The sequence below is a fragment of the Triticum urartu genome, chromosome 7A (genome assembly GCF_056163025.1).
Source record: "Triticum urartu cultivar PI428250 chromosome 7A, HENAU_Tu73, whole genome shotgun sequence".
Taxonomy (NCBI): Eukaryota; Viridiplantae; Streptophyta; class Magnoliopsida; order Poales; family Poaceae; genus Triticum; species Triticum urartu.
Window position 1 is genome coordinate 607,044,801 of NC_141879.1, and position 72,089 is coordinate 607,116,889.

At 47.2% G+C, this 72,089-nt stretch overlaps 1 long non-coding RNA gene and 1 pseudogene across 2 annotated transcripts; one reads left to right on the top strand and one right to left on the bottom strand.

The window, feature by feature from the left end:
- The first annotated feature begins 32,314 nt into the window (after positions 1-32,314).
- On the top strand, positions 32,315-35,908 carry LOC125541162 (protein NRT1/ PTR FAMILY 8.3-like; annotated as a pseudogene). Its single transcript, XR_015611701.1, has 5 exons — positions 32,315-33,644; positions 33,797-33,896; positions 34,009-34,226; positions 34,341-34,906; positions 35,004-35,908. The product of XR_015611701.1 is annotated as a protein NRT1/ PTR FAMILY 8.3-like (transcript).
- An 11,186-nt stretch (positions 35,909-47,094) lies between these two features.
- Positions 47,095-50,293, bottom strand: LOC147960652 (uncharacterized). Its single transcript, XR_015611172.1, has 3 exons — positions 49,989-50,293; positions 48,721-48,795; positions 47,095-47,414 (listed from the first exon to the last, which is right to left on the bottom strand). It is a non-coding gene; the product is annotated as an uncharacterized LOC147960652 (long non-coding RNA).
- Between the last annotated feature and the right edge of the window lie 21,796 nt (positions 50,294-72,089).

Consider the following 72,089-nt stretch of genomic DNA (forward strand, 5'->3'; position numbering starts at 1 on the left):
CGCTTCGACCTCCGGACCCGATAGTCCGGAGTGTATCCGGATACCCACTCGGTTATGTAAAAGTCGGGGTATGCATGGAAACCAGGCGTAGGGGTCCTAAGTGCTTGAACAGACAAGTACCCAACTAGCTATGTTATATTACATGGGTAGTAAGAAACATCTTCCAGGGAGAATAGTTTCGTTAAGGGTTCCTTTCCCTGGGTACGCATGCCCTAATGTGCATGTCCGAACTACGAAAAGAGACGTAGGTTATAAACATCTGGGGGCATGTTTCAAATTAAATAAAAGTCATGTTTTATTCACCGACCAAATATTCCCTTAAGAACGCTAGCTTTCGGCTTCACCCAGTCTGAGGTACACATCCGGCTGACCCGGCAGTAACAATCGTAGAGGTGCTCCCCTTATGCCCTAGCTGAATTAACGGGAATGTAGGGCATAAATACAAGAGCCAGGGAACCCAGCTTGGCCAAAACTTAAGTCATATCGATGCATATAATGGCGAAAAAGGTACATGCGGAAGAATAACACATGTGCGGGGCATAAAGCCCGGAAAAATAATTAGATTAAGCTTCTGTATAAGAAGCCCCCAGGTATAATGAGCGCGGCTAGCGCGTCAAGATTGTGTAACCAAGACACAAGTTTTCGCCCTTTAGGGCCTTGAAGAGAATAAATAAAAAGAGAGAGAGATAAAAGACAGATATGCAAAAAATTGACGGAGGTGAGGAGACAAACATAGAGTCGGGCGCTAGGCGTAGAATCTTCGGAGTCTGGCTGCGTTCCATGGGTTTGGCTCGAGTCGATTATCCGATGCATCCCGTAGATGGTACGCTCCGCAGGTCAGAACCTGGTCAATAATGAATGGACCTTCCCATTTGGGCTTGAGCTTGTTCTTTTTCTTCTCCGGCAGGTGTAGAACTAGTTTGCCAACGTTATAGGTTTTGGCCCGTACTTCTCTGCTTTGATACCTTCGAGCCTGTTGCTGATAGAATGCGGAACGGGCTTTTGCCACGTCGTGCTCCTCCTCCAGGGCGTCCAAACTGTCTTGCCGATCGAGCTCGGCCTCTTTTTCTTCGTACATGCGCATTCGAGGTGAGTCATGAATTATATCGCAAGGCAGAACCGCCTCTACGCCGTACACCATGAAAAACGGTGTGTATCCAGTAGTGCGATTCGGCGTGGTCCGCAGCCCCCAGAGTACGGAGTCGAGCTCCTCTACCCAGTGCGTGTTTGATTCCTTTAAGGACCGCACTAATCTGGGTTTAATGCCGCTCATGATAAGACCATTCGCTCGCTTGACTTGACCGTTAGTTTGCGGGTGATAGACAGAAGCATAATCGAGCTTGATGCCCATGTTGCTGCACCAAAGTTTCACTTCGTCGGCTGTAAAGTTCGTGCCGTTGTCAGTGATGATGCTGTGGGTGGACGCTGTAACGGTGTACGACCCCAGATATGAAGTCTATCACTGGTCCGGATTCAGCCGTTTTGACAGGTTTGGCTTCTATCCATTTGGTGAATTTATCCACCATGACCAGTAAGTATTTTTTCTTATGGGCTCCCCCTTTAAGGGGTCCGATCATATCAAGCCCCCAAATCGCAAAGGGCCAAGTAATGGGGATTGTTTGGAGAGTGGTAGGCGGCATATGGCTTTGGTTTGCAAAAAGCTGGCAACCGACGCAATGTTGGACCAGATGCTGCGCATCTGCCCGGGCCGTCGGCCAATAGAAACCTGTATGGAATGCCTTGCTTACAAGGGCCTGGGCTGCGGCGTGATGGCCGCCGAGTTCGGCATGGATTTTTGCCAAAAGCTTCCACCCTTCCTCTTCGGAGATGCACCTTTAAAGGACTCCGGTAGTGCTTTTCTTATAAAGCTCTCCCTCGTGGACCTTGTAGGCTTTAGACCGCCGCACTATGCAGCATGCCTCATTTTGGTCCTCGAGTAGTTCCTTCCTGGTTAGGTAGGCCAGGAATGGTTCTGTACACGGGGCGATGACGGCCATTATTACATGGGTTGAAGGTGTTATTTCGATGGCAGAGCCTCCGATTGTGTCAGAGTGTTCGGTATCTGGTGTTGTGGCCGGGTCCGGACTATTGTTGCCAGTGTCCCCTTCCCATAACACGGATGGCTTAAACAGTTTTTCCAGGAAGATGTTAGGTGGGACAGGGTCGCGTTTAGCGCTGATACGGGCGAGGATGTCTGCCGCCTAGTTGTTTTCCCGAGCCACAAGGTGGAATTCAAGCCCCTTGAACCGAGCTGACATTTTGAGGATGGCATTGCGATATGCCGCCATTTTCGGATCCTTGGCATCGAAGTCTCCATTTATTTGGGATATTGAGAGGTTCGAGTCCCCACGCACCTCCAGGCGTTGAATGCCCATGGAAACTGCCATCCGGAGACTGTGTAATAGGGCCTCGTATTCGGCTGCATTATTGGAGTCTGTATATAGTATATGGAGTACGTATTGCACTGTATCTCTGGTGGGGACATCAGGACGACGCCAGCCGTCAGACCAGCCAGCATTTCAGAGCCGTCGAAGTGCATGATCCAATTGGAGTACGCGCCATACTCTTTAGGGAGTTTGGCTTCTATCCATTCGGCTACGAAATCGGGCAGTACTTGCGACTTAATGGCTCGCCGTGGTTTATATGTTATGTCGAACGGGAGGAGCTCGATAGCCCATTTGGCAATCTGGCCCGTGGCATCGCGGTTGTTTATTATGTTGTTGAGTGGTACTTCGGAGGTCATCGTAATTGAACACTCTTGAAAGTAGTGTCGTAATTTTTGGGATGCCATGAATACCGCGTATGCTATCTTTTGATAATGTGGGTGATACGTCTCCAACATATCTATACTTTTTGATTGCTCCATGCTATATTATCTACTATTTTGGACTATATTGGGCTTTATTTCCCACTTTTATATTATTTTTGGGACTAACCTATTAACCAGAGGCCCAGCCCAAAATTGTTGTTTTTTGCCTGTTTTAGGGTTTCAAAGAAAAGGAATATCAAACTGAGTCCAAACGGAATGAAACCTTCGGAAACGTGATTTTCTCATCAGATAAGACCCAGGAGACTTGGACCCTCCGTCAAGAAAGCCACGAGGCGGTCACGAGGGTGGAGGGCGCCCCCCCCTAGGGCGCGCCCCCCTGCCTCATGGGCCCCTCGAAGCTCCACCGTTGTACTTCTTCCTCCTATATATATCCACGTACCCCCAAATGATCAGAACAGGAGCCAAAAACCTAATTCCACCGCCGCAACTTTCTGTATCCACGAGATCCCATATTGGGGCATGTTCCAGAGCTCCGCCGGAGGAGGCATCGATCACGGAGGGCTTCTACATCACCATCCAAGCCCCTCCGATGAAGTGTGGGTAGTTTACTTCAGACCTATGGGTCCATAGTTAGTAGCTAGATGGCTTCTTCTCTCTTTTTGGATCTCAATACAATGTTCTCCCCCTCTCTTGTGTAGATCTATTCGATGTAATCTTCTTTTTGCGGTGTGTTTGTTGAGACTGGTGAATTGTGGGTTTATGATCCAGTCTATCTATGAATAATATTTGAATCTTCTCTGAATTCTTTTATGTATGATTGGTTATCTTTGCAAGTCTCTTCGAATTATCAGTTTGGTTTGGCCTACTAGATTGGTTGTTCTTGCCATGGGAGAAGTGCTTTGCTTTGGGTTCGATCTTGCGGTGTCCTTTCCCAGTGACTGAAGGGGCAGCAAGGCACGTATTGTATCGTTGCCATCGAGGATAACAAGTTGGGGGTTTTATCATATTGCATGAAACTATCCCTCTACATCATGTCATCTTGCTTTAAGGCGTTACTCTTTTTTTAACTTAGTACTCTAGATGCATGCTGGATAGCGGTTGATGAGTGGAGTAATAGTAGTAGATGCAGAATCGTTTCGGTGTACTTGTCTCGGACGTGATGCCTATATACATGGTCATACCTAGATATTCTCATAACTATGCTCAATTCTGTCAATTGCTCAACAATAATTTGTTCACCCACCATAGAATACTTATGCTCTTGAGAGAAGCCAGTAGTGAAACCTATGTCCCTCGGGTCTCTTTCTCATAATATCAATCTCCATCACTTTATTATTGTTTTGCTTACTTTGCTTTTACTTTTTACTTTGCATCTCTATACCAAAAATACCAAAAATATTATTTATCATCTCTATCAGATCTCACTTTTGTAAGTGACTGTGAAGGGGTTGACAACCCCTAAGAGCGTTGGTTGTGTTGAGATATTGTTTTTGTGTAGGTACGAGGGACTCGCGCGTAGCCTCCTACTGGATTGATACCTTGGTTCTCAAATACTGAGGGAAATACTTATGCTACTTTGCTGCATCATCCCTTCCTCTTCGAGGAAATCCAACGTAGTGCTCAAGAGGTAGCAAGAAGAATTTCTGGTGCCATTGCCGGGGAGTCTGCGCAAAAGTCAACATACCAAGTACCCATCACAGTCCCTATCTCCCGCATTACATTATTTGCCATTTGCCTCTCATTTTCCTCTCCCCCACTTCACCCTTGTTGTTTTATTCGCCCTCTCTCTCTCTATCCTCTCTCTCTATTTGCCTCTTTTTGCCCATTTGCTTTTTGTTTGCTCATGTGTTGGATTGCTTGCTTGTCGTTATGTCTAGTTCCTTATCTTCTTCGTTGACCCCTGAGTTCGAAATCTTTCACTTTAAACAAAGGTTAGGAGAAAACCTAAAAGATGCCTGGTTGAGAATAATGGAATCTCATCGTAATTGTACCTCTAAAATAAATCTGAGAATTTTTCTTCGCAATTTTTATGTTGGATTAAATATGTCTCATAGACAACTCTTGGATTGCGTTGCCAAAGACAATTTTATTGAAATCGATCCCTATATTGCACTTGAAATTATAGAAGGTATAGTGGGAACACTACCTCAACAAAAGGAGCCTCATCCTACTCAGGAAGAGACACAAGTTTTTGAAAAAATTTGTGAAGTTACTAAAATCTTGCAGAAATCTCTTGAACCTCTTAAGAACATTAGTGGAAATATTCACCACACGAATATGTTGATTACTGTCGGTGTCAAAACCGGCGGATCTCGGGTAGGGGGTCCCGAACTGTGCATCTAAGGCGGATGGTAACAGGAGGCAGGGGACATGATGTTTTACCCAGGTCGGTTACACAAGGTCGGTTACAAAGGAGGAGATATCCATATCCGTACTGCCTAGCTTGCCTTCCATGCCAAGTAGAGTCCTATCTGGACACGGGACGAAGTCTTCAATCTTGTATCTTCATAGTCCAACAGTCCGGCCAAAGGATATAGTCCGGCTGTCCGGAGACCCCCTAATCCAGGACTCCCTCAGTAGCCTCTGAACCAGGCTTCAAAGACGATGAGTCCGGAGCGCAGTGTTGTGTTCGGCATTGCAAGGCGGGTTCCTCCTCAGAACACATCACAGAAGAGTTTGAATACTAGGATAGTGTCCGACCCTGCAAAATAAGTTCCACATACCACCGTAGAGAGAATAATATTTCCACAAATCTTAATCTCCTGACACGCTTTGGCAACATGACTTCAGGCCATGGCTCGGTGATTATTCGAACCGTTTTTCTTCAACCAACTCCACACATAACGCGAGGCAATTTCTTGACACGTCTTGTCAAAGCAGAGATCGTATTCTCCTAATTACGGGATTCTCATCAATACGGTCGTGGGTAACCCAACCGTGCCTTCCTAGATTTTAGGCAAGTCCCAAACGACCACTAGGAGGACGCTTGATATTCACCCTCTTTATAAAGGGACAAGGCTTTTATTTTTTTTCCCTCCCGTGCTCAATCGAATCCTTCCCCCGCCTCGAGTTATAACACCCAAAGCCCAGGTCAGGTGCTTCAGACCTTTAATCATGTCCGGATCTAGCCTTCAAGGCCGGTGGATGCCCTCCTCCGTTATGAAAGAGGATATCAAGAAGTTGAGGGAGGCCAGATACCTGACCGCTGAGGTTTCGCATCGGCTGCCTGCCCGAGGGCAGTTGTCCCTACTCCCGAACCCAACGAGAACGTTGTGTTCATCTCCCACTTCCTCCGAGGTCTAGGCCTCACTCTGGATCCCTTCGTTAGGGGTTTGATGTTCTATTACAGGCTAGATTTCCACGATCTAGCCCCGGACTCCTTTCTCCACATCTCGGCATTTATTGTCATATGTGAGGCCTTCCTCCGCATTACCCCTCACTTCGGCCTGTGGCTCAAGACCTTTGACGTGAAGCCGAAGATGGTCGAGGGGTAACATGTAGCGTGCGGAGGCGCATTAATAAGCAAGATCGCTGGAGCTCCATGGACAAAGGGTTCCTTTCCATAGGTGTCCGGATTATGGCAACGGGAGTGGTTTTACATCACAGCTCCCAGAAGTTCCAAGTGGGTGGCTGCCCCTGCTTTCCGCTCGGGCCCTCCACCACAACTGATGTCATGGATTAGCAGAGGGCTGAGCTAGGGTCCAGCCAAGGACGTGCCTATACTGCAAAGCCGCATTCAAGATCTCTTCGAAGGAGATTTCAGTCTGGTTATGGTGGTGCAAGTCATGCTGGTTCGTCGAGTCCAGCCTTGCAAACGTCGGCACCTCCGCATGTGGGAGTTCAACCCAGAAGGACCACGCACTATTCAAAATTTCCTCGGCCTGACGCACGAGGAGATGTATAAATCATTCTTCGGACCCCAAATAGAGTGTCTGGATACTACCGAGGACGTGGGCCTGAGCAGCAACTGCACCGCCGACCAAGTAAGTAATCCTCTAGCCGAACACACCGTCTTTCATTTATCATGACGTCATTCTGACAAATCGCTCTTTCACCAGGGCTGGCTAACAAAGGCGAAGATGATTCGGTGTTTGGCCCCCCTTCTTGAGGGTTTGGACAATCCGGTACTGGAAAAGATGCTCGAGCTAGCACCTTGCCCGGAGCCCTCAAAGGAAGATAAAGGGGGGAATAATGAGGGCGAAAGCGGGCCCCCATCGCTACCAATTCCAACCGAGGGAATGAGCGCCTCCGTGAAGGAGGATAACCAAGGGGAAGAATCTGACATTCTCTCACCTCGGGGAAGGAAGAGGACTACCTCTGAAGATCCGAAAACCAAGGTTTCCAAACGGGAGAAGAAATCTCCACCAGAGGGTCCTGCCTTGGAGGGTGCTCTTGCCGCACGAAGTCCGCGCGGGGATCAGCCCTCTAACGAGCTGTAAGTAATCAAAAAGTACTTTAATAGTGAAGATATACTACCTTACCTCCGAGGAAAATAACCGAAGCATTTATCTTGTAGTTCGGAACTTAGCCCTTCTCAGCAGAGCTCGTCTTCGGGGGATCTTCTTCCGGAGATGATGGAGAGCGAAATGCCTCCCCCGGACTCCCCCGCTCAAGAAGCAGGCGACCTTGAAGTGTCGTCACGGAGGGCCTCGCCGGATCAGGTGAGGCCAGAAGATAATCCTATGGTCGCCCGAAGTGCCCAGTATCCGGCTCTTGAAGACAGCAACCAAAAGAATCCGGCACCGTCTGGTATGCGGTCGGACGCACTGAGGGATCTGCTAGAGCGAGCAACTATCTTAGAAGAACACCGTACATTGATGGGTACGGTGATTGAAAGGATTTCGTCCGCCGAAAGTGGGTTGCATGAAGCCTTTATGAGTCTACTGACGGGTTTTGAGGTACGTGAAATGATATACATTTGTGATAGTACCGCACATTTTTAGGTGTGCCCTGTGTAGCTAGTAGCCCCTGAGACTCTGGTTGTCGTCGAGAACGGCGGCAAACAGAGGATCGTAGCCCTAGGTAATAACCAGACCGCCTTCATGTGCAGGTGGTTCAAGCTCTGGTGGCTAGCTGAACTTATGGGTTTGCCGAACTAAAGCGGCAACTGGATGCGGCGGATGCCGACATCGAGCTTGTTAACAAGCGGCTCGACGAGGCACGGGGTAGGTGATTTTTTTGGTGAATGTCACATAGTAAGAGCAGCGTGATGCCAGTATCTTTAATATGTTGTGACTGCAGATGGAGCTGCCACCGTGGAGACCCTTCAGGCGGAGCTTGCCTGGGCCAAGGAGCAAGCAAGGAGTAATAATGAGGCCGCTTTGAAGGCGGCCGAAGAGTTAAGAGCCGAGAAGGCCGCGCATAGCGAGACCAAAGAAAAAATGGCCAAGATGACTGTAAAGTTGAAAGACACTGCCGACCGCTACCAGCTTCTTGAAGAAGAAAACCAGGCGAAGGCAATGGACCTGGAAAAGGCCACGATGGCGACCAAAGACACCCGCTCTGCAATGAGAGCAAAGAAGGAGGAACTGCGTGAAGCCGGGGATATTGTGGCTGGGAATCCCTTTATGCTACGGAGGAAGTTTGGAGATCCTCGGTAAGACCCTCTGGATCGGCTGTGGAGTTCGGCAGACGCATATCTGGACTTGGCGGCGAGCACTGTCGATGCGGCCGAATACTTCCGAGATCAAACAGATCGTGAAGTGGACAAACTGTTTTGGTCGCAATTTAACATTCCAGAGCGTCTGCTTCCATTGAATGATCAGCTTGCCGAATGGGCCGAGCTGAATAGATTGTACAGACTCTCCATGAGGTCTGTTGTAGATCATCTGTGGCCGGAAAGGACAAAGCCGAACATTTATTTTAGCTTGGTGTAGCAGTTCCTTGATGCGGTGCCGCGCATTAGTGTGATGAAGAGGTCGGCGTGCATAGAAGGCTCGCGGATGGCCCTTGCCCTTGTCAAAGCATACTGGGCGGAGATGGATGCTACCACCGTTACGGCGCAGGGTTCGGCCATAGGCCGAGTGGCTGCCGAGCACTATTTTGAAGAAGTTCTTGAGGGTGCTCGTTTGATAGAGGCCCAGTGCTCGAAGAATATTATGTTTGAGTGACATGTATTCCCATTGTAAAAACAATGTTTTATTAAATTTATCAAGGCTGTATTTATACTTTTGCCCGAAAGTAATAGGATGCCTCCTGTGCGGCCGTTTACGTATATATATGTATATCCTGAAAGATTGCAGTCGTCGGCTTCAGCCCCCACGCATATAATGCGGGGGTGTTCGCAGAAGACGCGTGTTCACACTTAATCAAACGTCTTGGTCCTATTAAGGAGGTGATAGCGCAGCGAACTAGGCAACCGGACTATAATGCTTTAACACTTTCACTTAGCTAGAGGAGTTTGACAGTGGGGCTACTATATAGCCCCTGGTGGCTCCGCACTCACTCGAATTAGGGCTGTGTACATGCCTGGCCGAGAAACGGCCCTTCGTTAAGGCGGAGGAATTCTAAGATTCCGATAGGTCATCGAGTGGTTGACCAGTCTCACGCTATATCATGACAGTCAGTTTTCGGCTTTCTCTGCGGAGGTGCTCGTCCGGATGAACCAGGGCACAACCGCTGTAGTTCTCCTCGTGCCGCCTTAGCCGATAGAGTGGAACGTAAGGCAGCAAAACACAGGAGCCGGGAAAACCCAACATTTGACCAAAGACATGATTCGGAGCTGATGCATATAAGGCCAAACTCGTGATGCCGAACACTCCCTAAGGTGTTCGGTCTTTATTGTGGGCCTAAACAGTGCCCTTTGTAAGAAGCCCTTGGTGTCCAGGTACGTGCATTATTCGGACGTGGGCACATGCCAAGACGTCAGCATCCTTCTCAATTGTACTGAGAATCCGAGGGATTTGTATCAACAAGAGACAGTAAAAAAGGTTGACGCAGGGTCTTAATCTAAAAATAATCCTTGGAACGGGTCCCTGCTGCACGTCTGCGCGTGTGTCTCCGTTGTGCCGTATCCTAGACGGGTGTAGCACTATGGTCATCTGTAAAAGAGAGGAACTTAGGTGAAAAGTTGTCATGCAAAAAGGTAGGTTTAAAGAAACCATGTTCAATTCAAGATGAACAAAAATTGCCACTTGTCTGCGCGCGTTGAGCCCCTTGTATTTGTAATAGGGGTGTGGCCATCAAACCTGTATGAATTACATATAGCTGCGCCGGACTCGTCTAACCGTGTCCGTGGTCTTGACGACCTATCGAATGCTTTAGTTGGTGAGGCCGTTTTAGTGTGCGGCTGCCAAGGCCGCCGCACTCTCGTCGGCGCGCAGGGATCGCTCAATATTTCCATTTACTATAATGATGCCACGTGGACCGGGCATCTTAAGAGTGAGGGAAGCGTAATGCGGTATTGCATTAAAGCGAGCGAAAGCTTCTCGTCCTAGTAGTGCTTGATAGCCACTTTGGAATGGCGCAATGTGGAAGGTTAAATTTTCTCTACGGAAGTTAACGGGGAAGCCGAATATAACCTCTAGTAGCAGGGAGCCCGTGCAATGAGCCCCTGGGCCTGGCGTTACTCCTTTAAAGGTAGTATTGCTGTGGCAAATTTTCGTTTGGTCTATCCCCATTTTGCGGACTGTGTCCTGATATATCAGGTTTAAACTGCTGCCGTCGTCCATCAGGACTCGTGTGAAGTGGTATCCATCAATTATTGCATCTAATACCAAGGCATCCCATCCTGCACGCCGGATACTTGCCGAGTAATCCCGATGGTCGAAGGTGATCGGTTGAGACGATCAGTGGCAGAACTCCGCGGTGATAGGCCCTAGGGCATATTTCTCTAGGAGTGCCGCTTTGTTTCTCCCCTTTATCACGTGTAATACATTTACTGTTTTGACTTCTGGTGGGAATTTCTTCTGTTCCCCAGTGCTTTGTTTGCGAGGCTCTTCCTCATCTTCGCTTGGTGTATCCTGCCCCTTGTGTTCGGCGTTGAGCTTGCCGGACTGCTTGAAGACCCAACATTCTCTGTGGGTATGATTTGCAGGTTTACCAGGGGTGCTATGGATCTGACATATTTGGTCCAGAATTTTTTTAGGCTGGACAGTTCGTCTCTGTTGCCTTTGGAGGGCGGCTTTTGCTGATCTGGCCGAGAGCTGCTGAATCCGGCGTTTACCGCCGTGCTCTTCGGGGTGTCTTCTTTATTCCGGCGTTTATTTTTACTGCGTCGTGATTTCCCGTTTCCATCCCTGACTTCGGATGTACTTGGGTCGCTGGTGCTGCACCGAGCTAACCAGCTGTCCTCGCCTGCGCAAAAGCGGGTCATGAGGCTTGTTAATGCTGCCATTGTTCTCGGCTTTTCTTGGCCGAGGTATCTGGCAAGCCATTCGTCTCGACCGCTATGCTTGAAAGATGCTAAGGCTTCGGCATCCGGACAGTCGACTATTTGGTTCTTTTTAGTAAGAAACCTGTTCCAAAGCTTTCGGGCTGACTCTCTGGGCTGTTGAGTTATATGACTCAAATCGTCTGCATCTGGTGGCGGACATAAGTCCCTTGAATATTTGCCCGAAAGGCGTCTTTGAGCTCTTCCCAACTTCCGATGGAGTTTTTCGGGAGGCTTTTAAGCCAGTGCCGAGCTGGCCCTTTGAGCTTGAGGGGTAAATACTTGATGGCGTGGAGATCGTCTCCTCGAGCCATATGGATATGGAGGATATAGTCCTCAATCCAGACCCCAGGGTCTGTTGTTCCGTCGTATGCCTCTATGTTTACGGGTTTGAATCCCTCTGGAAAGTCATGGTCCAGCACCTCATCGGTGAAACATAGGGGGTGTGCGGCACCCCTATATTTGGGTGAGCCATGGTGTTCGGATATTTGTTGTGTTGCATTGCTTGCCAGAGCGTGCTTTCTTGGCCCGTAGATAGATCTGGTTGGGCCATCTCTTTGATGCGAGTCCTCGTGTGGATCACGTGATGGCTTGTGTGCGGCGTCGTGTGCCGCTCTATGTTGGCCGTGAGGTCGTCTATCCGGCCGGATGGCTGCTTTGTTTTTTGATTGGGGGGATCTAAGGCCTCCTTATCAAATTCGGGTTGTAGCTTTCGCTTCGGGTAGCTCTTTGTGTGGCGACTGCCGCCATATTTGTCTGTGGTGTTGAGTACTTTGCTCCATCTGATTCTGAGTGCATCTTCCGCAGTTTTTAGCTTCCGCTTTTGCTTTTTCAGGCTATGCGCAGTGGCGACGAGCCTTTTATGGAGGTTCTTCTGCACTAGGAACTTGTCCGGCGTGAGGTCATCCGGACTGTTATCTTCGCTGGGGACGGGTTGTTCGGTTTGATTATCCAAATTTCCTTGTTCAGACGGTTGCTCGATGCCATGTTCGTCGTCCGGCGGCTCGCCCTGCTCTGTGGCTGGGTCTGTATGACCGCTGTTTCCATCGAGGCGGGGCTTGGAGCGGCACTTGCGCCGCCGCTTTGACTGCTTTTCGAGGGAACGATCCTTCGCTGCGTCCTCCGGTTCGTCGTGGTCGTTTCCTTTGGGTGTGTCCACCATATATACATCGTGAGATGAGGTGGCTGTCCAGTGCTCTATAGGTGCTGGTTCTTGTTCGTCTCCTACATCGTCATCCATACCGTCGATGTCTTCGGAGTCGAAGTCGAGCATGTCGGTCAAATCATCGACAATGGCTATGAAGTGGGTGGTGGGTGGGCGTCGAATTTCTTCGTCGTCCGCATTCCAATCCTGCCGGTCATAATCCGGCCAGGACTCTCTTGATAAGGAGAGAGACCTTGGTGAGTTCAGTATGTCACCGAAGGGCGAGTGCTGAAAGATATCCACGGTGGTGAACTCCATGATCGGCGCCCAATCGGATTCAATTGGCAGGGGCGCGAATGGTTCAGAGTCCGGAGGAGAGTCCGACAATGTGGAGTCACGGGCCTTGCGAAGGATAAGGTTTGTGTTCGGCTCGATCGCCGTCGAGGCTGCGGCCTTCATGGCGGGATTCAACCACCCGTCCCTGCATGGCGCAGTTGGCTCCAAATTGAAGGTCGGAGCGATTGCAGGTGCGATCTCCTGAACATTGTCCGGCGGCAGAGCTAAATCATGACCATCGTGACAGTGCGGCGCACTTGGAAAGGGCTTGAATCCATCAAAGATTAAGTCTCCGTGGATGTCGGCCGTGTATTTTAAACTTCCAAACCTGACCTGATGGCCACGGGCGTATCTTTCAATCTGCTCTAGATGGCCAAGCGAATTGGCCCGCAGTGCAAAGCCGCCGAATACAAAAATCTGTCCGGGGAGAAAAGTCTCACCCTGGACTGCATCGCTAACGATGATCGAAGGAGCCATCAAGCCTGATGATGACGACACAGAGGAACTCTCAATGAAAGCACCAATGTCGGTGTCAAAACCGGCGGATCTCGGGTAGGGGGTCCCGAACTGTGCGTCTAAGGCGGATGGTAACAGGAGGCAGGGGACACGATGTTTTACCCAGGTTCGGGCCCTCTTGATGGAGGTAAAACCCTACGTCCTGCTTGATTTATTCTTGATGATATGAGTATTACAAGAGTTGATCTACCACGAGATCGGAGAGGCTAAACCCTAGAAGCTAGCCTATGGTATGATTGTATGTTGTCCTACGGACTAAAACCCTCCGGTTTATATAGACACCAGAGGGGGCTAGGGTTACACAAGGTCAGTTACAAAGGAGGAGATATCCATATCCGTACTGTCTAGCTTGCCTTCCACGCCAAGTAGAGTCCTATCCGGACACGGGACGAAGTCTTCAATCTTGTATCTTCATGGTCCAACAGTCCGGCCAAAGGATATATTCCGGCTGTCCGGAGACCCCCTAATCCAGGACTCCCTCAATTACCCTTTGCAATAAGCAGTTGGATTCCTTAGATCTAAAAATTTCAGAATATGAAGGGAAATGTAAAGAACCTCCCGGATTCGAGCTTGATTCCGCTAAAAAGTTGAAAACCAAAGATGGGAATACCTAGATCTATTCTTGCTTGTTATGCCTAGCTAGGGGCGTTAAACGATAGCGCTTGTTGGGAGGCAACCAAATTTTTTTTTATTCCTTGCTTTTTGCTCCTGTTTAGTAATAAATAAATTATTTAGCCTCTGTTTTGGTTGTGTTTTTTTGTGTTTAATTAGTGTTTGTGCCAAGTAGAACCGTTGGGAAGACTTGGGGAAAGTCTTGTTGAACTTGCTGTAAAAAAACAGAAACTTTAGCGCTCACGAGAACTGATGTAATTTTTATTTGGAGAGTGCTATTTAGTTAATTATTTTTGAAGATGATTAATATATAAATTCCTCACGTCCAGAAATTTATTTTAGAATTTTTGGGGTTCCAGATCTTGCGCTAGATACAGATTACTACAGACTGTTCTGTTTGTGACAGATTCTGTTTTTTTGTGTGTTGTTTGCTTATTTTGATGAATCTATGGCTAGTAAAATAGTTTATAATCCATAGAGAAGTTGGAATACAGTAGGTATAACACCAATATAAATAAAGAATGAGTCCATTACAGTACCTTGAAGTGTTCTTTTGTTTTCTTTCGCTAACGGAGCTCACGAGTTTTCTACTTTAAGTTTTGTGTTGTGAAGTTTTCAAGTTTTGGGTAAAGATAGGATGGACAATGGAACAAGGAGTGGCAAGATCCTAAGCTTGGGGATGCCCATGGCACCCCAAGATAATCTAAGGACACCTAAAAGCCAAATCTTGGGGATGCCCAGGAAGGCATCCCCTCTTTCGTCTACTTCTATCGGTAACTTTACTTGGAGCTATATTTTTATTCACCACATGATATGTGTTTTGCTTGGAGCGTCTTTTATGATTTGAGTCTTTGCTCGTTAGTCTACCACAATCATCCTTGCTGTACACACCTTTTGAGAGAGCCATACATGATTTGTAATTTGATAGAATACTCTATGTGCTTCACTTATATCTTTTGAGCTTTATAATTTTGCTCTAGTGCTTCACTTATATCTTGGGTAGTAATTGCTACGTTATTTCCTTCACTTGACCCTTTCCCTTGCATGCTTTTACCCTACGCTTTTAGGGGACTTGTTGGCGCAGGCTCCTCTGCCGCGGGCGCTGAGTGCGGAACGTCAGCAGCCTGCTGGTAGTGCCGCAGCTGGCAAGAAACCTCATCGCAGAGCTAGTCGCGGCTCGCTTAAGTTGTTGAGCGGACTCGAAACAACAATAAGGGCGCGACTTAGCTACGAGTTGGTCGGTGCCTGCGCCGACAAGAAACCTTGTCGCAACTAGTTGCAGCTCACTTAAGCTGCTGAGCGAACTCGAAGCAGGGTAAGGGCGCGGCTGGTTAAGCAACTAGTCGCAGCTCACTTAAGTTGTTGAGCGGACTCGAAACAAAGTAAGGGCGCAACTAGCTACGAGTTGGTTCCTTCGCGCACAGGTTTTCCATACAAGGGACGGTCGTTCAAGGAGAATAACTTAAAGATTTAAAAGAAATCTGATTGCTCAAACTTTGGCACTTATCTCTTTCTGTTGTTCGCTTCCCGGCAAGGCGAAATTTTCTTGGGCGACGCCTGGTCCATTCCATATCTTCTTCTTCCCCTCCGGCAAACTTGTGCGCGAGAGGACTTTTCTTTCCTTGTGAGAAAAGAAAGAAGAGAAAATAAAGATATGGAGCCTTACGGCCCGTTATTGCTTACCAGGGATTAGTGCTGCACAAAATGTCAGATAGCACATGCTAATAATAATAGAAAGCATGAAACCGACAAGGTGTGCTGAGCACACAAGCTTTGTGCACGGGGTCTGCGCCCGACTTTGTACAAAGGATTACATGCAACAGCGGCAAGACTTTGTACAAAAGGTGGTTGGCGGACAGGGTCCGACAACCGCGCCTTACGGGTAAAACTTACGAAGATGCTCCAGGAGTTGCTCACTGGTATGCCATCTTCGGTCTCAAGGCGGACAGCGCCAGGCCTAGTGACTCGTTTCACCCGGTAAGGGCCTTCCCACTTCGGCGTCAACTTGTTGGAATTCTTGGCGGATTGAACGCGCCGAAGAAACAAGGTCTCCTTCCTCGAAACTTCTGGCGTTAACTTTGCGGCTATGGTAGCGGCGCAAAGCTTGCTGGTAGCGAGCAGCTCGCGCAGCAACCTGAAGACGGTCTTCCTCAAGGAGCAGCGCGTCGCTTTGCCGCAGCTGCTCTTGCTCAAGCTCATCGTGAGCGAGCACTCGAGGCGACCCGTATACGAGTTCCGTGGGGGTAACTGCTTCTGCCGGAGTGGCGGGCGGCGGCGACGAACGGTGCGAGGACCGGGATATGCTCGGACTTCTAACCACGTTAGAAGGAGCAGTATCCCGTCCAAGCTACCGCGCCTCGCTCATGCCGGCATGCTGGCGCGCATGCTGGTCTCGAGTCCTTCGAGATCCGCCGGCTTGATCTTGATCCAGCGACCGCATGGTACTGTGGGTACCACGGCACTGTCGGTCCCGCGCCTCCTGGGACGGGCATGGCGCGTGCACGGATGCCGAGGTCTTGGAGTGCGCCCGGTCATTGTGGGAGCCGATTGCGCCGCCGATGTGCGGCGCGGCCTTGTCCTTGGATCTGGCGGCACCGTGAGCTCCCTCGTCGCCCGTTCTTCCGCCGGCGTCTACCCCACCAGCCGTTCGCCCCGACGGCGGTGGGTTCGGCGCGGACAGAGCGGCCGCCTCCGAAGCCTTCTTCTTCGGCGGCATGTCGATGAAGATGATGGAGATCTAGCTTGTGCGAACGCCGGATCTGGTTCACACAGCCTCGACGCCCCCTACCTGGCGCGCCAAAGATGTCGGGGAAACTGACCCACGAACACCTATGGGACACAGCGGACTGGGTCCCTTGTGGTTCGGCGGGGGGCGGAGATCGCGCAAAGAGCAGATCGAGGCGAAACGCACGAAGGAGACGATCGATTTACCCAGGTTCGGGCCGCACGGATGCGTAAAACCCTACTCCTGCTTTGTGGTTGTATTGGTTTCTTGCTCGGGAGAGACAAGTGCTACAGTACACTCGAGCAGCTGGTGAGACCGAGCGTGAGAATGGGCCTCCCAGCTCCGAACCCCCCGCTACGTTGCGCATGGGCCTCCTTTTATACGTCAAAGGGGTCACCGACAGGTGGCAACATGGATGAGGGTAAAAATGGAAAAGGGGTGGTAGTTGGCTCCATCGCCCACTACAGTGGTATCATACCTAACTCTGACGGCAGGGGACAAGGGCCTTAAATGCCTGTCTATGTCGCCTAGACGGCGTGGAAAGGGACCGCTAGGGACGCCATCGCCTGCCACGATGGAAATCTTGCCAGCGCCGTTCGCCAACGTGTACCTCTAGCTGCACATCCTTCCGCCACGTGCGCCTGGAAGGGCCCCAGAGCGACACGTGGTGGATGTGCTGGAGCGCAGGCACAAGATGGGGGCCAACCGCGGCAAGCGCCTTGCCGCGGTTGTTGCCTTGTCGCGCCCGGGGGCTTGTGGCTCACCGGGCCTTGATTAGCCTTCCCGGCAAGCTCCTCTTGCCGGGGTCTTCTCTCCTTCCCGGCAAGCTCCTCTTGCCGGGGTCTTGTTTCCTTCCCGGCAAGCTCCTCTTGTCGGGGTCTTGTTTCGTCATGTCCGGGAGTTTGTCGCTCACCGGGTCTTGCCGGGACGCGCAGCGCGTCGCAGCAAGCTTCTTGAGACGCCTTGGTTGGTCTTCCCGGCAAGCTCCTCTTGCCGGGGCCTTGCGCCTTGGCTTGAGTACTTTGTTCTCGAATGGCTCCAAAGGAACTACGGAGGATTTTGGCGGTCGCCCGGCAAGCCTTGCCGCGGGAGGCTGCGACTGCCCGTGCACAAGTTCGGGATACTAAGGTACCCCTACTTTAGTACACCGACACGGAGGCCTAGCCCAGAATTGGTATTTTTTGCCTGTTTTAGGGTTTCGAAGAAAAGGAATATCAAACGGAGTCCAAACGGAATGAAACCTTCGGGAACGTGATTTTCTTATCAGATAAGACCCAGGAGACTTGGACCATCCGTCAAGAAAGCCACGAGGCGGTCACGAGGGTGGAGGTCGCCCCCCCTAGGGCACGCCCCCTGCCTCGTGGGCCCCTCGAAGCTCCACCGACGTACTTCTTCCTCCTATATATATCCACGTACCCCCAAACAATCAGAACAGGAGCCAAAAACCTAATTCCACCGCCGCAACTTTCTGTATCCATGAGATCCCATCTTGGGGCCTATTCCGGAGCTCCGCCGGAGGAGGCATCGATCACGGAGGGCTTCTACATCATCATCCAAGCCCCTCCGATGAAGTGTGAGTAGTTTACTTCAGACCTATGGGTCCATAATTAGTAGCTAGATGGCTTCTTCTCTCTTTTTGGATCTCAATACAATGGTCTCCCCCTCTCTTGTGGAGATCTATTTGATGTAATCTTCTTTTTGCGGTGTGTTTGTTGAGACTGATGAATTGTGGGTTTATGATCCAGTCTATCTATGAATAATATTTGAATCTTCTCTGAATTCTTTTATGTATGATTGGTTATCTTTGCAAGTCTCTTCGAATTATCAGTTTGGTTTGGCCTACTAGATTGGTTGTTCTTGCCATGGGAGAAGTGCTTAGCTTTGGGTTCGATCTTGCGGTGTCCTTTCCCAGTGACAGAAGGGGCAGCAAGGCACGTATTGTATCGTTGCCATCGAGGATAACAAGATGGGGTTTTTATCATATTGCATGAAACTATCCCTCTACATCATGTCATCTTGCTTAAGGTGTTACTCTGTTTTTAACTTAATACTCTTGATCATGTTGGATAGCGGTCGATGAGTGGAGTAATAGTAGTAGATGCAGAATTATTTCGGTCTACTTGTCTTGGACGTGATGCCTATATACATGATCATACCTAGATATTCTCATAACTATGCTCAATTCTATCAATTGCTCAACAGTAACTTGTTCACCCACCGTAGAATACTTATGCTCTTGAGAGAAGCCACTAGTGAAACCTATGGCCCCCGGGTCTCTTTCTCATCATATCAATCTCCATCACTTTATTATTGCTTTTCTTTTACTTTGCTTTTACTTTTCACTTTGCATCTCTATACAAAAAATACCAAAAATATTATTTATCATCTCTATCAGATCTCACTTTCGTAAGTGACCGTGAAGGGATTGACAACCCCTAAGCGCGTTGGTTGCGTTGAGCTATTGTTTTTGTGTAGGTACGAGGGACTCGCACGTAGCCTCCTACTGGATTGATACCTTGGTTCTCAAAAACCGGGGGAAATACTTGCGCTACTTTGCTACATCATCCCTTCCTCTTCGGGGAAATCCAACGCAGTGCTCAAGAGGTAGCAGTGGGTACCATGATTTGCATGGAGTGAGGACGATGGATACATAATATACCGGCTTTTGAAGTGGGAATTTATGTCCGTTCGTCTCTCGTTCGACAACGAGCATTGCGCTTACAACTTGGTGAGTTGCCGCTATATATAATAGCATTGGTTTGCCAACATTTGGCGCGGCCAAGATTGGGTTGGTGGCTAGGATGGCTTTTATTTCTTCCAATCCGGCCGTGGCTGCGTCCGTCCACTCGAAGTGTTCGGTGCGCCGAAGAAGGCGATAAAAGGGGAGTGCCTTTTCTCCTAATCGGGAGATAAAGCGGCTTAAAGCCGCCACACATCCAGTTAACTTCTGGATTTGCTTGAGGTCAGTTGGGATAGCCAACTACGACAGAGCCCGGATTTTGGCCGGATTTGCTTCAATTCCTCTGCTGGAGACGATAAAGCCCAGGAGCTTTCCAGTGGGTACCCCGAAAACGCATCTTCTCCGGATTGAGCTTAATGTCGTATGTTCGAAGATTGTCGAATGTGAGCCTCAAGTCGTCTATTAAGGAGTCGACGTGTCTGGTTTTAACAACCACATCATCGACGTATGCCTCCACTGTTTTGCTGATCTGCTTTTCCAGACATGTCTGAATCATGCGCTGATACATTGCACCGGCGTTTTTGAGCCCGAAGGGCATTGTGTTAAAACAGAAGGGGCCCTATGGGGTGATAAATGCTGTTGCGGCTTGGTCGGACTCCGCCATCTTAATTTGGTGGTAACCGAAGTATGCGTCGAGGAAGCACAATGAGTCGTGTCCTACGGTAGCGTCGATAATTTCATCGATGCGAGGGAGGGGGAAGGGATCCTTTGGGCAAGCCTTATTGAGGTCCTTGAAGTCGAAGCATAGGCACCAGGATTTGTCCTTCGTTGGCACCATCACCAGGTTTGCTAGCCAGTCCGAATGCTTTATTTCTCTAATGAATCCGGCCTCCAGTAATTTGGCTAGCTTCTCTCCCATGGCTTGTCGCTTAGGTTCAGAGAAATGCCGAAGAGTCTGCTTGACCGTCTTGAATCCTTTTAGAATGTTAAGGCTATGCTCGGCTAGCCTGCCTGGGATTCCTGGCATGTCTGAAGGATGCCAGGTGAATATGTCCCAATTCTTGCGCAGGAACTCCCGTAGTGCAGCGTCTACAGCGGGGTTTAACTGTGCCCCAATGGATGCTGTTTTTGTGGGGTCTGTTGGATGGACTTGGAATTTGACTATTTCATCCGCTGGTTTAAAGGTGGACTTGGATCTTTTGTCTAGTATCACGTCGTCCCTGTCCACTGTGGAGCGCAGCGCGGTTAACTCCTCCGCCACAAGGGCTTCGGATAATGCCTCGAGGGCCAGTGCGGCTGTTTTGTTCTCGGCGCGGAGTGCTATGTCCAGATCACTAGCTAGAGTGATGATTCCATTAGGTCCGGGCATTTTGAGCTTCATGTACCCATAATGGGGTATGGCTTGAAAAATCGTGAATGCCTCCCGCCCTAGAAGGGCGTAGTATCCGCTACTGAACGGGGCCACTTGGAATGTGATTTCTTCGGACCTGTAATTCTCCGGAGTGCCGAATACCACATCTAGTGTGATTTTCCGAGCGCAACGTGCCTCCCGACTGGGGATGATTCCTCGGGAGGTCGTGCTGCTTTGCTCAATACGGTTGCTATCTATTTCCATTTTTGGAAGAGTCTCCTCATAAATGAGGTTTAATCCGCTGCCGCCGTCCATGAGCACTTTAGTGAGCCGACAGCCGTCCACAATTGGACTGAGGACCAAAGCGGCTGGTGCTTGGGCTGTTCGGAATTTAGGTTCGTCACTAGCATTGAAGGTGATAGTCGTGTCTCTCCATGGATTTATTGCTGCCACATGGCAGACTTCGGCAAGGCTGCGGAGTGTTCGCTTACGCCTATTATTTGAGGCGAAGGTCTCGAAGACCGTCAATACCGTATTGTTATCCACGGGAAGGTGTTCTGAGGTATTTTGGATGAGGAGATCCTCACCTCTCTTGGCCACCTGCCGGAGTACCCAACATGCTCTAAGGTTATGTATTGATATGGTATCCGTTGTACTATGAATTTTGCAGGGCCCGTTAAGCCATCCCTCCAATACGGTTGCATGCCCTGTAGTGGGCTTTTGCTTCTTCGTAATTGAGTCAGGCAACTTATGAGAGTGCACCCTTTTAGTTCGGACTGGGGGTTTTGTCAGAGACGGATTATCCCAAAATTGTGTTTGGGTTTTCCAGGCGCTTTCCATCGCACAGTATTTCCGTACTATGGCCGCCAAGTCAGTGAAGTGTGTTATGTCACGGCAACTTATGGCATTGAGGATTCCCTTGTCCGTGCAATTGTTGCAAAAGAACGAAATTGCGTCTTCCTCGCGATAGTCCTTGACCTTGTTCATTACAAGGAGGAATCTGGCCCAATAATGATGTACTGTCTCTTGGGGCGCTTGCCTAATGTGGGAAAGATCGTTTGTATCTGGGTGGGTGGGTGGATTTAAGTCCAGACCTTGACCCAATCTGAGATCCCAGGGCAGGGGAGTTTCCGATCTTGGAAGTTCGGGCTCCGGGATGTTGCCCCGCGGGTTCGGTATGCGCCCTGATTCTAGGTTTAGGGTTAGGGCGATGTCCTCCCGTGAGCAGGTATCCGGCTCGGAGAGCTCGGGAATCCGTACATAGTTCGTCCTCAGGGTAGAGGGAGAATCGCCGCATTGCTCCTCCACCACCGCTATCTGATGGGTGACCGGTGGAGAGTTAATCTCCCTTTGGTCGGGTTTAAGCCCGATCTGATCGTAGTCCGTAGCGACTCCCAAAGCAGCGATGCGATCCAAGAGCTTGTTCAAAGAGGAGAGCTCCATTGGATCCATCTGCTCGGCGAATTTCGAGCCGATGTGGAGGCTATTTTCGATGTCCCGAGAAGTCATCGTCGGTGCAGCGGCCGAGCGGGCGGTCATGACGAAGCCGCCTATTCGGAGAGTTTGTCCTACAGCCAGGGCTCCCCCAGAGGTGATGTTGTCCTTGACAATGAGACGATCCATCCCTCCTTATGATGGCAATGCAGTGGAACTCTCAATGAAAGCACCAATGTCGGTGCCAAAACCGGCGGATCTCGGGTAGGGGTCCCGAACTGTGCATCTAAGGCGGATGGTAACAGGAGGCAGGGGACACGATGTTTACCCAGGTTCGGGCCGTCTTGATGGAGGTAATACCCTAGGTCCTGCTTGATTGTTTTTGATGATATGAGTATTACAAGAGTTGATCTACCACGAGATCGTAGAGGCTAAACCCTAGAAGCTAGCCTATGGTATGATTGTCTATTGTCCTACGAACTAAACCCTCCGGTTTATATAGACACCGAAGGGGGCTAGGGTTACACAGAGTCGGTTACAAGGGAGGATATCTACATATCCGTATTGCCTAGCTTGCCTTCCACGCCAAGGAGAGTCCCATCTGGACACGGGACGAAGTCTTCAATCTTGTATCTTCATAGTCCAACAGTCCGGCCAAAGGATATAGTCCGGCTGTCCGGAGACCTCCTAATCCAGGACTCCCTCAGATGGGCTTCCTAAAAATGCCCTAGGTCTTTGTGAGCAAGCGAGTTGGATGCACACACTTAGTTCTTTTTGTTGAGCTTTCATATACTTATAGCTCTAGTGCATCCGTTGCATGGCAATCCCTACTCACTCACATAGATATCTATTGATGGGCATCTCCATAGCCTGTTGATACGCCTAGTTTATGTGAGACTATCTTCCCCCTTTTTTGTCTCCTCCACAACCACCATTCTATTCCACCTAAAGTGCTATGCCCATGGCTCACGTTCATGTATTGCATGAAGATTGAAAAAGTTTGAGAACACCAAAAGTATGAAACAATTGCTTGGCTTGTCATCGGGGTTGTGCATGATTTAAATACTTTGTGTGGTGAAGATAGAGCATAGCCAGACTATATGATTTTGTAGGGATAACTTTCTTTGGCCATGTTATTTTGAAGAGACATAATTGCTTAGTTAGTATGCTTGAAGTATTATTATTTCTATGTCAATATTGAACTTTTGTCTTGAATCTTTCGGATCTGAATATTGATACCACAATTAAGAAGAATTACATTGAAATTATGCCAAGTAGCATTCCACATCAAAAATTCTGTTTTTATCATTTACCTACTCGAGGACGGGCAGGAATTAAGCTTGGGGATGCTTGATACGTCTCGAATGTATCTATAATTTTTTATTGTTCCATGCTATATTATATTCTGTTTTGGACATTATTGGGCTTTATTATACATTTTTATATTATTTTTGGGACTAACCTATTAACCGAAGGCCCAGTCCAGAATTGATGTTTTTTTTGCCTATTTTAGGGTTTCGCAGAAAAAGAATATCAAACGGAGTCCAAACCGAATGAAACCTTCGGGAGCGTGATTTTCGGAACGAACATGATCCAGAGGACTTGGACCCTACGTCAAGCAATCAACGAGGAAGGCACGAGGTAGGCGGGCGCCTACCCCCCCCCAGGTGTGCCCTCCACCCTCGTGGGCCCCTTATTGCTCCACCGACGTACTCCTTCCTCCTATATATACCTACGTACCCCCAAACTACCAGATACAGAGCCAAAACCCTAATTCCACCGCCGTAACTTTCTGTATCCACGAGATCCCATCTTGGGGCCTTTTCCGGAGCTCCGTCGGAGGGGGTATCGATCACGGAGGGTGTCTACATCAACACCATAGCCCCTCCGATGAAGTGTGAGTAGTTTACTTCAGACCTACGGGTCCATAGTTATTAGCTAGATGGCTTATTCTCTCTTTTTGGATCTCAATACAAAGTTCTCCCCCACTCTTGTGGAGATCTATTCGATGTAATCTTCTTTTGCGGTGTGTTTGTTGAGATCGATGAATTGTGATTTTATGATCAAGTTTATCTATGAACAATATTCGAATCTTCTCTGAATTCTTTTATGTATGATTGGTTATCTTTGCAAGTCTCTTCGAATTATCAGTTTGGTTTGGCCTACTAGATTGATCTTTCTTGCAATGGGAGAAGTGCTTAGCTTTGGGTTCAATCTTGCGGTGTCCTTTCCCAGTGATAGTAGGGCCAGCAAAGCACATATTGTATTGTTTCCATCGAGGATAACAAGATGGGGTTTATATCATATTGCATGAGTTTATCCCTCTACATCCTGTCATCTTGCTTAAAGCGTTACTCTGTTCTCTTGAACTAAATACTCTAGATGCATGCTGGATAGCGGTCGATGTGTGGAGTAATAGTAGTAGATGCACGCAGGAGTCGGTCTACTTGTCTCGGACATGATGCCTATATACATGATCATACCTAGATATTCTCATAACTATGCTCAATTCTGTCAATTGCTCAACAGTAATTTGTTCACGCACCGTAAATACTTATGCTCTTGAGAGAAGCCACTAGTGAAACCTATGGCCCCCGGGTCTAACTTCCATCATATTAATCTTCCAATACTTAGTTATTTCCTTTGCCATTTATTTTACTTTGCATCTTTTATTTCTCTTTATCATAAAAATACCAAAAATATTATCCTATCATATCTATCAGATCTCACTCTCGTAAGTGACCGTGTAGGGATTGACAACCCCTTATCGCGTTGGTTGCGAGGATTTATTTGTTTGTGTAGGTGCGAGGGACTCGTGCACGGCCTCCTACTGGATTGGTACCTTGGTTCTCAAAAACTGAGGGAAATACTTACGCTACTTTGCAGCATCACCCTTTCCTCTTCAAGGGAAAACGAACGCAATGCTCAAGAGGTAGCAAGAAGGATTTCTGGCGCCGTTGCCGGGGAGGTTCGTGCAAGACAAGTCAAGATTTGACTCCCGACAACGAGTCACTTGTGGCACCGTTGCAAGTCAAGACATACCAAGTACCCATCACAAACCCTTATCTCCAGCATTACATTATTTGCCATTTGCCTCTCGTTTTCCTCTCCCGCACTTCACCCTTGCCATTTTATTTGCCTCTTCTTTTGTTTGCCTTCTTCCCGTATGTATCCTTGTTTGTGTTTCCATGTGCCTTCTATTTGCTTGCATCTTTGCTTGCTAAAAATCTATTGATATGGATCCAGTTAAAGTGTTCTACTTAGATCATCTTCGATCCATATGCGCTCGTGCTGAAACACGAACTAGCCTAGTTGATGGGAAATCTTTAGATGAGCATGCTCATTTTGTGTGTGACCGTTTGTCTGAAAAAGGGAGACTCTTATGGAATCAAATAAACAGATTGTTGTGTTATGCTTGGAATCTTTGTGAAATTTGTGATTTTATGATCAAGTTTATCTATGAACAATATTTGAATCTTCTCTGGATTCTTTTATGTATGATTGGTTATCTTTGCAAGTCTCTTCGAATTATCAGTTTGGTTTGGCCTACTAGATTGATCTTTCTTGCAATGGGAGAAGTGCTTAGCTTTGGGTTCAATCTTGCGGTGTCCTTTCCCAGTGATAGTAGGGCCAGCAAAGCACATATTGTATTGTTTCCATCGAGGATAACAAGATGGGGTTTATATCATATTGCATGAGTTTATCCCTCTACATCCTGTCATCTTGCTTAAAGCGTTACTCTGTTCTCTTGAACTAAATACTCTAGATGCATGCTGGATAGCGGTCGATGTGTGGAGTAATAGTAGTAGATGCACGCAGGAGTCGGTCTACTTGTCTCGGACATGATGCCTATATACATGATCATACCTAGATATTCTCATAACTATGCTCAATTCTGTCAATTGCTCAACAGTAATTTGTTCACGCACCGTAAATACTTATGCTCTTGAGAGAAGCCACTAGTGAAACCTATGGCCCCCGGGTCTAACTTCCATCATATTAATCTTCCAATACTTAGTTATTTCCTTTGCCATTTATTTTACTTTGCATCTTTTATTTCTCTTTATCATAAAAATACCAAAAATATTATCCTATCATATCTATCAGATCTCACTCTCGTAAGTGACCGTGTAGGGATTGACAACCCCTTATCGCGTTGGTTGCGAGGATTTATTTGTTTGTGTAGGTGCGAGGGACTCGTGCACAGCCTCCTACTGGATTGGTACCTTGGTTCTCAAAAACTGAGGGAAATACTTACGCTACTTTGCAGCATCACCCTTTCCTCTTCAAGGGAAAATGAACGCAATGCTCAAGAGGTAGCAAGAAGGATTTCTGGCGCCGTTGCCGGGGAGGTTCGTGCAAGACAAGTCAAGATTTGACTCCCGACAACGAGTCACTTGTGGCACCGTTGCAAGTCAAGACATACCAAGTACCCATCACAAACCCTTATCTCCAGCATTACATTATTTGCCATTTGCCTCTCGTTTTCCTCTCCCGCACTTCACCCTTGCCATTTTATTTGCCTCTTCTTTTGTTTGCCTTCTTCCCGTATGTATCCTTGTTTGTGTTTCCATGTGCCTTCTATTTGCTTGCATCTTTGCTTGCTAAAAATCTATTGATATGGATCCAGTTAAAGTGTTCTACTTAGATCATCTTCGATCCATATGCGCTCGTGCTGAAACACGAACTAGCCTAGTTGATGGGAAATCTTTAGATGAGCATGCTCATTTTGTGTGTGACCGTTTGTCTGAAAAAGGGAGACTCTTATGGAATCAAATAAACAGATTGTTGTGTTATGCTTGGAATCTTTGTGAAATTTGTGATTTTATGATCAAGTTTATCTATGAACAATATTTGAATCTTCTCTGGATTCTTTTATGTATGATTGGTTATCTTTGCAAGTCTCTTTGAATTATCAGTTTGGTTTGGCCTACTAGATTGATCTTTCTTGCAATGGGAGAAGTGCTTAGCTTTGGGTTCAATCTTGCGGTGTCATTTCCCAGTGACAGTAGGGGCAGCAGGGCACATATTGTATTGTTGCCATCGAGGATAACAAGATGGGGTTTATATCATATTGCATGAGTTTATCCCTCTACATCATGTCATCTTGCTTAAAGTGTTACTCTGTTCTCTTGAACTTAATACTCTAGATGCATGCTGGATAGTGGTCGATGTGTGGAGTAATAGTAGTAGATGCAGGCAGGAGTCGGTCTACTTGTCTCGAACGTGATGCGTATATACATGATCATACCTAGATATTCTCATAACTATGCTCAATTCTATCAATTGCTCAACAGTAATTTGTTCACCCACCGTAAATACTTATGTTCTCGAGAGAAGCCACTAGTGAAACCTATGGCCCCCGAGTCTATCTTCCATCATATTAATCTTCCAATACTTAGTTATTTCCTTTACCATTTATTTTACTTTGCATCTTTTATTTCTCTTTATCATAAAAATACCAAAAATATTGTCCTATCATATCTATCAGATCTCACTCTCGTAGGTGACCGTGTAGGGATTAACAACCCCTTATCGCGTTGGTTGCGAGGATTTATTTGTTTGTTTAGGTGCGAGGGACTTGTGCGCGGCCTCCTACTGGATTGATACCTTGGTTCTCAAAAACTGAGGGAAATACTTACGCTACTTTGCAGCATCACCCTTTCCTCTTCAAGGGAAAACCAGCGCGGTGCTCAAGAGGTAGCACCACTGTTCTGAGTAAATTTGTATGTGCCAAACTCTAAACCTTCAAATAAACATTCTGTTTTTTGTGCTCAAATAGCTCATGTATCAACTAGGGTTTTCTGTATCTTCCATGCTAGGTGGGTTATTCTCAAGAGGAGTGGACTCCGCTCCTCACTCACGAGAAAGTGGCTGGTCACCGGGATGCCCAGACCCATGCTCAAATCAAATCAAAATAATTGCAAACAAAACTCCCCCAGGATTGTAGTCAGTTGGAGGCACCCGTTGTTTCGGGCAAGCCATGGATTGATGCTTGTTGGTGGTGGGGGAGTGTAAACTTTACCATTCTGCTTGGGAACCGCCTATAATGTGTGTAGCATGGAAGATATCAAGATCTCTCGGTTGTTATGTTGACAATGAAAGTATACCGCTCAAAATATTATTCATCTCTGTTTTCAAATCGAGCTCTGGCACCTCTACAAATCCCTGCTTCCCTATGCGAAGGGCCTATCTATTTACTTTTATTTTGAGTCATCATCCTCTTATTAAAAACCACCAGTTGGAGAGCACCGCTATCATTTGCATGTATTATCGTTAGTTTACATTGAGTATGACTTGACTGGATCTCTTTTATCATGAATTACAATGTCTAGTCAGTCCTTGATCTTTAAAGGTTCTCTGCATTCATGTTTTGCGGTCTCAGAAAGGGCTAGCGAGATACCATCTTGTTATATCATATTATGATTGTTTTGAGAAAGTGTTGTCATCCGAGATTTATTATTATTGCTCGCTAGTTGATTATTCCATTGATATGAGTAACCATGAGACCTAAATGTTATTGTGAATATGGTTAGTTCATAATCTTTGCTGAAAACTTGAATGCTGGCTTTACATATTTACAACAACAAGAGCAAACAGAGTTTGTAAAAGTTTTTCTTTATCAATTTCAGTTTATCAACTGAATTGCTTGAGGACAAGCAAAGGTTTAAGCTTGGGGGAGTTGATACGTCTCCGCCGTATCTACTTTTCCAGACACTTTTGCCCTTGTTTTGGGACTCTAACTTGCATGATTTGAATGGAACTAACCCGGACTGACGCTGTTTTCAGCAGAATTGCCATGGTGTTATTTTTGTGCAGAAATAAAAGTTCTTGGAATGACCTGAAAATCAACAGAGATTATTTTTGGAATATATAAAAAATACTGGCGAAAGAATCAATGCCAGGGGGCCCACACCCTGTCCACGAGGGTGGGGGTGCGCCTACCCCCTGGGCGCGCCCCCTGCCTCCTGGGCCCCCTGGTGCTCCACCGACCTCAACTCCAACTCCATATATTCGTGTCCGGGGAGAAAAAAATAAGAGAGAAGGATTCATCACGTTTTATGATACGGAGCCGCTGCCAAGCCCTAAACTCTCTCGGGAGGGCTGATCTGGAGTCCGTTCGGGGCTCCGGAGAGGGAATCCGTCGCCGTCGTCATCATCATCATCAACCTTCCTCCATCACCAATTTCATGATGCTCACCACCGTGCGTGAGTAATTCCATCATAGGATTGCTGGACGGTGATGGGTTGGATGTGATTTATCATGTAATCGAGTTAGTTTTGTTAGGATTTGATCCCTAGTATCCACTATATTCTGAGATTGACGTTGCTATGACTTTGCTATGCTTAATGCTTGTCACTAGGGCCCGAGTGTGATACGTCTCCAACGTATCTGTAATTTTTGATTGTTCCATGCTATTATATTATCTGTTTTGGATGATAACGGGCTTTATTTTACACTTCTATATTATTTTTGGGACTAACCTATTAACCGAAGGCCCAGCCAAAATTGCTGTTTTTTTGCCTATTTCAGTGTTTCGCAGAAAAGGAATATCAAACGGAGTCCAAACGGAATGAAACCTTCGGGAGCGTGATTTTTGGAACAAACGTGATCTAGGGGACTTGGAGTGGACGTCAAGAAACAATTGAGTGGACGTCAAGAAACAATCCGTTCGTAATTCTTTCATACATGTCACTCATGAGTCATTGCACATCCCGGTACACCGCCGGAGGGCATTCATATAGAGTCATGTCTTGTTCTAGTATCGAGTTGTAATCATCGAGTTGTAAATAAATAGAAGTGTGATGATCATCATTAATAGACCATTGTCCCAAAAAAAGGAAAGGCCAAAAAAAGAAGGCCGAGGAAATAATAATAAAATAAAATAAAAAGGGGCAATGCTACTATCCTTTTTCCACACTTGTGCTTCAAAGTAGCACCATGATCTTTATGATAGAGAGTCTCTTGTTTTGTCATTTTCATATACTAGTGGGATTTTTTCATTATAGAACTTGGCTTGTATATTCCAACAATGGGCCTCCTCAAGTGCCCTAGGTCTTCGTGAGCAATCAAGTTGGATGCACACCCACTTATTTTCTTTTGTTGAGCTTTCATACATTTATAGCTCTAGTGCATCTGTTGCATGGCAATCCCTACTTCTTGCATTGACATCAATTGATGGGCATCTCCCTAGCCCATTGATTAGCCGCCTCAATGTGACAGTTTCTCCTTTTTTTTCTTCTCCACATAACCCCCTTCATTATATTCTATTCCACCCATAGTGCTATATCCATGGCTCACGCTCATGTATTGCATGAAAATTGAAAAAAGTTTGAGATTACTAAAGTATGAAACAATTGCTTGGCTTGTCATCAGGATTGTGCATGATGAGAGCATTCTTGTGTGACGAAAATGGAGCATGACCAAACTATATGATTTTGTAGGGATGAACTTTATTTGGCCATGTTATTTTGAGAAGACATGATTGCTTTGTTAGTATGCTTGAAGTATTATTATTTTTATGTCAATATTAAACTTTTATCTTGAATCTTTCGAATCTGAACATTCATGCCACAATAAAGAAAATTACATTGAGAAATTTGTTAGGAAGCATTCCACATCAAAAAATTTGTTTTTATCATTTACCTAGTCGAGGACGAGCAGGAATTAAGCTTGGGGATGCTTGATACGTCTCCAACGTATCTATAATTTTTTATTGTTACATGCTATATTATCTGTTTTGGATGATAATGGGCTTTATTTTACACTTTTACATTATTTTTGGGACTAACCTGTTAACCGGAGGCCCAGCCCAAATTGTTGTTTTTTTGCCTATTTCTGTGTTTCGCAAAAAAGGAATATCAAACGGAGTCCAAACGGAATGAAACCTTCGGGAGTGTGATTTTTGGAACAAACGTGATCCAGGGGACTTGGAGTGGACGTCAAGAAACAATCGAGGAGGCCACGAGGCAGGGGGGCGCGCCTACCACCCTGGGCGCGCCCTTCACCCTCGTGGGCCCCTCGTTGCTCCACCGACCTACTTCTTCCTCCTATATATATTGACATACCCCGAAAACATCCAGGAGCACCACGGAATCCTATTTCCACCGCTGCAACCTTCTGTACCCAAGAGATCCCATCTTGGGGCCTTTTCCGGAGCTCCGCCGGAGGGGGCATTGATCACGGAGGGCCTCTACATCAACTCCATGGCCCCTCCGATGATGTGTGAGTAGTTTACCTCAGACCTTTGTGTCCATAGCTATGGCTTCTTCTCTCTCTTTGGATCTCAATACAAAATTCTCCTCGATTCTCTTGGAGATCTATTCGATGTAATCTTCTTTTGCGGTGTGTTTGTCGAGATCCGATGAATTGTGGGTTTATGATCAAGTTTATCTATCAACAATATTTGAATCTTCTATGAATTCTTTTATGTATGATTGGTTATCTTTGCAAGTCTCTTCGAATTATCATTTGGCCTACTAGATTGATCTTTCTTGCAATGGGAGAAGTGCTTAGCTTTGGGTTCAATCTTGCGGTGCTCGATCCTAGTGAAAGAAAGGAAAACGACACGTATTGTATTGTTGCCATCGAGGATAAAAAGATGGGGTTTATATCATATTGCATGAGTTTATCCCTCTACATCATGTCGTCTTGCTTAAAGCGTTACTCTGTTCTTATGAACGTAATACTCTAGATGCTTGCTGGATAGCGGTCGATGTGTGGAGTAATAGTAGTAGATGCAGGCAGGAGTCGGTCTACTTGTCATAGGTCACATGGGGTTAAAAAAGGTTCATGAAATAGAAAAACATTCGCAAAAATGCAAAAAAAAAAACATTGCGAATTTGAAAAACATAATAAAATCTGAGTTTCATACCCATAGGTCACATGGAGGGTGATAGCTCTCAAGTGTATGGCATATTATTGTGGGTATCCTGGTTCTGTATTGAGATTGATATGCAACTCTTTCATCTTCCAGTATAAGCATTGTCTTTTCCAAATACCATGAACATTGTCGTAAACATAGTGGCCACTTGCACAATTGAGTACATTATTCGAGACAAGCTACGCTATTGACATGTAACCATGCCTCGTAGTAGACTTCCATTTTGGACATGTGATTTTGTAATGAAATTTTACATGCACAACAAACAATTTTTAAAGTATACAAAAGAAAATTTCTATTTTTCTGATTTTACTGTTCACATTAGGAGCATTTGAGCCTGGGTGTAGAAAGATACTTTCGATATTTTAATGGGTTTCCCACTCCTTTTGTGAAAATATGCCGGACAGTGCTCATCCCGTTGGTCTTTTTTTTACACTGGATCCCAAGCACGCTATAATAGTCATCTAAAAAATCGTAGTAAACTATGGTGGATCATTTTTATTAACACATTACATGAGCAAACGCTCGTATATACACATACATATATACACCCACCCACTCCTATGAACATAGGCATCCATATTAGGTCCTTATGAGCACCTTCAAAAGAGTGAGCTAGCACAACATCTTTAGTCACTACAAAGATCTTCATAGTTGATGAAAACATATCTTTTCACTGAAGAAACATCATCAGAAAGCATATAATAAATTCATAAAAATATGAGCAGGAGTGTCAAGTCTATGACATAAACCCTAATGGTTGATTCCACACAAAAAAAATTCTAACCATCTCAGCTAGGCTCAGTTCGCACAAATCATTAGTGTAAATTATTGGTATCGTCCCAGTTCGCAAAGAAGAACACCCATTAGCATCTACTCCCTCCGTTCGGTGAAGAGTATACATCTAGAGATTTTAAAACAAATTATGGAGTAAAGTAAAAATGCATTGGAAAAGTGCAAGTCACCATCTTTCTTTATTTTAATTAACCAACCCCAATGAGTTTTTTTTTGCGGGGAACCCAATGAGTTAAGTGCATGTAAAAAATTAAGAAGACTATGTGTAGATTATTATTAGTGTTGATTACCGTATAATGAGAAAGAAGTATTTATTTTCTACTTTAAAGTACATTAGAAAGATAAAAATACATTTTTATGTACAAATTTTAAAGCCAAACATACACTTTTTATTGGACGGAAGGAGTATACAGAACAAACTTGCCTTGAATTCGGTGCCCATACATCCGTGCTGAATCTGAATGCGGTGCCCCATCGTAGGCAGTCATCAGATAATATTTTGTATATCTTCCGTTTCAGATTTGCGGCCCTGATGGCCTCCGATGGCCTCTACTACATTTTTTTTCACTGCGGAATTATTTTTCTATAGACTGATTGAGATGGTTAGGTAGACAATAATATCTCAACCTATCAGGGTTCAAATCCTGATGCTCGCATTTATCCTAAATTTATTTCAGAAATTCTGGCGATACGCTTTCAGTGGGAGGAGATGTTTCTATCGACTACGAGGCGTCTACAGTGACTTCATAAAATCTTAAAATGATATGCCGGTTCAGTCTCTCGAAGGTGCTCATAGAGTAAGGTGTGTGTGTGCGTTCATAGAGGTGAGTGTATGAGTGTTTTTATATAAACGTTTGCGTCTGTACTATGTTAAAAATAACGTGGGACCCAGCTTAGCGGCTCCACGGGCCAACTGCAGTCTGCAGCATCGGACAGGCGAGAGGCGTACGCGTACGCTCCCAAGCTCTGGCCATGGCCTCCGCCGGCGAGCACACCGTGGCCCTGCTCGCCCGCCTTCCCGCCGAGGTCTCTTTCCCCTAGCCTCTGGCTCCCCCGCCGTGATTATTTTCTCTACAATCTATGAGCACCTTGGCATTTCGCCTGCTTAGATTTTCAACCCCTGGCATTGGCATGGATGATGCTCAGCTGTTAATTTTTGGTGGCGATTGCCGTCGCAGGCAGCGGAGGCGTACGCCACCGACGGGTCCCTCGATTTCGACGGGAACCCGGCGCTGAGGAATCGCACAGGTGGATGGCGCGCTTGCCTCCCAGTTCTCGGTAATCTGTTTCTCGTTACGATTTAGATTTCAGGTGTTCTTGCCGATAAAATTCTCTGCGCGATGGTGTTAATTTAGTTTCTCGTTACCTTGGAACGGTGGTGTCCATGCAGGCACCGAGTTCTGCTACTGCGTGGCGTTCTACGGCATCTCCTTCAACCTCGTCACCTACCTCACCGGCGTCCTGGGCCAGAGCAACGTCGCCGCGGCGACGAACGTGTCCACCTGGCAGGCCACCTGCTTCCTCATGCCCCTCGCCGGCGCCGTCGTGGCCGACTCCTACTGGGGAAGGTACCGCACCATGGTCGTCTCCTTCTTCATCGGCGTCGCAGTCAGTACCCAATCTAACATCACTTCAATAATTCCCCACGCTACAGTCAACATCCTGCCTTGTCCCAATTGAGAAAATTCAGACTCCAATAATGGTCTCTCTGTTTTTGGGCAGGGCATGCTCATGGCAGCTCTCTCGGCGTACCTCCCGCTGCTCGTCAAGAACGGCGTGCTGTTCAGAGGCCTCACCTCGTCCAACATTGTGTCGGTTCAGGAGTTCCTCTTGTTTCTCGGCCTCTACATGATTGCCGTCGGGTTGGGCGGACTCCGCCCGTGCCTCATGTCCTTCGGCGCCGACCAGTTCGACGACGGTGACCCGGTGGAGCGCGCCATGAAGGGCTCCTTCTTCAACTGGTACGTGTTCAACATGAGCTGCGCGTCGCTGATGTCCAGCAACGGCATCGTGTGGATGCAGGATCGTTACGGCTGGGCGGTGGGCCTGACAATTCCGGCGGTCGTCCTGGTCGTCGGGCTTTCTTGCCTGGTTGCGGCGTCGCGGAGATACAGGTACCAGCGAACCCGCGGCAGTCCGCTCACCAGAGTCTGCCAGGTTGTTGTCGCCGCCGTGAGAAAGTTCCGCGTCGAGCTGCCTGCTGATAGCTCTCTGCTCTACGACATGCCGCCGGAAGACGACCCCGCCATGAAGGGAGTTCGGAGGATCGAGCACACCACAGATCTCCGGTCAGTTGCAGCAATTCTGCGAGGTTTACTCGTAGCTGCCTGCACCTTGCTTGCTCCAATTCACCACTCAAGATGGATCTGTTGCTTGTTTGCTCAGATTCTTCGACAAGGCCGCCATTGTCGTGGCTTCGGACAAGGAGGTGGAGACGGCAGCCGCTCCGACGCTGCTGCAGCACAGCCCGTGGAGACTTTGCATGGTGACGCAGGTCGAGGAGCTCAAGATTCTCGTGCGGATGCTGCCGATCTGGGCGACCGTCGTCTTCTTCTATGCCATGGCGACGCAGGTCTCCTCCACATTCGTCGAGCAAGGCATGGCGATGGACGCCACCGTCGGCTCCGTGCGCGTCCCGCCCGCGTCCATGCCCACCTTCGATATACTCACAGCAATCGTCCTGGTCCCGCTCTACGACCGGGCCTTCGTTCCGGCTGCCAGGAGGCTCACGGATCGGGAGAAGGGAATCTCGGAGCTGCAGAGGATCTGCTCACCATGACCGCCGCGGCGCTTCTCGAGACGGCGCGCCTCCGCGCGGCAAAGGCGTCGCCGCTGGCGCCAAATACGACCAGCTTGCTATGGCAGGCACCGCAGTACGCACTGGAGGGCGTGGGCGAGCTGCTCGCCACCATCGGCCAGCTCGACTTCTTCTACAGCCAGGCGCCGGCCACGATGAAGACCGTGTGCACGGCGCTCGGGCTCCTCGCGGTAGCGGCCGGCGGCTACCTGAGCTCGTTCTTGCTGACGGCACTGCAGTGGGCGACGGCGAGAGGCGGCGGGCCCGGGTGGATCCCCGACGACCTGAATGAGGGTCACCTGGATCGCTTCTTCTGGATGATGGCTGGACTTGGTTGCCTGAATCTGATGGCGTTTGGGAGCTTTGCCAGGATGTACGAATCCAAAAAGAGCTGCTAATTTTTTTCAGGGACGCGGAGTATATGAGCTCGAGCTCTAATGAGTTTGGATGAACAGTAAATTTTTGAAAAATGAAAAATTCAAAAAATTCTGAATCTTTTTTGTTATAAGCATTGACAAATATTGTAAGTGTTTGCAAATTTTCATCGTGAGATCACCTTCTTGGAAGGCTTAACAAAAGAAAGAAAATCGATGCTCTGTAATGAAAATTTGCAAACACCTCGATCATTTGTCATAGTTTATTCAGATTTTGTTTAATTCTTTTGAATTTACTGTCCATGTGAACTCAGAAGGGTACTTTTGATTTGTCAGTTCCAACACTGATAATTTTCAGTTCCAAGAAAGTGGAGACTTATTTCATCGGCAATAGCGAAATGCCTCAAGAAGATCGAAAGTGTCGTACTGCCATTCTAGTCCCAAGCTCAAATCCTCTCACGAACAGAACAGTAAAATCCAAAAATAGAAAACATATAAAAAAGGTAACAAAAGTTGCTTAGTTTCTTACTGTGTGCAAATTTCGTGATAAAATGATATTCATGGATCTGTCGCCCAAAAGACAATCAATGTTCCGCTTTAAAAAGAGTCTATTTGGAGCATCAACTTTTTTTCTTGCCCAGACCTTCACAAATATCATACCATCACTGCAATTTTCATGAAGATAAAACACTTATTGATATTTACAGAAAAAATCAGATTTTTTTAGAATACGCATGTGTGTGTATTATATATTGATAGAAGAAAAGGGTGAAGAGCCCACCACCAAAGCATACAATACATGATTGCTTACATGACCACCATCGAACCGAACCGAACAACAACTACTCGCTAGATCCCCGCGTATCCAGAACTATGAAAAAGAGAGAGAAATCTCATGTAATTAGGCCGGACATGTTGAGGAACGTAGTAATTTCAAAAAAATTCCCACACACACGCAAGATCATGGTGATGCAAAGCAACGAGAGGGGAAAGTGTTGTCCACGTAACCTCGTAGACCGAAAGCGGAAGCATTAGCACAACGCGGTTGATGTAGCCGTACGTCTTCACGATCCGACCGATCAAGTACCGAACGTACGGCACATCCGAGTTCAGCACACGTTCAGCCCGATGACGTCCCTCGAACTCCGATCTAGCCGAGTGTTGAGGGAGAGTTTCGTCAGCACGAGGGCGTGGTGACGATGATGATGTTCTACCGACGCAGGGCTTCGCCTAAGTACCGCTACAATATTATCGAGGTGGACTATGATGGAGGGGGGGGACCACACACGGCTAAAAGATCAAACGACCTATTGTTGTGTCCATGGGGTGCCCCCTGCCCCTGTATATAAAGGAGCAAGGGGGGGGGGGTGCGGCCGGCCTAGAGAGGGGCGCGCCAGGAGGAGTCCTACTCCTACTGGGAGTAGGACTCCCCCCTTTTCCTTGTTGGACTAGGAGAGAGAGAGGGGAAAGAGGTGGAGGAGAAGAAGGAAGGGGGGGTGCCGCCCCCCTCTCCTTGTCCTATTCGGACTAGGGGGGAGGGGGCGCGGCCCATGCCCATGCCCTGGCCGCCTCTCCTCTCTTTCCACCAAGGCCCACTAAGGACCATTAAGTCCTCGGGGGGTTCCAGTAACCTCCCGGTACTCCGGTAAAATCCCGATTTCACCCGGAACACTTCCGATATCCAAACATAGGTGAGGGAGTCCTGGATTAGGGGGTATCCGGACAGGCGGATTATATCCTTTGGCCGGACTGTTGGACTATGAAGATACAAAATTGAAGACTTCGTCCCGTGTCCGGATGGGACTCTCCTTGGCGTGGAAGGCAAGCTTGGCAATACGGATATGTAGATCTCCTTCCTTGTAACCGACTATGTGTAACCCTAGCCCCCTCCGGTGTCTATATAAACCGGAGGGTTTTAGTCCGTAGGACAACATACAATCATACCATAGGCTAGCTTCTAGGGTTTAGCCTCTCTGATCTCGTGGTAGATCAACTCTTGTACTACTCATATTATCAAGAATAATCAAGCAGGACGTAGGGTTTTACCTCCATCAAGAGGGCCCGAACCTGGGTAAAACATTGTGTCCCCTGCCTCCTGTTACCATCCGCCTTAGACGCACAGTTCGGGACTCCCTACCCGAGATCCGCCAGTTTTGACACCGACATTGGTGCTTTCATTGAGAGTTCCTCTGTGTCGTCACCATTAGGCTTTATGGTTCCTTCGATCATCGATAGCGATGCAGTCCAGGGTGAGACTTTTCTCCCCAGACAGATCTTTGTATTCGGCGGCTCCGCACCGTGGGCCAACTCGCTTGGCCATCTGGAGCAGATCGGGAGCTACGCCCCTGGCTATCAGGTCAGATTTGGAAAGTTGAACTACACAGCCGACATCCACGGAGACTTGATCTTCGACGGATTCGAGCCCTTGCCGAGTGTGCCACACGGTCACGATGAGCATGACTTAGCTCCACCATCGGACAGTGTTCGGGAGATTGCACCGGCGACCGCTCCGACCCTCAAATCGGAGCCAATTGCGCCATCCAGTGACGGGTGGATAGACCCCACCGCGGAGGCCGCACTCTCATCGGCGATCGAGCCGAGTATCGACCTTACCCTTCACGAGAGCCGTGACGCCAAACTGCCGGATTCTTCCCCGGCCACGGACTCCGAACCACCTGCGCCCGTGCCCATCGAATCCGGCTAGGCACCGATCATGGAGTTCACCTCCGCGGATATCTTTTAGCACTCGCCTTTTGGCGACATACTGAACTCATTAAGGTCTCTCTCTCTGTCAGAAGAGCCCTGGCCGAACTATGTCCGGCGGAATTGGGATACGGATGACGAAGAAATCCGCCGCCCACCCACCACCCACTTAGTAGCCACTGTCGACGATTTGACCGACATGCTCGACTTCGACTCCGAAGGAATCGATGGTATGGACGACGATGCAGGAGACGAACAGGAACCACTGCCCACAGGGCACTGGACGCCCACTTCATCATATGATGTATACATGGTGGACACACCCAAAGAAAACGACGACGAAGAACGGAAGGACGCAGCGAACGGTTGTTCCCTCGAGAAGCAGTCAAAGCGGCGGCGTAAGCGCCGCTCCAAATCCTACCTCGGTAGAAGCAGCGATCATATAAATCCAGCGATAGAGCAAGGCGAGCCAGCAGACGACAAACACGGCATTGAACCATCGTCCGACCACGGCAACACGGAGAATCAAACCGAACAACCCGACTCCGTCGAAGATAGTAGTTCGGATGACATCACACCGGACAGGCACCCGGAGCAACAGAATACCCATCAAAGGCTTGTTGCCACTGCGACGAGTCTGAAAAGCAGAAGCAAAGGCTCAGGGTTGCACAAGACACACTCAAAATCAGATGGAGTGAAGTACTCAACACTACAGCGAAGTACGGCGGTAATCGCCACACCAAGAGCTACCCGAAGCGAAAGTTGCTACCTGAATTCGATGAGGAGGCCTTAGATCCCCCGCAATCAAAAACAAAACGGCAATCCGGTCGGATAGACCACCTCGTGGCCAACATAGAACGGCAAACGACGCCGCACATAAGCCAGTATGCGATCCGCGTGAGGGCTCGCATCAAAAGGATGGCGCAACCAAATCCATCTACGGGCCACACAAGCGCGCTCCAGCATGCAATGCAACACAACAAACATCCCAACACCACGGTACACCCAAATACAGGGGTGCCGCACACCCCCTATGTTTCACCGATGAGGTGCTGGACCACGAATTTCCAGAGGGATTCAAACCCGTAAAACATAGAGGCATACGATGGAACGACAGACCCTGGGGTCTGGATTGAGGAATACATCCTCCATATCCATATGGCTCGAGGAGACGATCTCCACGCCATCAAGTACTTACCCCTCAAGCTCAAAGGGCCAGCTCGGCATTGGCTTAAAAGCCTCCCCGAAAACTCCATTGGAAGCTGGGAAGAGCTCGAAGACGCTTTTCGGGCAAATTTTCAAGGGACCTATGTCCGACCACCGGATGCAGACGATTTGAGTCATATAACTCAACAGCCCGGAGAGTCAGCCCGAAAGCTTTGGAACAGGTTTCTTACTAAAAAGAACCAAATAGTCGACTGCCCGGACGCCGAAGCCTTAGCAGCTTTTAAGCACAGCGTTCGAGACGAATGGCTTGCCAGACACCTCGGCCAAGAAAAGCCGAGAACAATGGTAGCATTAACAAGCCTCATGTACCGCTTTTGCGCGGGCGAGGATAGCTGGTTAGCCCGATGCAGCACCAGCGACCCAAGTACATCTGAAGTCAGGGACGGAAACGGAAAACCACGATGCAACAAAAACAAGCGCCGGAATAAAGAAGACAGCCCGAAGAGCACGGCGGTAAATGCTGGATTTAGAAGCTCTCGGCCAGGTCAACAAAAGCTGCCCTCCAAAGGCAACAGAGACGAACTGTCCAGCCTAAACAAGATTCTGGATAAAATATGTCAGATCCACAGCACCCCCGGTAAGCCTGCAAATCATACCCATAGAGAATGTTGTGTCTTCAAGCAGTCCGACAAGCTCAACGCCGAACATAAGGGGCAGGATACACGAAGCGAAGACAAGGATGAGCCTCGCAAGCAAAGCACTGGGGAACAGAAGAAATTCCCACCAGAAGTCAAAACAGTAAACGTGTTACACATGAAAAAGGGGAGAAACAAAGCGGCACTCCTAGAGACACATGCCCCAGGGCCTATCACCGCGGAGTTCTGCCACTGGTCGTCCCAACCGATCATCTTTGACCATCGGGATTACTCGGCAAGTATCCGGCGTGCAGGATGGGCTGCCTTGGTATTAGACCCAATAATTGACGGATACCGCTTCACACGAGTCCTGATGGATGGCGACAGCAGTTTAAACCTGATATATCAGGACACAGTCCGCAAAATGGGGATAGACCCAACAAAAACCAGCCATAGCAATACTACCTTTAAAGGAGTAACGCCAGGCTCAGAAGCCCATTGCACGGGCTCCCTACTACTAGAGGTTACATTCGGCTTTCCTGATAACTTCCGCATCGAAACGTTAACCTTCCACATCACTCCGTTCCAAAGTGGCTATCAAGCACTACTCGGACGCAAAGCTTTCGCTCGCTTTAACGCAATAACGCATTACGCTTCCCTCATGCTTAAGATGCCCGGTCCACGTGGCATCATTACAGTAAATGGAAATATCGAGCGTTCCTTGCGCGCGGAAGACTGTGCGGCTGCCTTGGCAGCCGCACACTAAACGGCCTCACCAACTAGAGCATCTGACAGGTCATTAAGACCACGGACGCGGTTAGACGAGTCCGGTGCAGCTATATATAATTGATACAGGTTTGATGCCTATACCACTATAACAATACAAGGGGCTCAACGCGTGTAAACAAGTGACAATTAGGCTCAACCTTACTCGTCTTAAACTATACATGGTTTATTTAGTATAACCTACCTTTTGCACGACAACTTTTCAGCTAAGTTCCTCTCTTTTACAGATGACCATCGTGCTACACCCGTCCAGGATACGACACAACGGAGACACAGGCGCAGACGTGCAGCACGGACCCGTTCCAAGGATTCTTTTTAGATTAAGACCCTGCGTAAACCTTTTTTACTGTCTCTTGTTGATACACATCCCCCGGATTCTCAGTACAATTGAGAAGGATGCTGACGTATTGGCATGTGGCCACGTCAGAATATTGCACGTACCTGGACACCAGGGGCTTATTACAAAGGGCACTGTTTAGCCCGGTTTACATCATAAAGACCGAATACCTTAGGGAGTGTTCGGTGTCGCGAGTTTGGCCTTATATGCATGAGCTCCGAATCATGTCTTTGGTCAAATGTTGGGTTTGCCCGGCTCCTGTGTTTTGCTGCCTTACGTTCTGCTCTATCGGCTAAGGCGGCACCAGGAGAACTACTGCGATTGTGCCCTGGTTCATCCGGACGAGCACCTCAGTAGAGAAAGCCGAAAACTGACTGTCATGATATAGCGTGAGACTGGTCAACCACTCGATGACCTAGCGGAATCTTCAGGATTCCTCCGCCTTAACGAAGGGCCGTTTCCCGGCCAGGCATGTACGCGCCCCGAATTCGGATGAGCGCGGAGCCACCAGGGGCTATATAGTAGCCCCACTATCAAACTCCTCTGGCTAAGTGAAAGTGTTAAAGCATTATAGTCTGATTGCCTAGTTCGCTATGCTATCACCTCCTTAATGGACCAAGACGTTGGATCAAGTGTGAACATGCGTCTTCTGCGAACACCCCCGCATTATATGCGTGGGGGTTGAAGCCGACGACTGCCATCTTTCAGGTTATATACATATATACATAAACGGCCGCACATGAGGCATCATAGCACTTTCAGGCAAAAGTATAAATAAAGCCTTGATAAATTCAATAAAGCATTGTTCTTACAATGGGAATACATGTCACTTAAACATAATATTCTTCGAGCACTGAGCCTCTATCAAACGAGCGCCTTCAAGAACTTCTTCAAAGTAGTGCTCGGCAGCCACTCGGCCTATGGCCGAACCCTGTGCCGCAACAGTGTTGGCATCCATCTCCGCCCAGTATGTTTTGACACGGGCAAGGGCCATCCGCGAGCCCTCTATGCACGCCGACCTCTTTACAGCATCGATGCGTGGCACATCACCAAGGAATTGTTGCACCAAGCTAAAGTAGTTATTCGGCCTTAGCCCTCCTGGCCACAAATGATCCACTACGGACCTCATGGCAAGTCCGGATAATCTATGGAGCTCGGCCCAACCGGTCAATCGCTCATTCAGCAACATCGGACGGACTAGAGTGTGAAACTGTGACCAGAACAGCTTCTCCACTTCAGGACCCTTTTGATCCTTGAAGTACTCGGCCGCATCAGCAGCACTTGCAGCCAAATCCATGTACTCGTCCGCAGAACTCCATAGCCGGTCTAGAGGAGCATATTTTGGATCTCCGAACTTAGTCCGCAACAAGAAGGGCTTCCTAGAAACGATATCCAAAGCTTGATTCAGCTCCTCCTTCGTCGCTCTAATTTTGGAGCGGGCTTCCTTGGCAGCCACCCGGGCCTTCTCTAGGTCCGTCGCCTTCGCCCGGTTTTCTTCTTCAATAAGCTAGTAACGGTCAACAATATCTTTTAACTCCACGACCATCTTGGCAATTTTTTCTTTGCTCTCACAATGTGTGGCCTGTTCGGCCCTTAAACCCTCGGCCGCCTTTAAAGCGGCCGCATTGCTGCTCCTTGCGTGCTCCTTGGCTCGGGCAAGCTCCGCCCGAAGGGCCTCCATGGTGGCAGCTCCATCTGCAGTCACAACACATTAAAGATACTGGCATCATGCTGCTCTTACTATGTGATGATCACCAGAAAAATCACTGCCCCTGTGCCTCGTCAAGCCGCTTGTTGACAAGCACGATGTCGGCATCCGCCGCATCCAGCTGCCGCTTCAGTTTGGCAAACCCATTAATCCGGCTAGCCACCGGAGCTTCCACCACCTGCACATAAAGGCAGTCTGGTTATTACCTGGGACTATGATCCTCTGTTTGCCGCCGTTTTCGATGGCAACCAGAGTCTCAGGGGCTACTATCTACATAGGGCACATCTAAAAATGTGTGGTACTGTCAAAAATGTACATCATTTCACATACCTCAAAACCCGTTAGTATACTCATAAAGGCTTCATGCAACCCACTTTCGGCGGATGAAATCCTTTCAATCACCGTACCCATCAATGTGCGGTGCTCTTCTGAGATAGCCGCTTGCTCTAACAGATCCCTCAGTACGTCCGACCGCACACCAGATGATGCTGGACTCTTTTGATTGCTCTCTTCAAGAGCCGGATACTTAGGACTTCGGGTGGCCATAGGATTACCTTCTGGGCTTGACGGATCAGGAGAAACCCTCCGCGACGACACCTCGGGGTCGCCCGCCTCGTGAGACGGTGTGGCAGGGGGAGGCGTTTCGCTCTCCATCATCTCTGGAAGAAGATCCCCTAAACACGAGCTCTGCTGAGAAGGGCTAAGATCCGAACTGCAAGATAAATGCTTCGGTTATTTTCCTCAGAAGTAAAGCGAGATATTTTCATTATTATGTACCCTTTTACTTACAGCTCGGTGGAGGGCTGATCCCCTTGAGGGCATAGTGCGGCCAGGGTAGCCCCCGTGGCAGGACCCTCTGGCGAAGATTTCTTCCCCGTTTGGAGACCATTGTCTCCGGGCCCTCGGAGGTGGTCCTCTTCCTTCCCTGGGGAGAGGAAGTTTCAGTCCCTCCTCCCCGGCTAACCTCCTTCGCGGAGGCGCTAACCTCCTTGTTCCCCCCTTTATCTTCTCCCAAGGGCGCTTGATAAAGCGTGATCTCCAGCATCCTGGTTAGCACGGGATTTGGTGAGGTCTCAGGGAGGGGGGCCAGACACCTGATCAACTTTGCCTTCGCTATCCAATCCTGGACCAAGAGCGGTTTTTCTTTTTTAGGGCAACGTTGATATAAATAAAATGGACAGTGTGTTCGGATGCGGGGCTACTTACTTGGGTATCCGGGCGATTGCAGCTCAGACCTGCATCCTCAGTGATGTCCGGACACATTATTTGTGGTCCGATGAACAATTTGTACATCTCTTCGTGCGTCATGCCGAGGAAATGTTGGATAGGTTGTGGTCCTTCTGGGTTGAATTCCCACATGCGAAGGGGCCGGCGGTTGCAAGGATGGACTTGACGGACTAGCATAACTTGCACTACCATAACCAGACTGATATCTCTCTCGAGGAGATCTCGGATACGGCTTTGCAGTATTGGCACGTCCTTGGCTGGACCCCAGCTCAGCCCCCTGCTGATCCATGACATCAGTTATGGTGGGGGGCCTTAGCGGAAGGCGGGGGCAACTACCCACTTGGCACTTCGGGGAGCTGTGATGTAGAACCACTCCTGCTGCCACAATCCGGACACCTCTGGGAAGTAACCCTCGGGCCATGGAGTGTCAGCAATTTTGCTTATTGAAGCGCCTCCGCACGATGCGTGCTGCCCCTCGATCATCTTCGGCTTCACATCGAAGGTATTGAGCCACATGCCGAAGTGAGGGGTAATGCGGAGGAAGGCCTCACATATGACAATAAATGTCGAGATGTGAAGAAGGGAATCCGGGGCCAGATCGTGAAAATCTAGCCCGTAATAGAACATAAGACCCCTAACAAAGGGATCCAGAGCGAGGCCTAGTCCTCGGAGGAAGTGGGAGATGAACACGACACTCTCGGTGGGTTCGGGAGTAGGGACTCCGAACAACCTTCGGTACATCAAAACATATAAACTCATAATATAACTGTCATCGAAACGTTAAGCGTGCGAACTCTACGGGTTCGAGAGCTATGTAGACATGACCGAGACATGTCTCCGGTCAATAACCAATAGCGGAACCTGGATGTTCATATTGGCTCCCACATATTCTACGAAGATCTTTATCAGTCAGACCACATAACAACATATGTTGTTCCCTTTGTCATCGGTATGTTACTTCCCCGAGATTCGATCGTCGGTATCTCAATATCTAGTTCAATCTCGTTACCAGCAAGTCTCTTTACTCGTTCCATAATACATCATCCCGCAACTAACTCATTAGTTGCAATGCTTGCAAGGCTTAAGTGATGTGCATTACCGAGAGGGCCCAGAGATACCTCTCCGACAATCGGAGTGACAAATCCTAATCTTGAAATACGCCAACCCAACAAGTACCTTCGGAGACACCTGTAGAGCACCTTTATAATCACCCAGTTACGTTGTGATGTTTGGTAGCACACAAAGTGTTCCTCCGGTAAACGGGAGTTGCATAATCTCATAGTCATAGGAACATGTATAAGTCATGAAGAAAGCAATAGCAGCATACTAAACGATCGGGTGCTAAGCTAACGGAATGGGTGAACTCAATCACATCATTCTCCTAATGGTGTGATCCCGTTAATCAAATGACAACCCATGTCAATGGTTAGGAAACTTAACCATCTTTGATCAACGAGCCAGTCAAGTAGAGGCATACTAGTGACACTCTGTTTGTCTATGTAGTCACACATGTATTATGTTTCCGGTTAATACAATTCTAGCATGAATAATAAACATTTATCATGATATAAGGAAATAAATAATAACTTTATTATTGCCTCTAGGGCATATTTCCTTCAGTCTCCCACTTGCACTAGAGTCAATAATCTAGATTACATAGTAATGATTCTAACACCCATGGAGTCTTGGTGCTGATCATGTTTTGCTCGTGGAAGAGGCTTAGTCAATGGGTCTGCAACATTCAGATCCGTATGTATCTTGCAAATTTCTATGTCTCCCACCTGGACTAAATCCCGGATGGAATTGAAGCGTCTCTTGATGTGCTTGGTTCTCTTGTGAAATCTGGATTCCTTCGCGAAGGCAATTGCACCAGTATTGTCACAAAAGATTTTCATTGGACCCGATGCACTAGCTATTACACCTAGATCAGATATGAACTCCTTCATCCAGACTCCTTCATTTGCTTCTTCGGATGCAGTTATGTACTCCGCTTCACACGTAGATGTTGGGGAACGTAGTAATTTCAAAAAAATTCCTACGCACACGCAAGATCATGGTGATGCATAGCAACGAGAGGGGAGAGTGTTGTCTACGTACCCTCGTAGACCGGCAATGGAAGCGTTGACACAACGTAGAGGAAGTAGTCGTACGTCTTCCCAATCCGACTGATTCAAGTACCGAACATACGGCACCTCCGAGTTCTGCACACGTTCTACTCGGTGATGTCCCTCGAGCTCCGATCCAGCCGAGTGTTGAGGGAGAGTTTCGTCAGCACGATGGCGTGATGACGGTGATGATGTTCTACCAATGCAGGGCTTCGCCTAAGCACCGCTACGATATGACCAAGGTGGAATATGGTGGAAGGGGGCACCGCACACGGCTAAGGAACGATCACGAAGATCAACTTGTGTGTTATGGGGTGCCCCCTTGTCCCCGTATATAAAGGAGGGAGAGGGGGAGGTGCGGTCGGCCCTAGGGGTGCGCCTGGAGGAGTCCTACTCCCACCGGGAGTAGGACCCCCCCTCTTGCCTTGTTGGAGAAGGAAAGGGGAAGGGGGAAAGAGGAAAGGGGGGCACCGCCCCCTTCCTTGTCCTATTCGGGCTAGGGGGGAGGGGGCGCGCGGCCTGCCCTGGCTGGCCCTCCTCTTCTCCCTTAGGGCCCATGTTGTGACGCCCTCGATTCAATCGTACACTAATCATACACGCAAACGTGTACGATCAAGATCAGGGACTCACGGGAAGATATCACAACACAACTCTACAAATAAAATAAGTCATACAAGTATCATATTACAAGCCAGGGGCCTCGAGGGCTCGAATACAAGAGCTCGATCATAGACGAGCCAGCGGAAGCACCAATATCTGAGTAGAGACGTAGGTTAAACAAGTTTGCCTTAAGAAGGCTAGCACAAACTGGGATACAGATCGAAAGAGGCGCAGGCCTCCTACCTGGGATCCTCCTAAACTACTCCTGGTCGTCGTCAGCAGGCTGCACGTAGTAGTAGGCACCTCCCGAGTAGTAGTAGTCGTCGACGGTGGCGCCTGGCTCCTGGGCTCCAACGTCTGGTCGCAGCAATCGGGTATAGAAAGGGGGAAAAGAGAGAGCAAAGCAACCGTGAGTACTCATCCAAAGTACTCGCAAGCAAGGAGCTACACTACATCGGTATGCATTAGTATCAAATGGAATAAGGATATCATATGTGGACTGAACTGCAGAATGCCGGAATAAGAGGGGGATAGCTAGTCCTATCGAAGACTATGCTTCTGGTAACCTCCATCTTGCAACAGGAGAAGAGAGTAGATGGTAAGTTCACCAAGTAGCAACGTGTAGCATAATACTACCCGGTGGTCCTCTCCTCGTCGCCCTGTTAGAGAGCGACCACCGGGTTGTATCTGGCACTTGGAAGGGTGTCTTTTATTAAGTATCCGGTTCTAGTTGTCATAAGGTCAAGGTACAACTCCAAGTCGTCCTGTTACCGAAGATCACGACTATTCGAATAGATTAACTTCCCTGCAGGGGTGCACCACATAACCCAACACGCTCGATCCCATTTGGCCAGACACACTTTCCTGGGTCATGCCCGGCCTCGGAAGATCAACGCGTTGCAGCCCTACCTAGGCACAATAGAGAGGTCAGCACACTGGTCTAAATCCTATGGCGCAGGGGTCTGGGCCCATCGCCCGTTGCACACCTGCACGTTGCGAACGCGGCGGGAAGCAGACCTAGCCTAGCAGGCGTTCCAGTCCAATCCGGCGCGCGTTGCTCAGTCGCTGACGTCACAAAGGCTTCAGCTGATACCATGACATCGAGTGCCCATAACTGTTCCCATGTAGATGGTTAGTGCGTATAGGCCAGTAGCTAGACTCAGATCAAATACCAAGATCTCGTTAAGCTTGTTATTTTGAAATAACCGCGAACGTCGACCAGGGCCAGGCCCACCTCTCTCCTAGGTGGTGTCAACCTGCCCCGTCGCTTCGCCACAAAGATCCACACAGAGGGCTGTCGGGAAAGTATGTCCTTCCAGCCCCCAATTCGTGAATCAACCGCGGGTACTCCTCGAGCTAACCCGACTTTAGTCATCACATGTATCATGTATAAAGTATATAGTATATACCCGTGATCACCTCCCGAGTGATCACGGCCCGATAGTATAGCATGGCAGACGGACAAGAATGTAGGGCCACTGATGATAAACTAGCCTCCTATACTAAGCGTTAGGATTGCAGGTAAAGGTAACAACAGTAGTAGCAAGGACATGCTATGCATCAGGATAGGATTAACGGAAAGCAGTAACATGCTACACTACTCTAATGCAAGAAGTAGAGAGAAGAGTAGGTGATATCTGATGATCAAAGGGGGGGGGCTTGCCTGGTTGCTCTAGCAAGAGAGAGGGGTCGTCAACACTGTAGTCGAACTGGGGGTCGCCGACAGTCTTGGGGTCTACTAGAAAGAAGTAACAGAGGGGGAACACAATAAATAACAACATTGCAATCAAAGCATCACAAGGCATAACATGACAATACGCGGTGCTAGGGGTGCCCTAACGCGGTATGAGGTGGTACCGGCGAAGGGGGGAAACCTCCGGGAAAATATCCCCGGGGTTTTGCGTTTTTGGACAGATGAATTGGAGGGGGAAAGTTGCGTGTTCGCTATGCTAGGGATGCGTGGCTGACGAACGGGCTGCGCATTCGGATTCCTCTCGTCGTTTTGAGCAATTTTCATGTACAAAGTTTTTCCATCCGAGCTACGGTTTATTTACTATGATTTTTCGAAGATTTAAAAGATTTTCTAATTTCTGGATTTAATTTAATTCGAAATTAAATTTGTATTTAAATGCTATGGGTGCACAGGAAGTGTACCCAGAGTGTGTCTAAGGGGCTGACAGGTGGGGCCCTGGTCAAATGTCCAGTCAGCGTTTGACTGGTCCGTTGACTGGTCAAAGGGCCATATCATTGGTACAGGTTTTACTAAACAATATTTGACTAACTAATCTGGTTGATTGGGTTATTAAGCAGGTTGTTAAAGTTAACTAATTAATCATTTTAACTAACAGTTTAATTAATTTTATAATTAGCAATTTTATTTGGTTTTATAACATTTTAAACTGCAGGGCCCGCATGTCAACGACATGGGCATGCCACGTCAGTGGTTCACCGGGTCATCTAGGCCCATTGGGTCCCAGTGGCAGTGGCCAAAGGCAGGGCCTGCAGCGCCAGGTTGTTGCCACGTAGGACGCCGGCCACCGGAGTTCTCCGGCGAGTCCGAATGACGGCGACAACTCCGGCGAGCTCGAGTTTCTCGTATAGTGCACCAAATAGGACTTTTTTTTGGCTCTTATCGAACATGCACACGAGGTCGCGTCCGATGGTGCGGTTCACAGCGGCTGAGGGAGAACGGAATGGTCACCGGCGATGACGTTGGGCGGCAGGGGAGGCGGGTTCGGCAGCAGTGAGGCGCAGGCGGGCGACGACACGGCCGTGGCGGAGCAGGGGAACTGAGGGGGTGCAGGGGACGTTGCCGTTAGCCATGGCGCCATGAGGCGGGCACGGGCAGCCGGAAGGTGGGCGAGCGGTCGAGCGCGAGGCACGGCGAACGAGAACGAGCGAGAGAGAAGGAAGGTGGAGGTCGGGCCTCACTTGCGGCGCAGGGGAACGGGGCGGTGAGGCTCGAGGACGACGGCCCGGGGAGGAGGGCGGAGACGGCGAGGTGGCGGGGAGGACGCATGATGGCGATGACGACGGGGTCGGTGCGGGAGCAGTCGTGGAGGAGGCGACGGCGGCGGGGCGTCGAGCGGTGCGGTCGGGGGAAGAGGGGACGGGGGCGCGAGGACGAGGACGAGGGCAGGGGGCGGCGCGACAGCTTCGGGCGATGGCGACGGGGTCGGCCTGATTCGATCTGGATCGGGAGGGAAAAGGAGAGACGAGGGAGTGGGGGGAAGTGGGGCTACGAGGATTAGGGTTCGGGGGACGTGGGGGTATGGAGAGTGCGGGATGGTTGGGCCGGCTAGGTTGGCCGGTTGGGTTGGGCGGTTGGGCCAAGGCCTAGTTGGGCTAGGGGTGTTCTTTTTTTGTTCTTTTCTTTTACATTTTCTTTTTGATTTTCTTTTAATGTTTAATGTTTAATGTCTAATTTTATTTTAGTTATATAAAATATAAATACAACTCCTAATTAGTGTTTTAACTTAGTACACTGGCACAAAAAGGTTGACAGCTAAATAAAATAGTTTGCATTATTATAATTTTTAAAAGGCATCTAATTAATTGTTATAGGTGTTGTTTTAATTATTTTAGAGCCTTTTGTTACATTATAGAGTTGTGGATTCTTCACCATATTTACCTATAACTTATTTGACACATTTAGAACGTTTTAGTTTTGATGTTTGAAAACTTTTATTATTTACCAAACTTTGAATTTGAATTTTGGACTGGTTTTTGAACTAACCCGAGATTAACTACAGTGACAGAGGTGACGTGGCATCATCAACGGGGGATTACTATAGCCTAATTATCCGGCCGTCACAATTCTCCTCCAGTACAAGAAATGTCGTCCCGAGATTTAGGAGCGGGAGTAAGGGGGAAGAGATTAGGTTACGAGATTCTAACATATCTTCTCGGTTGCGGTTACTCTTCTCGAAGCGGTTGATCCATTACGTTGATGTCTTCATTTCTCTGCTTCAGGTCATCATGATGAAGTCGGCATCCTTTCCTTGGGAACTCCGTCGTACTTACGAAAGAATAAAGGGGGTATTCCGGGAGAGTGGACCTCTGCAAGGTTGACTATCTGGTAGCTAATATCGGGGAAGGAGGCGGAAAGTAAGTCTCGAACTGAAACTTAAGAAAATATCTAGAGCAAAGTAAGAAGTGTTGGGGAACGTAGTAATTTCAAAATTTTCCTACGCACACGCAAGATCATGGTGATGCAGAGCAACGAGAGGGAAGAGTGTTGTCCACGTACCCTCGTAGACCAAAAGCGGAAGCGTTAGCACAACGCAGTTGATTTTGTCGTATGTCTTCACAATCCGACCGATCCAAGTACCGAACGCACGGCACCTCCGAGTTCAGCACACGTTCAGCTCGATGACGTCCCGCGAACTCCGATCCAGCAGAGCTTCACACGAGAGTTCCGTCAGCACGACGGCGTGGTGACGGTGATGATGTTGCTACCGACGTAGGGCTTCGCCTAAGCACCACTATGATATGACCGAAGTGGAATATGGTGGAGGGGGGCACCGCACACGGCTGGGAGAGATCAACTGATCAACTTGTGTGTCTCGAGGTGCCCCCTGCCCCTGTATATAAAGGAGCAAGGGGGGAGGCCGGCCGACCCTCTATGGACGCGCCAGGAGGAGGAGTCCTCCTCCTAGTAGGAGTAGGACTCCCCTTTCCTACTCCTACTACGAGGAGGAAAGGAAGGAGGAGAAGGAGAAGGAAGGAGAAGGAGGAAAAGGAGGAAAAGGAGGAAAGGGGGACCGGCCCCCTAGTCCAATTTGGTTTGGGCTAGGGGGGCCGCGCGCCCTGCCTCCTCTCTTCCACCACTTGGCCCATGAGGCCCATTACTTCTTCCTCGTATTCCCGTAACTCCCCGGTACCCCCGAAAATATATGAATCACTCAGAACCTTTCCGATGTCCGAATATAGTCGTCCAATATATCGATCTTTACGTCTCGACCATTTCGAGACTCCTCGTCATGTCCCCGATCTCATCCGGGACTCCAAACTACCTTCGGTACATCAAATCACATAAACTCATAATATAATCGTCACCGAAACTTTAAGCGTGCGGACCCTATGGGTCCGAGAACTATGTAGACATGACCGAGACATGTCTCTGGTCAATAACCAATAGCGGAACCTGGATGCTCATATTGGCTCCCACATATTCTATGAAGATCTTTATCGGTCAGACCGCATAACAACATATGTTGTTCCCTTTGTCATCGGTATGTTACTTGCCCGAGATTCGATCGTCGGTATCTGAATACCTAGTTCAATCTCATTACGGGCAAGTCTCTTTACTCATTCCGTAATACATCATCCCGCAACTAACTTATTAGTTGCAATGCTTGCAAGGCTTAAGTGATGTGCATTACCGAGAGGGCCCAGAGATACCTCTCCGACAATCGGAGTGACAAATCCTAATATCGAAATACGCCAACCCAACAAGTACCTTCGGAGACACCTGTAGAGCACCTTTATAATCACCCAGTTAAGTTGTGATGTTTGGTAGGACACAAAGTGTTCCTCGGTAAACGGGAGTTTCATAATCTCATAGTCATGGGAACATGTATAAGTTATGAAGAAAGCAATAGCAACAAACTAAACGATCAAGTGCTAAGCTAATGGAATGGGTCAAGTCAATCACATCATTCTCCTAATGATGTGATCCCGTTAATAAAATGACAACTCATGTCTATGGTTAGGAAACATAACCATCTTTGATCAACGAGCTAGTCAAGTAGAGGCATACTAGTGACACTCTGTTTGTCTATGTATTCACACATGTATTATGTTTCTGGTTAATACAATTCTAGCATGAATAATAAACATTTATCATGATATAAGGAAATAAATAATAACTTTATCATTGCCTCTAGGGCATATTTCCTTCAGTCTCCCACTTGCACTAGAGTCAATAATCTAGTTCACATCGCCATGTGATTTAATACCAATAGTTCACATCACCATGTGATTAACACCCATAGTTCACATCAACATGTGACCAACACCCAAAGGGTTTACTAGAGTCAATAATCTAGTTCACATCGCTATGTGATTAACACCCAAAGAGTACTGAGGTGTGATCATGTTTTGCTTGTGAGAGAAGTTTAGTCGACGGGTCTGCCACATTCATATCCGTAAGTATTTTGGAAATTTCTATCTCAACAATACTCTGCATAGAGCTACTCTAGCTAATTGCTCCCACTTTCAATATGTATCCAGATTGAGATTTAGAGTCATCTGGATCAGTGTCAAAATTTGCATCAACGAAACCCTTTACGACGAACCTTTTGTCACTTCCATAATCGAGAAACATATCCTTATTCCACTAAGGATAATTTTGACCAATGTCTAGTGATCTACTCCTAGATCACTATTGTACTCCTTTGCCAAACTCAGGGCAGGGTATACAATAGGTCTGGTACACAGCATGTCATACTTTATAGAACCTATGGCTGAGGCATAGGGAATGACTTTCATTCTCTCTCTATCTTCTGCCGTGGTCGGGTTTTGAGTCTTACTCAACTTCACACCTTGTAACACAGGCAATAACTCCTTCTTTGACTGTTCCATTTTGAACTACTTCAAAATCTTGTCAAGGTATGTACTCATTGAAAAACTTATCAAGCGTCTTGATCCATCTCTATAGATCTTGATTCTCAATATGTAAGAAGCTTCACCGAGGTCTTTCTTTGACAAAACTCCTTTCAAACATTCCTTTATGCTTTGCAGAATAATTCTACATCATCTCCGATCAACAATATGTCATACATATACTTCTCAGAAATGCTGTAGTGCTCCCACTCACTTTCTTGTAAATACAGACTTCACCGCAAGTCTGTATAAAACTATATGCTTTGATCAACTTATCAAAGCGTATATTCCAACTCCGAGATGCTTGCACCAGTCCATAGATGGATCACTGGAGCTTGCATATTTTGTTAGTACCTTTAGGATCGACAAAACCTTCTGGTTGCATCATATACAACTCTTCTTTAATAAATCCTATTAAGGAATGCAGTTTTGTTTATCCATTTGCCAGATTTCATAAAATGCGGCAATAGCTAACATGATTCGGACAGACTTAAGCATAGATATGAGTGAGAAATTCTCATCGTGGTCAACACCTTGAACTTGTCGAAAACCTTTTTGCGACAATTCTAGCTTTGTAGATAGTAACACTACTATCAGCGTCCGTCTTCCTCTTGAAGATCCATTTAATCTCAATGGCTCGCCAATCTTTGGGCAAGTCAATCAAAGTCCATACTTTGTTCTTATACATGGATCTCATCTCAGATTTCATGGCCTCAAGCCATTTCACGGAATCTGGCTCATCATCGCTTCCTCATAGTTCGTAGGTTCGTCATGGTCAAGTAACATGACCTCCAGAACAGGATTACCGTACCGCTCTGGTGCGGATCTCACTCTGGTTTACCTACGAGGTTCGGTAGTAACTTGATCTGAAGTTACATGATCATCATCATTAGCTTCCTCACTAATTGGTGTAGTAGTCACAGGAACAAATTTCTGTGATGAACTACTTTCCAATAAGGGAGCAGGTACAGTTACCTCATCAAGTTCTACTTTCCTCCCACTCACTTCTTTCGAGAGAAACTCCTTCTCTAGAAAGGATCCATTCTCAGCAACGAATATCTTGCCTTCGGATCTGTGATAGAAGGTGTACCCAATAGTCTCGTTTGGGTATCCTATGAAGACACATTTCTCTGATTTGGGTTTGAGCTTATCAGGATGAAACCTTTTCATATAAGCATCGTAGCCCCAAACTTTAAGAAACAATAGCTTAGGTTTCTTGCCAAACCATAGTCCATACGGTGTCATCTCAGCGGATTTAGATGGTGCCCTATTTAACGTGAATGTAGCTGTCTCTAATGCATAACCCCAAAACGATAGCGGTAAATCAGTAAGAGACGTCATAGATCACACCATATCTTATAAAGCACGGTTACGACGTTCGAACACACCATTACACTGTGGTGTTCCAGCTGGCGTGAGTAGTGAAACTATTTCACATTGTTTTAACTGAAGGCCAAACTCGTAACTCAAATATTTTACTTCTATGATCATATCGTAGAAACTTTTATTTTGTTACGATGATTCTCCACTTCACTCTGAAACTCTTTGAACTTTTCAAATGTTTCAGACTTGTGTTTCATCAAGTAGATATACTCATATCTGCTCAAATCATCTATGAAGATCAGAAAATAATGATACCTGCCGTGAGCTTCAATATTCATCGGACCACATACATCAGTATGCATGATTTCCAACAAATCTGTTGCTTGCTGCATTGTTCCAGAGAACAGAGTCTTAGTCATCTTGCCCATGAGGCATGGTTCGCAAGCATCAACTGATTCATAATCAAGTGATTCCAAAAGTCCATCAGCATGGAGTTTCTTCATGCGCTTTACACCAATATGACCTAAACGGCAGTGCCACAAATAAGTTGCACTATCATTATTAACTTTTCATCTTTTGGTTTCAAGATTAAATATGTGTATCACTACGATCGAGATCCAACGAACCATTTTCATTGGGTGTGTAACCATATAAGGTTTTATTCATGTAAACAGAACAACAATTTATTCTCTTACTTACATGAATAACCGTATTGCAATAAACATGATCCAATCATATTCATGCTCAACGCAAACACTAAATAACATTTATTTTAGGTATAACACTAATCCCGAAAGTATAGGGAGTGTGCGATGATGATCATATCAATCTTGGAACCATTTCCAATACACATCGTCACTTCACCCTTAACTAGTCTCTGTTCATTCTGCAACTCCCGTTTCGAGTTACTATTCTTAGCAATTGAACCAGTATCAAATACCGAGGGGTTGCTATAAATACTAGTAAAGTACACATCAATAACCTGTATATCAAATATACCCTTGTTCACTTTGCCATCTTTCTTATCCACTAGACATTCATGGCATTTCCGCTTCCAATGACCAGTCCCTTTGCAGTAGAAGCACTTAGTCTCAGGCTTAGGTCCAGACTTGGGCTTCTTCAATTGAGCAGCAACTTGCTTGCCGTTCTTCTTGAAGTTCCCTTTCTTTCCCTTTGCCCTTTTCTTGAAACTAGTGGTCTTGTTAATCATCAACACTTGATGCTCTTTCTTGATTTCTACCTTCATCGATTCCATCATCATGAAAAGCTCGGGAATCGTTTTCATCATCCCTTGCATACTATAGTTCATCACGAAGTTCTACTAACTTGGTGATGGTGACTAGAGAATTCTTTCAATCACTATTTTATCTGGAAGATAAACTCCCACTTGATTCAAGCGATTGTAGTACCCAGACAATCTGAACACATGCTCACTGCTTGAGCTATTCTCCTCCATCTTTTAGCTATAGAACTTGTTGGAGACTTCATATCTCTCAACTCGGGTATTTGCTTGAAATATTAACTTCAACTCCTGGAACATCCATATGATCCATGACGTTCAAAACGTCTTTGAAGTTCCGATTCTAAGCTGTTAAGCATGGTGCACTAAACTATCAAGTAGTCATCATATTGAGCTAGCCAAACGTTCATGACGTCTGCATCTGCTCCTGCAATAGGTCTGTCACCTAGCGGTGCATTAAGGACATAATTCTTCTATGCAGAAATGAGGATAAACCTCAGATCACGGATCCAATCCGCATCATTGCTACTAACATATTTCAACTTAGTTTTCTCTAGGAACATATCAAAAAATAAAACAGGGGAGCTAAACGCGAGCTATTGATCTACAACATAGATATGCTAATACTACCAGGACTAAGTTCATGATAAATTTAAATTCAATTAATCATATTACTTAAGAACTCCCACTTAGAAAGACATCCCTCTAATCTTCTAAGTGATCACGTGATCCAAATCAACTAAACCATAACCGATCATCACGTGAAATGGAGTAGCTTTCAATGGTGAACATCAATATGTTGATCATATCTACTATATGATTCATGCTCGACCTTTCGGTCTCAGTGTTCTGAGGCCATATCTGCATATGCTAGGCTCGTCAAGTTTAACCTGAGTATTCTGCGTGTGAAAAACTGGCTTGCACCCATTGTAGATGGACGTAGAGCTTATCACACCAGATCATCACGTGGTGTCTGGGCACGACGAACTTTGGCAACGGTGCATACTCAGGAAGAACACTTTTTATCTTGAAATTTAGTGAGAGATCATCTTATAAAGCTACTGTCGAACTAAGAAAAATAAGATGCATAAAAGATAAACATCACATGCAATCAAAATATGTGACATGATATGGTCATCATCATCTTGTGCCTTTGATCTCCATCTCCAAAGCATCATCATGATTTCCATCATCACTGGCATGACACCATGATCTCCATCATCTTGATCTATATCAATGTGTCATCACATGGTCGTCTCGCCAACTATTGCTCTTGCAACTATTGCTATCGCATAGCGATAAAGTAAAGCAATTATTTGGCGCTTGCATCTTATGAATAAAGAGACAACCATAAGGCTTCTGCCAGTTGCCGATAACTTCAACAAAACATGATCATCTTATACAACAACTTTTATCTCATCACGTCTTGACCATATCACATCACAACATGCCCTGCAAAAACAAGTTAGACGTCCTCTACTTTGTTGTTGCAAGTTTTACGTGGCTGCTACGGGCTTAGCAAGAACCGTTCTTACCTACGCATTAAAACCACAATGATAGTTTGTCACGTTAGTGCTGTTTTAACCTTCGCAAGGACCGGGCGTAGCCACACTCGGTTCAACTAAAGTTGGAGAAACTGACACCCGCTAGTCACCTGTGTGCATAGCACGGCGGTAAAACCAGTCTCGCGTAAGCGTACACGTAATGTCGGTCCGGGCCGCTTCATCCAACAATACCGCTGAACCACAGTGTGACATGCTGGTAAGCAGTATGACTTATATCGCCCACAACTCACTTGTGTTCTACTCGTGCATATTACACCAACGCATAAAAACTTGCTCGGATGCCACTGTTGGGGAATGTAGTAATTTCAAAATTTTCCTACGCACATGCAAGATCATGGTGATGCATAGCAACGAGAGGGGAGAGTTTTGTCCATGTACCCTCGTAGACCGAAAGCGGAAGCGTTAGCACAACGTGGTTGATGTAGTCGTACGTCTTCACGATCCGACCGATCCAAGTACCGAACGCACGGCACCTCCGAGTTCAGCACACGTTCAGCTCGATGACGTCCCGCGAACTCCTATCCAGCAGAGCTTCACGGGAGAGTTCCGTCAGCACGACGGCGTGGTGACGGTGATGATGTTGCTACCGACGTAGGGCTTCGCCTAAGCACCGCTACGATATGACCGAGGTGGAATATGGTGGAGGGGGCACCGCACACGGCTGGGAGAGATCAACTGATCAACTTGTGTGTCTAGAGGTGCCCCCTGCCCCTGTATATAAAGGAGCAAGGGGGGAGGCCGGCCGGCCCTCTATGGGCGCGCCAGGAGGAGGAGTCCTCCTCCTAGTAGGAGTAGGACTCCCCTTTCCTACTCCTACTAGGAGGAGGAAAGGAAGGAAGAGAAGGAGAAGGAAGGAGAAGGAGGAAAAGGAGGAAAGGGGGACCGGCCCCTAGTTAAATTCGGTTTGGGCTAGGGGGCCGCACGCCCTGCCTCCTCTCTTCCACCACTTGGCCCATGTGGCCCATTACTTCTTCCTTGTATTCCCGTAACTCCCCGGTACCCCCGAAATTATCCGAATCAGTCAGAACCTTTCCGATGTCTGAATATAGTCGTCCAATATATCGATCTTTATGTCTCGACCATTTCGAGACTCCTCGTCATGTCCCGATCTCATCCGGGACTCCGAACTACCTTCGGTACATCAAATCACATAAACTCATAATATAATCGTCACCGAAACTTTAAGCATGCGGACCCTACGGGTTCGAGAACTATGTAGACATGACCGAGACATGTCTCCGATCGATAACCAATAGCGGAACTTGGATGCTCATATTGGCTCCCACATATTCTACGAAGATCTTTACCGGTCAGACCGCATAACAACATACGTTGTTCCCTTTGTCATCGGTATGTTACTTGTCCGAGATTCGATCGTTGGTATCTCAATACCTAGTTCAATCTCGTTACCGGCAAGTCTCTTTACTCGTTCCGTAATACATCATCCCGCAACTAACTTATTAGTTGCAATGCTTGCAAGGCTTAAGTGATGTGCATTACTGAGAGGGCCCAGAGATACCTCTCCGACAATCGGAGTGACAAATCCTAATCTCAAAATACGCCAACCCAACAAGTACCTTTGGAGACACCTGTAGAGCACCTTTATAATCACCCAGTTACATTGTGACGTTTGGTAGCACACAAAGTGTTCCTCCGGTAAACGGGAGTTGCATAATCTCATAGTCATAGGAACATGTATAAGTTATGAAGAAAGCAATAGCAACAAACTAAACGATCAAGTGCTAAGCTAATGGAATGGGTCAAGTCAATCACATCATTCTCCTAATGATGTTATCCCGTTAATCAAATGACAACTCATGTCTATGGTTAGGAAACATAACCAGCTTTGATCAACGAGCTAGTCAAGTAGAGGCATACTAGTGACACTCTGTTTGTCTATGTATTCACACATGTATTATGTTTCTGGTTAATACAATTCTAGCATGAATAATAAACATTTATCATGATATAAGGAAATAAATAATAACTTTATTATTGCCTCTAGGGCATATTTCCTTCAAGAAGGTACCACGAGAAGTTTCAGGCGGGTAGGCAATCGTTTGATGTTTGAAATAAAGTGTAAAAGGGGTCCATAGCAACGGGAATAAGTTTTGTGTCTGATACCAGAATTGATGATATCTCGGAAGGTAGCTCATGAATTACATATGAGGCCACACATGAGGAATAACTTTGGAAACATGGGGTCTATAGGAGAGTCAGGTTTCGATCCTGTGGAACTATGGGTTATGGGCCCACCAGGTGAGTTAACGGTAGGAAGGGCGGTGACGTCTTGTATGACCATGTAGGCAAGACATGTCAGTAGATAGCCTGTCAGTTATGTCGGCAACAACGTCGGTACCAAGGGCAAGGGACGAAGAGAACCATTTTCCTACTCGTTGAACGAGGCATACCAATAGGCAAAGTTCTCGTCCATCGGTGGCTACCAGAATGTCATAAACAATAGTAACAGGGCTACACCAAACAGGATGGTACACCGAGGCATTTACATAAGCAGGGAAACATTGCTGCTTATATCATATAGGTCATAAGCAAGGTTAACCAAAACAATGGAAAGGAAAATGTGATTATTACATTAATCAGACCAATGGAAAGGAAAATGTGTTTAAACACATATTTCAAGGGTATATTCTTCCCAAGGACAAGCAGAACATGATATCCGTGATAGGATATAATGTAGAAAACCCTTTTGGTAAGGGGAGAGAAATTCCATGACATCACCCACGAAACGGTGTTTGGATAATTGAGCAAGAAACATTTAGCATTGGGCTTCAAATGTTCTTGTTGAAAATCAGAATACCATAGACATGCTTCGAGATAGCATTGACATGGTCAATAGGTGAATATCAGACTCTGGAGACACAAAGGATCCATCAGGAATAACTTGAAGAATAGGTCTTACAATTCCCTCATGGAAGAAGGGATAACCTTCCTGAAAAGGAATCTATAACAACAAGTCCTCCGGCCAGGTGTAATAGGCATGACCCCACCTTACTGTTATATAAGGACCAATGTAATAACTCTTGGAAATATGTTCCTACCATCATATCTGACCGAGATTCAGATCTGATTGGTGCCAGGATGCCTCAGACTCAGGATGCCTAAGAAGAAAAGGCGCAACACAATTGACGAGACGACAATGTAAGATTCTTGGGAAATGTAATATGGAAGCGAGTTCCAAAACAAGAGTTCATTATTAAAACCAAGGGGAGGATGAAGAGGTGGCTGATGAACTCAGCGACAATTCATTGAGATTTTCAAAAGATGGATTTCCACACTTATGTGAACAAGGAGGCAACATTTGTTGGATCAAATGATATAAGGATGTATGCTCGAGGAAAACATACACAATTAAGCATTGGTTGAAAAGTGCACCCAAAATATGGTCTTAGGTAGCATGATCAATGGTAGAAAGGTGATCCAACAACCAATAGTCTAAGAATGAAATATCGACCATTAACTTGAAAGCAATAGGGTGCTAGAGACACGAACAAGTTTGTGTTGAACGGAAGGCAATAAAGTGGTCGATGATAACACAAATCATCGAGGGCAAGGAGGGTACTTCTCATCATGAATTCAATTGATATCTTGGAAGGGGTCAAAATGTTGATGATGATCATGACAAATCTTGTCGAGAGGCTCCATGAGGATGCAATCGCTCGGCGATGACATCAAGCCAAGGGAATGGTGAAGCAAAAGGTTATTATAACCATAGATAAGATGCCATCTCAGAATTCAGAGTTGTCTCTCAAGACAAACAATATGATGGTGAAAGTTCGATGTAAGCTTAGAGCACTGTCGGGATTGCGTCCCGAGGATGAAGGACATAGGTAGAATGGTCAAGCAGTCAGCCTGACGATGATGATGTAGTCAATCAGCTGGGAATGACACTATCGAGTACAAACTCGTAAGCATTGAAGATTACTAAGAGTTGTTGAATCGCAGTGCGGACTCGATTCAGTTATCGATGTCTTTGAGTGTTAAATAACTCAGAGCCCATGAAAAATTGGAATCAATGAGAATGTAGCACTTGATGAAGAACTCATAATAAGATATGCAATTCTGTGATAATCTTGAGATACCAGGGGGGTAATACATGACGACAAATCAAAGTAGAGGTTGGACTGGGGTATTACTCCGCAGAAGACAAGTGCTTAAACTTGCCTGTGAAATGGGGCCAAAGAAGAACATATGGTCGAAACCACGATTGAAAAAGGCCAGATCCCAGATATAAGAACTTATACCAAGGGGAAAATTTAATTTAAGAGAAGCTTTAATGATAAGATCTACATCGTGTCCATGGGCATGAACACAAAGTTCAAGGTCGACTCCCACTTCTTCAATGCATAACCTTTCATTCACTGCTCTAGATAAAAATGATTTTAGTGTCAAAACCTACCTGGTGAATTACTAGAGGAGTATGACGCATGAAGACTTTCGGGTTCACACAGATTAAGAAAAGCATAGGTTCAACCCGTCAGGGTATTCGTGGAAACATATACCACAAGCTTCAATCGTAAATACCACCAACTCGAAAACAGAGCATGGTTGAGAAAACAGAGGATACAATTTACCAAAAGCATTATGTATTCGAGGAAAGGCTCACAAGGTTATTGAATAAGGATGACACTGTCGAATAATAATCCAATAAAGGACCTAACGGTCCATAGCAGAGCCGATGTGAGGATCGACACACAATCAGTTGAAGAAAGGATGCAAGGGCAACAGATTATAGAACACCTGAATGATTCAATGCTTAGATATCAAAGGAGCTATGATTTCCAAATAGAAGGATCAGAAGCAGACGCTCTGATCAAGGGTGGATAAGTTCAATAGGCCTAAGGGTACAATTGACGGCAAACAGATTGGTCGGGTACAAGCTCATGTTCCAAAAATGACGTCTGAGCCAGAAAGATAATTTAAAAGGATCAAGTGATGATTGCGTGCATTCACACTCATGTTGAATCAATAGGATCAAAATGGCGGTGTCTAAGGATACCAACGAATATTGCCAGACATATGGAAAGCATCCATAATGCAAGCAGACAAGTATTGCAGAGCCATAAGCTACTAAGGATTTTTGGAGGATTGAATAGTATTTTGAAGACCATTGTGAAACACATGAACAACTGGGGTATGAGTGGAGACTCAATAAGTGCGAGAATTATCCATAGGGGTATTCAGGTGACAAAGAACAACAAGGCAGTAAGCTCAAAGGATTATCGAAACAACGATGAGTATTTCGGGGTATCTTGTAATAACAAGACAACTGGGGATGAATGCAAGAATAACAACTACAAGTGGTTATCCATAAGGGTTGACGGTGGAAGGGGAATTGCAGTCGCGATGAACACAAGTTCTCGGGTTAACAACGGAGAGTATCTTCAGGGTCTTCACGTGCAGCAGACGATCATCAGTAATAAGGGGCTCTCCAGGTGAAAGTGATAACAAGATCCTAATGTTAGATTTAGCAAAATTCATTTAACCCGAATAGAAGAGAGATTAGAGTCCCAGAGTATAGACAAGGAGTAAAAGATCCTAATACCACCCAATGGCGACGTGGGCCCGTAAGACACACAACCATGTTAGTAAATTTTTTTCAATGACTAGACTCGACTTCGGCCAAGGAGTGTGGAAGGCGGATTCCTACATGCAGTCGGCTCTGATACCAACTTGTGACGCCCCCGATTCAACCGATTCAATCGTACACTAATCATACACGCAAACGTGTACGATCAAGATCAGGGACTCATGGGAAGATATCACAACACAACTCTACAAATAAAATAAGTCATACAAGCATCATATTACAAGCCAGGGGCCTCGAGGGCTCGAATACAAGAGCTCAATCACAGACGAGCCAGCGGAAGCAACAATATCTGAGTACAAACATAGGTTAAACAAGTTTGCCTTAAGAAGGCTAGCACAAACTGGGATACAGATCGAAAGAGGCGCAGGCCTCCTGTCTGGGATCCTCCTAAACTACTCCTGGTCATCGTCAGCGGGCTGCACATAGTAGTAGGCACCTCCCGAGTAGTAGTAGTCGTCGACGGTGGCGCCTGGCTCCTGGGCTCCAACGTCTGGTCGCAGCAATCGGGTATAGAAAGGGGGAAAAGAGAGAGCAAAGCAACCGTGAGAACTCATCCAAAGTACTCGCAAGCAAGGAGCTACACTACATCGGTATGCATTGGTATCAAATGGAATAAGGATATCATATGTGGAGTGAATTGCAGAATGCCGAAATAAGAGGGGGATAGCTAGTCCTATCGAAGACTACGCTTCTGGTAACCTCCATCTTGCAACAGGAGAAGAGAGTAGATGGTAAGTTCACCAAGTAGCAACGTGTAGCATAATCCTACCCGGCGGTCCTCTCCTCGTCGCCCTGTTAGAGAGCGACCACCGGGTTGTATCTGGCACTTGGAAGGGTGTCTTTTATTACGTATCCGGTTCTAGTTGTCATAAGGTCAAGGTACAACTCCAAGTCGTCCTATTACCAAAGATCACGGCTATTCGAATAGATTAACTTCCCTGCAGGGGTGCACCACATAACCCAACACGCTCGATCCCATTTGGCCGGACACACTTTCCTGGGTCTTACCCGGCCTCGGAAGATCAACACGTCGCAGCCCTACCTAGGCACAACAGAGAGGTCAGCACGCCGATCTAAATCCTATGGCGCAGGGGTCTGGACCCATCGCCCATTGCACACTTGCACGTTGCGAACGCGGCCGGAAGCAGACCTAGACTAGCAGGCGTTCCAGTCCAATCCGGCGCACGCCGCTCAGTCGCTGACGTCACGAAGGCTTCGGCTGATACCACAACGTCGAGTGCCCATAACTGTCCCCGCGGAGATGGTTACTGCGTATAGGCCAGTAGCCAGAATCAGATCAAATACCAAGATCTCGTTAAGCGTGTTATTTTGAAATAACCACGAACGTCGACCAGGGCTAGGCCCACCTCTCTCCTAGGAGGTCTCAACCTGCCCTGTCGTTTCACCACAAAGATCCACATAGAGGGCTATCGGGAAAGTATGTCCTTCCAGCCCCCAATTCGTGAATCAACCGCGGGTACTCCTCGAGCCAACCCGACTTTAGTCATCACATGTATCATGTATAAAGTATATAGTATATACCCGTGATCACCTCCCGAGTGATCACGGCCCGATAGTATAGCATGGCAGACGGAAAAGAATGTAGGGCCACTGATGATAAACTAGCATCCTATACTAAGCATTAGGATTGCAGGTAAAGGTAACAACAGTAGTAGCAAGGACAGGCTATGCATCAGGATAGGATTAACGGAAAGCAGTAACATGCTACACTACTCTAATGCAAGAAGTAGAGAAAAGAGTAGAAGATATCTGGTGATCAAAGGGGGGGCTTGCCTGGTTGCTCTGGCAAGAAAGAGGGGTCGTCAACACCGTAGTCGAACTGGGGGTCGCCGGCAGTCTCGGGGTCTATCGAAAAGAAGTAACGGAGGGGGAATACAATAAATAACAGTGCAATCAAAGGCATAACATGACAATACGCGGTGCTAGGGGTGCCCTAACGAGGTATGAGGTGGTACCGGCGAAGGGGGGAAACCTCCGGGAAAATATCCCCGGGGTTTCGCATTTTCGGACAGATGAATTGGAGGGGAAAGTTGCGTGTTCGCTATGCTAGGGATGCGTGGCTGACGAGCGGGCTGCGTATCCGGATTCGTCTCGTTGTTCTAAGCAACTTTCATGTACAAAGTTTTTCCATCCGAGCTACGTTTTATTTACTATGATTTTTCGAAGATTTAAAAGATTTTCTAATTTCTGGACTTAATTTAATTCGAAATTAAATTTGTATTTAAATGCTATGGGTACACAGGAAGTGTACCCAGAGTGTGTCTAAGGGGCTGCAGGTGGGGCCTTGGTCAAATGTCCAGTCAGCGTTTGACTGGTCCGTTGACTGGTCAAAGGGCCCAAGGGCCCCGCATGTCATCGGTATAGGTTTTACTAAAGAATATTTGACTAACTAATCTGGTTGATTGGGTTATTAAGCAGGTTGTTAAAATTAACTAATTAATCATTTTAACTAACAGTTTAATTAATTTTATAATTAGCAATTTTATTTGGTTTTATAACATTTTAAACTGCAGGGCCCGCATGTCAACGACATGGGCATGCCACGTCAGTGGTTCACCGGGTCATCTGGGCCCATTGGGTCCCTGTGGCAGTGGCACAAAGGCAGGGCCCGCAGCGCCAGGTTGTTGCCACGTAGGACACCGGCCACCGGAGTTCTCCGGCGAGTCCGAACAACGGCGACAACTCCAGCGAGCTCGAGTTTCTCATATAGTGCACCAAATCGGATGTTTTTGGCTCTTATCGAACATGCACACGAGGTCGCGTCCGATGGTGCGGTTCACGGCCATTGAGGGAGACCGGAATGGTCACCAGCGATGACGTTGGGCGGCAGGGGAGGTGGGTTCGGCAGCAGTGAGGCACAGGCGGGCGACGACGCGGCCGTGGCAGAGCAGGGGAACTAAGGGGGTGCAGGGGACGACGCTGTTAGCCATGGCACCACGAGGTGGGCACGGGCAGCCGGAAGGTGGGCGAGCGGTCGAGCGTGAGGCACGGCGAACGGGAACGAGCGAGAGAGAGGGAAGGTGGAGGTCGGGCCTCACTTGCGGTGCAGGGGAACGGGGCGGTGAGGCTCGAGGACGACGGCCCGGGGAGGAGGGCGGAGACGGCGAGGCGGCGGGGAGGACGCATGATGGCGACGCCGACGGGGTCGGTGCAGGAGCGGTCGTGGAGGAGGCGACGTCAGTGGGGCGTCGAGCGGTGCGATCGGGGGAAGAGGGGACGGGGGCGCGAGGACGAGGGCGAGGGCAGGGGGCGGCGAGGCAGCTTCGGGCGATGGCGACGAGGTCGGCCCGATCCGGTCTGGATCGGGAGGGAAAAGGAGAGACGAGGGAGTGGGGGGAAGTGGGGCGACGGGGATTAGGGTTCGGGGGACGTGGGGGTATGGAGAGTGCGGGATGGTTGGGCCGGCTAGGTTGGCCGGTTGGGTTGGCCGGTTGGGCCAAGGCCCAGTTGGGCCAGGGGTGTTCTTTTTTTTGTTCTTTTCTTTTACATTTTCTATTTTATTTTCTTTTAATGTTTTATTTTAATTTTAATTTTATTTTAGTTATATAAAATATAAATACAACTCCTAAATTAGTGTTTTAACTAAGTACACTGGCACAAAAAGGTTGACAGCTAAATAAAATAGTTTGCATTATTATAATTTTTAAAAGGCATCTAATTAATTGTTATAGCTGTTTTTTTAATTATTTTAGAGCCTTTTGTTACATTATAGAGTTGTGGATTCTTCACCATATTTACCTATAACTTATTTGACACATTTAGAACATTTTAGTATTGATGTTTGAAAACTTTTATTGTTTACCAAACTTTGAATTTGAATTTTGGACCGGTTTTTGAACTAAGCCGAGATTAACTACAGTGACAGAGGTGATGTGGCATCATCAACGGGGGATTACTGTAGCCGAATTGTCCGGGTGTCACACATGTAGGCCCATTAACCCCCCCCCCCCGGGGGGGGGGGGATGGGGTTCCGGTAACCCCCCGGTACTCCGGTAAAATCCCGATTTCACCCGAAACGTTTCCGATATCCAAATATAGGCTTCCAATATATCAATCTTTATGTCTCGACCATTTTGAGACTCCTCGTCATGTCCGTGATCACATCTGGGACTCCGAACAACCTTCAGTACATCAAAACACAAAAACCCTAATTACGATCGTCAATGAACTTTAAGCGTGCGGACCCTACGGGTTCAAGAACTATGTAGACATGACCGAGACACGTCTCCGGTCAATAACCAATAGCGAAACCTGGATGATCATATTGGCTCCTACATATTCTATGAAGATCTTTATCGGTCAGACCGCATAGCAACATACGTTGTTCCCTTTGTCATCGGTATGTTACTTGCCCGAGATTTGATCGTCGGTATCTCAATACCTAGTTCAATCTCGTTACCGACAAGTCTCTTTACTCGTTCCATAATACATCATCCCGCAACTAACTTATTAGTTGCAATGCTTGCAAGGCTTGAGTGATGTGCATTACCGAGAGGGCCCAGAGATACCTCTCCGACAATCGGAGTGACAAATCCTAATCTCGAAATACGCCAACCCAACAAGTACCTTTGGAGACACCTGTAGAGCACCTTTATAATCACCCAGTTACGTTGTGACGTTTGGTAGCAGACAAAGTGTTCCTTCGATAAACAGGAGTTGCATAATCTCATAGTCATAGGAACATGTATAAGTTATGAAAAAAGCAATAGCAACAAACTAAACGATCAAGTGCTAAGCTAACGGAATGGGTCAAGTGTAACACCCCGGATGTAATTTACCTTATATGTATCCCAACTCTTGCCATTTCCGGCACTAAGTTATTTCTTTTCGTCATTGTCGGGTTTTTTTCTCCATGTGTTTTTGCCTTTGTCATGCATCTCATATCATGTCATCATGTGCATTGCATTGCATACGTGTTCGTCTCATGCATCCGAGCATTTTCCCCGTTGTCCGTTTTGCATTCCGGTGCTCCTATGTCACCCGATGCCCCTTTCTACCTCTTTTCGTGTGTGGGGATTAAACATTTATGGATTGGACCGAGACTTGTCATGCGGCCTTGGTTTACTACCGGTAGACCGCCTGTCAAGTTTCGTGCCATTTGGACTTCGTTTGATACTCCAACGGTTAACCGAAGGACCGAAAAGGCCTCATTTGTGTTGCAGCCCAACACCCTTCCAATTTTTCCCAAAACCCCCCAAAAACACTTCTATCGTTTAGAGCGTTCGATCATGATCGTGTGGCCGAAAACCGCACTTCATTTGGAGCTCCCTAGCTCCCTCTACCTCTATATAAAGAGCCCCCATTCGAAATCACGGACGAAACCCGAAAAAATCCCCTCCTCGCGCCGCCGGACGAGATCCGGCCGGCCGGACATGTCCGCCCTCACCGCCTTCCACTCCTGAAGCTCCATGTGTCCCCGCGGGCGCCCCACTTTGCCGCCGACCGCGCGGGCCCGCCAGGCCCAGCGCCGGCTCTCCCCGCCGCCAACCGGGCCGAGCACCCGCGCGCCTCCTCGCCCCCGACGCCGCTCCGCCGCCCGCCTCGCCGCCGCGAGTTCCGGCCGCCGAAACCCGCCGCCTGTCCGCCTCGTCGCCCTCCTCACCGGAGGAGCTCCGACGCCCTGCGCCGCCCGAGGCCAACGCCGCCCTCCGCCGTCATCCACCTCCTCCGGCCGGCGAGCACCCCGGCCACCTCTCCCTCCTACTCCGGCGACACCAGCTCTCTCCGACGAACAGTGATCCGGCGAGCTTGGATCTGACCTCGGGGCGCGTGCAAACCCTAGATCCGGTTGACTTCTTCTCCCTCTCCCAGATATTTTTTGCAAACTTTGGCATGTCATAACTCTCTCATCATAGATCCAATTTGTGCGTGTAGCATATCAAAATGTTTGTCTCGACGAGTACATCATTTCATCTCATTGCATCATTTTCATTGGAGCTCATCTTGATGCCCAAAATGCTGTTGGAAGAGGGCTATGTGATAAATTTTGTCAGATCTATTTTAGCAAATAGCTATTTGTCATTTTTGCCATGATTAATGTGTGCATGCTATGATCCTGAGCTCTACATTTGTTTTGTTATATGCCATGCCATATTTACAGAGGTGCTTGCCATGTATTTTTGTGATATTTGTGGTGACTAGCACAAGCTTGTAAAGTAGCGTAATCGGTAATGCTGATTTCAGGGACTTAGAATTTCACGAAGTCCTTGTCCTGTTTTTTTTATTATGCCATATGTTCATGTTGTTTCCTAGTGATCCGTGCCTCTTTTGAGGATGACCAGTAAGAATGTTTTGTTAGTATTGTTGTGCTCTATCCATCCATGTCTTTGTTTACTTTTATGGAGCCCCCTAGCTTGAGTCAATCGAGCTCTACTTTTGCTATAACTTAATCCTGGCAGATTGTTGACATGTTTAGCGATTTTGCTGAGGATGTTGCTATTGATCCGTGCATGCTATGTTGTTGTTCTTGCCATGTATAGCTTCTATGCTATGTCTTCTTGATGTGTGTATGCTTAGTTTTTCATTCCATGCTCTGTAGTGAGTGCATCGAGCTCGTAAACATGCCTACTCGTTAACTGTTTTGCATGCTCCACTTTTTCACTAAGTCTGAATCTGTTTATGTTTTTGCCATGTTCACATGCTTGCAATTGTATTTTCTGATCCCTTTTGGCTCAAGGTACTGTGCCTTGCTTTGCCATGTTAAGTTCCTATAGCTTGTAGTTTTTATGCTCTAAAGTGTGCTTCTTGATGATAAATTCCAGACTTGTGTTAATTTCACAAAGTCTGAAACCTGTTATCTTTTGCACTTTTGCCATGCTTGTTTGAACCTGTTAATGGATGAATTAGCCGTAGCTGAGTGTTCATCTTTTGTCAAGCATCACAAGTGGATCCCTGCCATGTATTTTGTTGTTATGTTTGTGTGCTGTAGCATATTTATCTTGATGCATTTAGTTGGTCACTCGCTGATTATCGCAGACCGGTGCCATATTTGTTTTGCTTGCCATTTCCAAACCATGCATCTGATTCCGGTGATCTTTATATCGATTTCAACCGAAATCACCTCACCTTTCAAGTGGCACTCTTGGATTTCCAAGTTGAGGCCAGGTTCAATCATTCCTTGTCTAATCTTGCATATGCATCACATATCGCATCCCGCATATCATACCCTATTTGCACCATGTTGTTTGAGCATTGCACGTGCTTGATTGTATTCCGTTTGCTTGTTGTTCTTGTTTGGGTAGAGCCGGGAGACGAGTTCGTGTACGAGGAGCCCGTTGAGTTCGCTTATGAGGATCAAGTCAACTCTGACAACTTTGCAGGCAAGATGACCATACCCTCGAAATCATTTCTATCTTTGCTTGCTAGATGCTCGCTCTTTTGCTGTGCCTATGCTACGATACCTACCACTTGCTTATCATGCCTCCCAAATTGCCATGTCAAACCTCTAACCCACCATGTCCCAGCAAACCGTTGTTTGGCTATGTTACCGCTTTGCTCAGCCCCTCTTATAGCGTTGCTAGTTACAGGTGAAGATTGGAGATCGTTCCTTGTTGGAACATTGTTTATTGTTGGGATATCACAATATTATCTTTCTTATCTTAATGCATCTATATACTTGGTAAAGGGTGGAAGGCTCGGCCTTTTGCCTAGTGTTTTGTTCCACTCTTGCCGCCCTAGTTTCCGTCATATCAGTGTTATGTTCCCGGATTTTGCGTTCCTTACACGGTTGGGTTATAATGGGAACCCCTTGACAGTTCGCCTTGAATAAAACTCCTCCAGCAATGGCCAACATTGGTTTTACCATTTGCCACCTAGCCTCTTTTTCCCTTGGGTTTCTAGAGCCCGAGGGTCATCTTTATTTAAACCCCCCGGGCCAGTGCTCCTCTGAGTGTTGGTCCAAACTAGAGCCCTATGCAGCGCCCCCTCGGGGAAACTCGAGGTTTGGTTTTAGTTGTATGGAGCGCTCATCTGAGTGTGCCCTGAGAATGAGATATGTGCAGCTCCTATCGGGTTTTGTTGGCACATTCGGGCAGTGTTGCTAGACTTGTTTTACCATTGTCGAGGATGTCTTGTAACCGGGATGCCGAGTCTGATCGGAATGTCTCGGGAGAAGGAATATCCTTCGTTGACCATGAGAGCTTGTGATGGGCTAAGTTGGGACTCCCCTGCAGGTATTTGAACTTTCGAAAACCGTGCCCGCGGTTATGGGCAGATGGGAATTTGTTAATGTCCGGTTGTAGATAACTTGAAACTTAACTTAATTAAAATAAATCAACTGAGTGTGTAACCGTGATGGTCTCTTCTAGGCGGAGTCCGGGAAGTGAACACGGTGTTGGAGTAATGCTTGACGTAGGTTGTTCTAGGATCATTTCTTGATCATAGTTGTTCGTCCATGCTGTTGCCTTCTCTTCTCGCTCTCTTTTGCGTATGTTAGCCACCATATATGTTAGTCGCTTGCTGCAGCTCCACATCATATCTTACCTTACCTATAATCTTAAATAGTCTTGATCGCGAGGGTGCGAGATTGCTGAGTCCCCATGACTCACAGATTACTTCCAAACCAGATGCAGGGACCGATGATACCGTTCTAGACGATGCGCTTGAGCTCAAGTGGGAGTTCGATGAAGACTCTCGTCGTTACTATGTGTCTTTCCTAGATGTTCAGTAGT